Raw genomic sequence first — 66,785 nt, 5'->3', positions numbered from 1 at the left:
AACTTCTCATTTACGTGATTTTACAGCAAGATTAAAAGCATAAGACTGGAAGTTCCCATTAGTTCAATGATTTCCAATTAATTGCATTCTGGAGGAATATCAACAGTGCACCCCCTAAATATTAGTTGTTTCCACCACTTTCATGTCTTCCCCTTTAATAGTTTGTTACTGCAAGTGGCCTTTTTGCTTGTGATAAATGGTAAAACAAGGGCCAGAATCTTCTACCCCCACAGGAGGCAAGGAAGGAGGTGGGAGGGCCAGAAAATTTGATGGGTTTGCATTGGATCAATATCCACCACCTTCCTGCCTCCATTGGAACTACTGGACAAGAAAGTTTATGGTCACCTTCCTGCCCCACCTCCACTTGTGTCCCTTAAGTGGCCAATTAATAACAACTATGCAACTCTTCCTACCTCTGCTGCAATCTTCCCAGCTCCAGGTGAGCCTTAGACATGTGACCTGCATGACCAGTAAAACTATGTGAGCTGCATGTCACCTGGAGGGGGAGTTGGTGGGTTCCTTAATCTGCACTAATCTGTGCATGATTGATGGTATGGCTGCTGACAGCCACCCTGTACCATTACTGCCAGCTCCCATGGCCCCACTCTCCTCATGAACCCCACCCTGCGAGTCCTGGCCCCCCTGCCCCAACAGCATGTGTTTTTCCTGGATCAGTCCATATCCTGGGACTCCAAGGGGTGTTGATCCAGCAGCAGCGACGGCTTCCTCCATGGCACTACTGTGTGCAAGAGCTACTGGCCTCTGGTTAGCTGGCAACTCTTGGCAGGCGGGACATCATATCCTGAGGTCCTCAGTTGAGAGGAAGGCCCACTGCTGTCAACTTAACTGACTGATGGGCAAAGAATACAGGAAGTCTTCATCCTAAGAGTCAGCATGGGTGTTTCACCGCTTTTTCATGCAGCGTGCGAGATATCCACCGAAAACTGAAGATTCCAGCCAAGAATTGACACCGAGCAGTGGTGGGAGGTGGCTGTGAAAGGGATGCTTGGCTCTTTGCAGGGTTGTTTGTGTTAGAAGAAGGGATGGGATTTGTGAGGGCGGGAGTTGCTTCTACATTATCTTGTCAGATGGCTGGACTGTTGGTACTTACCCTCACTCTTGTGAAGTTCACATATCCCAGGTAGCAACATGCGCTGCCGTTGGTGCATTGACCACATCACGTTCCGCTACCATGTCCTCTTCAGAATCATCTGAAGATGCCCTGTGGTCTATGCCTCCTGCAGGTCCAAACTTTGCTGCTGCACAATGTTAAGCAGAGCGCAGCACACCTTGACAACCTGTAGAGCTCTCTCACATCTGTTCAGCCATCTGAAGTACAACTTTAGCAATGCCACATCTGGCTGTCATATGGCTTTCATTGTATCACCCCGGGTTGGGGTGGTCTTTGGTTGGATTGTTCACAGGTGTCATCAGCCATGTTTTAATTGGATATCCTTTGTCTCTGAGCAGCCAGCCAGTAAGTCTGCTTCGAGGTGCGAGGAAATTAAGGAGTGTGAACTGCCGCAGGATGAAAGCAGCATGACAGCTGCCTTGCATACATCTGCATGAAAAACTTCTTGTGTTTGCATTCCAGCTGTATTTTTATGGATTGGAAGCCCTGCAGTAGTCAAACACTCCTGGGTGAACTGGGTTAATTGCCAGTTACATGCACTTGATGATATTCTGCACCTTGGCAACACCAGCTAGGGACACAAACCTGAGCACCTGTTCACACTGAACAACATCATTGGTGGCAAAGATGGCATAATTGTTAGCCCTGGAAATAAGCCATCTGTCACCCTGTCTTATGGGGCAGGATTTTTGGGTCGTCAGGCAAGCACGGTGGGCAGGCCCAGGAGCAGCCAGCAAACGGGCTGCCACCCGCGATTGGCTCCCGACCACAGTTTCATGCTGGCTGGCCAATTAATGGCCAGTGAAATGCGCGCTGAATGATTCAGCTCTGCTGGAGTGGGGGTGGGAGGAGGGCAAGCACTAAAGTCTGTGTGGGTGCGAGGGAGCACGGAATGAAAGCTCCCTGAAGGCAGAGAGCTGCCCCAGGTAGCTGAAGAATTTTAAACCATGAAATAAAGATTTGGAAATGCAGGAAAAAATGTCCACACATCAGACTCCCTCACATGAACATATAGATTATACAAATTATGTCAAAACATTTTTAAAAAATTAACACCTGGAAACCTTATCCCGCCCGTGGACGAGGTTTCCTCAAAAATCCAAAGGCCACCTGGTCGATTCACCCACACACCAACTGTAACATTGGATGGGCAGCAAAAAAATCACAATACATTAATGGCCTTAATAGGCATCTCAATTGTTGTCAGTGACACTGCTAACTCTCGCACGCACCTGCCAATCGAAATATCGCGCGAGGGCGTGATGACGTCGGAAACATGACGTGGAATCAAGTATGACATCAAGGATCCCCAACCAAGGTTGCAGGTTGAAAATGTCTGACACCACGTCATGGAATAACCTGAGGCTCCTGGAACATTTGTGTTCTGACATAACAAGAAGGCCAATCCTCTGCCTGTACAGCCTGTGTTGCAGTATGCTTCCTATGAGCTGCACCTCCCAACTTATCCCCTATCTCCTATGAAGCTGCAAGTCTGTGAGGAGCATGCTGTTGCTGATCCTGGTGTTTATGCTGTTCCTGCTCCTGCTGATGCTACACTCCTGCTGGTGCTACTCTTGCTGCTTGAGCTCCTGCTGGTCCAACTCCTGCTTCTACTGGTGTTGCTCCTGCTGGTTCTTTTGCTGTTAATCTTAGTCTGAGGTTCAAAGTAAAACAGCAAAAGCAGCACCCATGCTGACTTGATAAATCAAAGCTCCAAAGTGGAGATCAGATGTACAAATCTCTAATTCTCTAAAAATTAACCTCTCAACGCAAATACTATAAACAAAACCTTTCACGTAAATAGGCAAGAAAGCAGCTGTTTGATGTCAATATCAGGGGCATATTTCTCTGTCATGTCTTTAGTCCCCTGTTTTGAAAGCCAGACTTACCTTCTCGTCCAAGTCCCAACAGATTTCAGAGCTTTTGCGCATGCACAGACTGAGAGCAGTCTGTCCATGTGCAAATCTGCATCTTTAAAGGTTTTAGACTGAGGACAGGCCCAGCGTGCTTGTACAGAGATGGAAAATGGTGCGAAAACACACGTCATGTGATTAGCAGCAGAGCGCTAAAGAAGTCAAGTCTCCCAGGCAAGGGACATGGAGGGGAGATAGGAAGAGGTCCCAAAAGAAGAGCTGCAGACAGGGCACAGGGTCAGCAAGAGGTCCCAATTAAGTTTAAAATGGGAAAAGGGCTGCAGTTAGCAGACATTAAGTGAAAGGAGCGCAGGGGAAGCCCTGCTAATTGAAGAGGGCTCAGGAGAAGCCCTGAAGATCCAAAAGGCAGCAGAAGGTTGGTGACTCCATGCTGTGGGCTGTTGGGGGAAAGGTACCCTTTTAGAGCAGTATTGCTCTGCTCAGTGAGGCCGAAGAGCTGAAGTTTTGCATGTGAATTGGTGCTTGGGTACACACACTGGAATCCAGGATAAAGGAATCTTGGGAGACGAGATTGAAAACCTGTGAGGTGGGCTGTTGTTGATGCTGTCTGAGTTGAAGTGACTATTGGAGAGAATTCCAAGGCAAGATCTTTGAAGGTGACGACTGAAATTCCTCACGAGAGACAAAGAGTTTCAGTGAGATTGATTGACTCACAGTATTTATTGACATCTGGGCGGGTTGTTGTGAAATCCATGGACACTGTCTTGGTCACACCTGCCATTTATTGTGTAGTGGGGTGTGATTGACCACAGTTTGCCTGTTAATTCACATGTACCTCATATTTACCCTGAATGTTAGAGTATAAGATAGATATTGTAAAGTGTTTTGTCTTTCTGACCTTGTGTAGTAAAGTTTATTTTTGTTTGTTCAAAAACCTGGGGGCTCTTGTGGCTTTATTCACTGAGCAGGTGTCTTGAATCTCAAATGTTGTCTACTTTAAACAAAACGTTATTGGTTCCTAACCGAATCTTAACAAAAACCTGGGGCTCCGGTCTAGGATCATAACATAAACTAGGGGCTCTTGCGGGTTTTCAAATCCACAGACAAATATGTGTGGTGCTATTTGCTGAGGTTAAGGTTGCTAAGACTTCCATAGTGAGTTTTACTGTACTGGTTGAAAAGGAGAATGGCTTTGTCAATTGCTATGGCTTTTCTGGTGAGGGAAGATTTATCCCAGAGTGACTTGAAATAATTAAGCACTCTAGGTTAATTGCTTTATCAGACGAGTTAGAGCTAGAGTTAAAAGCAGGGCCTAAGAAAACCAAAATGATTGAGATAATAGCACAGCAAGAAAAAGTTAATCCAGATAGCAATTCAGTGGAGTTAGTTAGAATTCAGTTGCAGATGAAGCAGTTTGAGATGGAAAAAGAAAAAGAAATGAAAAAGCTCGAACTTGAAGTTGGCAAAAGAGGAAAAAGAGAAAGAAAGCAAAAGAAATGGAAATGCTAAAACTTGAACTCCAGAGAGAGAAGGAAATTAAACAGTATAAACTGGCTAAAGAAAAGCTTAGGTTCATGGTTTAAGAGTCAATAAAGGTGATCGTGTAGAGAAGAAAAGTGTTTGGTATGTTTTCGCTGCTGTAAGATGGTACATGTCAAAGCAAGTTGTTGGAAGCTGAATGGTAAACCAGTGGCAGTAATAGGAATGCTTAAGAAGTCTTCAAAAAAGATGGTACCAGTAAAGGGAATGGATGTTAAAACAGTGGCAATGCTCCAAATGAAATATGTTCCTTCAGAACCTACTAGGCCCAGAATAGTTTTGGGAATCCTTCCTTGAATAATGTTAAAGCGAATCAGGTTAGTGGAGATTTTAGAGGTTTTGGCTTGAAAGGAGAACTGTACTCTTATTCCTCCAACAAAACAAGTAAACGAATTAATGGCCAGGATTTTACATTGGTTGGGCAGGCGCTAGTGCTACCTGTGTAGGCGGGGGGAGAAGGGAGAGCTGGACCTAGTGCACAGTGTGCACATGCGCATGGAGCTGCCTCAGGGGGATTGAAGCGCCTTATAAAAAATAAAGACATGAAAAATTTAATGATATATGTCCCCTCATGTGACTATGTTTTTATTTTGAAAATAACAGTTTTATTTAATTTCTAATAGCTTTAGGAAACCTCATCCCACTCATGGATGAGGTTTCCTAAAAAATGTAAAGGCCACTTGGCCTTTTCACCTGCCCACCAACCGTTGGCTTGGATGGACAGTGTAAATTTGAAGTTAATTAGTTCATTAATGGCCTTAATAGGCCTTTCAATTATCAGCAGGTGCGCAGCCAACTCCAGCGCGTGCCTGCCGAACAAAAAATCGCGAAACACCCAACGTCGTCACATGTCATATTACGTTCCGGTGTGTCAGGCACGTGCCCCCATGCCAAATGTAGAATTCTGCCCAATATTTTGAGAGAAACTGGGACAGATCTGTCATTGATGGTGGCTGATGATACAAGTTATATTCCAGATGGTTTGATGAAGAGAAGGGTATTATTAGGAGATATTCATGGGTCTTATAAATCTTTTCCCTTGTACAAAGTTAAATTACAAACTTAACGGGAACAAACCTGCTGCAATGTGAGCTTCACTGTAGAGAGGAGAATGCAAGCGAGCATCTTTGACATCCAGTTGCCTCATAATTATTAGGGTGTCCCTTTAGTTGGCCTCTTGTGCTGACATTGACCCAACCAAAAAGCCTCTCCTCCCACTTTAAGGATTTGTACGTACAGAGCAACTGTGTTGTCAAGAACAGCTTTGAGAAAATGGTGCACATAACTTTTCAAACAGAACCCGCCATCTTCTACCCTCCCCCTGTCACCCACCAACTTCCACCCATCACCATAGACCCAATGTCACCATTTCTCTTTCCTCTGTCACCCTTTAACCTTCCCCATTACCCTGGACTCCATCACGATCCATTTCCACATGCCTTTCGTCTGCTCAGAGCCAATACCCATTACCTTCCCCACGCCCACCATGACCCTGCTCCCTCCAGTTATCCAAGCCATCTTGTCCTCCACTCAATTAAAACCTTCACCTACCGGACTCTCACCTTGAACATGCCACCCTACCGCATCCCACTTCTGCCTTGGACTGTAGACTGTTCCCTCCTAACACCAGTACCATGAATTCTCCCCGCAGAGCCCCATTGTTGACACCACTGACCCTGCCCTCTAAGACACTTATCCCTCTTCCCTGCCCCACCCCTCCACCTTCCCCGGACACCCTCCTCATCCTTCCCTCATAAGCTTGCCTCTCCTGTCCAGCCTTGGTGCAGCTTATGATATAAGCACCTGAAATCTCGTAGTGACACTCTTAATGGTAGATGTTATTACCAATGTAGTTGATAAAATGGAGTTATTTAAAATTCCCAGAGGGAAACTTTAAACAACTGACATTACCTATAATTTTAAGTGTTATGTTTGAGATGCGACTCTAAATTCATGAATCAGGCCACCAGTTCTCAAAGCTTTACATTAAACTATGTTAATTTACACAGGTTAAAATATATACACATGGATACAAATTACCAGTATTATAACTTTTAACAAATTCCCAAACTAACCTCCATTAAGGCAACAACAACCCATAGACTTAACCAAACACCAGGCAAAGCATTTTCACCTTACAAATTCAAAATGAGGTCCTTTTCACTGTGGAGCCAGTTGGAGGCTTGCAGCTGCCTTTTGATCTCACATTACCTCTGCCTGCACACCTGAAAACTGCTGAAGTTATACTTACCACCACTGATTGAATTCAAATTCTCATTGTCTCACCAGCCTCTTTGAACTTCACCTGTTAACAATGAAACTCCTTTCATAGTATCAATTTTATTAGTAATATAAACATGTTTTTTGTTAGTTGCTGGAAAGGCAACAGTTTTCACCCCCTTCTTGAATGGTCTATTCAAAAAATGCAAATACACTCCACCTCTCTGTTTACATCTCAAACTAATACACATCAAAGCACCCAGACTAGCTGACTTTACTCTAATTAAGACACACCCGCAGATTAAACCTCTATTTCAAAAGAAAAATATTTTCCAAAATATTATATACATTAATAGCTTCGTGACAGTAGGCGAAAGCAACATCTACTAACCTCAGAACTATTGATAAACTGAAGCTTTCCAGGTGCACACCACTTATGTACAGTCGAGAAACAGACCATTCTAATAATCCGCTGGTGGGGCACTTAATTTGGAGTGGCATCATAATTCCGGTGAGTTGGATGAGCATCTGTGAGATGCAAGTGATTGCAAATGTGGTTCCCAACATAGATTAGTGGGAAACTCAAGCTGCCTTTAACCTGCCATCAAAGTTGGGAGAACAAAATTCCAAACCAATTTCCTGTTGGCGGAAAACTGATTTTTCCCATCATGCCAAATTTAGTGACCCCGCCTGGCATGATTCCCATGCTGGCGGGAGTGGAAAATCTGCCCCAAAACATCTGTCTTAGTTGCACCAGCCATTTATTGTGTAGTGTGGTGTGATCAATCACAGTTTGCCTGTTAATTCACAGGTACCTCATACCTGAATATTCAAGTATAAGGTAGATATTGTAAATTGTTTTATCTTTCTGACCTTGTATTGTAAAAGTTTTTTTGTTTGTTCAAAACCTGTGGAATCTTGTGGCTTTTTTCACTGGGCAGCTGTTTGGAAGCTCAAACTTTGTCTACTTTAAACCAAAACATTATTGGTCCCTAACCAAATCTTACCAAAACCTTAGGGGTCTGGTTTGGGATGATGAAACCCCTCAATTTCAATGGAGTTCTTTTCTTGCTTTCACTGGCAAGTTGCAAGAAGCCTGGGAAATCCATGGATCCACAGTTGAAAGGCAAAATCTATATTAATATTGTTATGAGTAGGTGATTAACATATTGAAATGGACAACCTGCCTCTTTTGAGGGAGTTGGTCACACGGATTTTAACATGCTGCAGCTAAATGTAGATATTGGGGGTTTAGAGCTGGCTTCCTGATGTGCTATCAACATGCTTTTAGCCCTGCAACCACACCCAAACCCATGTGCTCCTACAAGTTAAAATTCAGCCTGATTACTCGATATTCTTCTCAGAATGTTGCTGAATCAATGGGTGCTTAGACAAAGAAGGAGAGATTAGGAGTGCTGCCCTAAAACTCGTGCAAACAGATGAGTTTTAAAGATCTAGTCTTTAAGAAATTAGAGGAAGCTGGAGGGGTTTAGGAAGGTAATTTCATACAGAGGTATCTGGTTGACCGAAGACATGGCTGCCAATGATGAAGTGATGGGAGAGGGAGTTGGACAAGAGACTAGAGTCAATGGAACATAAAATAGAGGGGGTTGTACAGCTGGTGGATATTACAAATTAGTGAAGGATGAGATGATGGAGGGATTTCAACACAAGGACGATAATGCAGGTGAATGAAGCTGGGCGTGATGGGCAAGCATGGCTTGGTGTGGGATTAAAGATATGGGTCCTGCCCTTCTGGCTGATCTGAAGTTTATGCAGGGTGGGGAATGGTGTCTGATCAGGAGAACACTAGGGTGATAAAGTTGGTAGTCAAGTAGGGACCATAAATATAGCAAAGTCATTAATAAATTCAATAGGGAATTCAGCAGAAATTTCTTACTGAGAGAGTGATTAGAACATGTAACTCACTACCACAAGGAGTAGTTGAGGCAACTAGCATTTAAGGGAAAGGTAAGCAAACACATGATGGAGGAATAAATAGTAGGATAACTTGATGAAGTGAGTTGATGAAGAAGGGTGGTAGGAGGTAGGAGCATAAATACCAGCATGGACCTGATGGGCTGGATATCCTGTTTCAGTGCTGCAAGTATTTTGTAAAACTTTGAAAGTCTGAAAGTGATAAAGGCATAAATGAGGTTTTCAGAATTAGATGGGTTGAGGTAGGAACAGAGATCTTAAGGAGTTGCTAAGACTTTGTGAAGAAGAGGAAATGAGGTCAGTATAGTTCAGATCAAGGCTAAATCATTAAGTACAGCATATGACACAAGACAGGGAGGAGGAATGAGTCCATGGTGGAGGCTGAAGATGATTTAAATCTTTGCGAAGTTTGACTGGAGGAAATTGTGGCTTGTCTGTAACTGTAATAAATGTGGAACAGCAGCTCACTTAGCTCACTCTCCTGAGACCTGGGCTGAAGATCAAAGCAGCTTCTGCATCATTACAGTTTTCAAAGAATAGATTCAATAAAGATTAAATCTGCCGGATTGTGCAGTCTACCAAATTTACTGAAATGAACACTTGTGAAAACATAACTGCTTTAATTCTCATTAGTCTTCTTGTAACTTAGGCCCTACAATACACAGGTTAAAGAGCACAGAAGCAGAATCACTACTGCCATTTCCTCTACCCTGGAAGACCACTCCTGTTTACATGTAATTCCAGTCAATTTCTTACCATCGGTTTTCTACAAAGAGGAAATCTGCAGTTTACATTGTTAATAGGATGCTTAATTTATAACTGGACAGCTCGTGCAATGATAAAATATGCTGGACAGCAACGTTTAACTGTGTTTCAACTTTTACTGTCTGACTTCTCTCCCAAAGGCAGGTCTAACCCACAGCACCACAAGTAGGGCAAGGGCGCAGGTCCCAAATTAACCACAGCTGGAACAGGGAATCAAACCTTGTGTTGTTGGCACTAATCTGATTGAGTCAATCATAAGGAGTCCAAGTTGCTCCATCAACAGCACAGACTTTTCTGCATTCTTGCCTTCTTCAAAGAAACAACGATTCTTAAATTTATACAGTGATTTTTAAAAATCATTGGCGATATGGTCTGTGTGCAACCAATCCATTTAGCGATTTTATATAAATGAGCAATATGATCCTACAGGGCAATAGAAAAACACTTGGGGCAGAATCTTACGGTCTCCTGTAGGCGGGTTTTCAGGCAGGATGGCCCATAAAATCCCTGGTGCCTTTCTTGCCACTGACCTGACTGCGATTTAACAGGCAGAGGGCAAGACCTTGAATGGCCCATCGCCTTTGCACCAATTGAGGCCCTTAATTGGCCACTTAAGGCCTCTTCCTGCCCAACCACAATTTTTTGCAGATGGGAGAAGGTTGGCAACGAGCAGGAAGCCCGGCATGTAAGCCTATTGTGCCTTGGTGGGGGAAAGAGAGCAGGGTGCCTCCTTCATGGGCTCCCTTTTCTGATCGGAGTTCCCCCACCCCCTCAAGGTCTGACCCTCCTCCCCAGGTTTCTCCTCCTTCCCTGGCTCGTGCAACCCGATCCCCAATCTCACTTGCCCGACCACATCTGGGGCCTCCTATCCTGTTCCCACCAAGAACCCTTCAACTTACCTGTCATCTGGCTCTTGGCTCTCCTTCTTTGGGACTGGGTGCAGAGAAGATTCTTCCAAAGGTCTGCAGAAAGAAAACTAATTTAGGTTTGACATTAGCTTCTTTACTCCAAGACTATGTTTCCATACTGATTTTAATCATTGAACTAAAAGAAAAATAATGAAACAGTAAAAGAGTTCATCTCACAGCGATGAAAATGAAATTTTGCTCTCCCTATAAGGCAACAAACAGGGATAAACTGTATACATAGGCTTGTTTTACATTTGTAAAACGGATACAATGCAATCCGATTTCTAGATGAATGAGGTTTAAAACAACCTCATTACAGTCATAATCGTAGTCCAGGCTTAACCTAACACAATTGTTGCAAGAAATGAAAACAGAAAATGCTGGGAAAACTCAGCAGGTCTGGCAGCATCTGTGGAGAGAGAAACAGACTTAACGTTTCGAGTCCGTATGACTTCTTCTTTGAGCCATATGGACTTAAAATATTAACTCTGTTTCTCTCTGCACAGATGCTGCCAAACCTGCTGAGTTTTCCCGGCATTTTCTGTTTTTATTTCAGAATTCCAGCATCCACAGGATTTTGCTTTCATACAATCGTTGCAAGTGTTGTCCACTGCCTGCAAAGCTGGAATGAAGAGGCAATCAACTTTTAAACAACAACAACAACTTACATTTATATAGTACATTTAAAGTAATAAAACGCCCCAAGGCACTTTGCAGGAGCAATATAATATATATTATGAAGCAATATAAAACATAATATGCCACTGAGCCACATTAGGAGAAAATAGGTCAGATAACCAAAAGCTTAGCCAAAAAGGTACATTTCTATAAGTGCCTTAAAGGAAAAAAGCAAGATAAAGAGATGGAGAGGTATAGGGAAGGTATTCCAGAGCTTGGGTCTAGGCAACTGAAGGTACGACCACCAATGGTGGAGCGATTAAAGTTAGGGATGCGCATGAAGCCAGGATTAGAGGATCAGTGCAGATATTTCAAAGGGATGTGGGGTTGGAGGAAATTACAGAGATAGGAAGGGGCTTTGAAAACAAAGATGAGAATTTTAAAATCAAGATAATGTTTGACTAGAAGCCAGTGTAGGTCAACGAGCACAGGGGTTATAGGAGAACGAGACTTGGTGCAAGTTAAGACAAAGGCTGCAGACAAACAAAGACTGTCATTTACTCAGTTATGGCCAGGAGTTACTCAACCCAGAAAGTCTCTTTAACTGTTTTCAAAGTCCTCTTTAAAGAATTGCAGCCGTTTGGTTCTTTAGCCCCAGTTTTAACCTATATACTGCAGAAGAAGAGCTTTTAGTTTGTAATCTTATATTTTTTTCTTTTCAAGGAGCTAAGTAGAAGAATATATATATACATATTTATATATACACACACACACATATGTCTATATATATATATATACACATATATAATTTTTATGCTATTTATTCACTTGTTCATCTTTTATCAAAGAAATGTGCAAAATTCCAGTATTTCAAATAATTAGCATAACTGTTTGTTATGTTGGGGACATTACCAAACATTTACCTAGTTATGAATTAAGCTTTTCTCAAAGGCATAGGGAGACGAACTCACCTATAAGAATAGGCTAAAAGACAGAAGTCAAAAATCCTGAATAAAAAGTATAGAAAAGACTCCAAAAATGTAATATATTCCATTAATTGAATAGATCTCTGATACCAACAGTCAGACGTGAAGAATGACTGACAAATTTTCTGAAAAGACCATTGAATTTAACTAATAACTGAGCATTTTCTGTTTATTTTATATATGAGAATGATTTTTTGGGTAGTGTGTGAAAGGGTTGTTGATGCCAGTGTTGTCAGAATAGGGTGAGAGAAAGTTTTTAAAAAATTAAGATTTTCCATGAGGATTGGGTCGAATGGGCTTTGAACAGCTTGAGGTTTGTCTTTTGCTGTACAATGACTGACCTCTTGTGGCTACCAATTGTATGACAATTTTAACTGCAAATTGTTTCCAGTGATGTCTTCTTGACTGCCTATACGTAAAATACAATTAGATGATTTATTTAAAACAGGATTTAGATAATTAGCTGACATTTCAATGTATTTAGTTTTTAGTCTAATTAACTTAACATTTAAAAAATTTCTAAATTAATTTTGGTTAAAAACGGAAGTACTGTTCAAAGGTTTGTCAGATCAAAGTGCTCTTTGCTACAGATAATTTTTTAGTTCACCTGTTAGGGAGGTTTGCATTGTGGGCTTACAGCTATTGGTGAGCTTTTGGTGCTCAAATTTTTTTATAGATCATAATGAGCTAAAAAGAGGATTTTTAAGACTTAACCACATTACCTGCAATTTTCATCACCAAAAATATGAAGCAAGTAATTCCATAAAGTTATACAAAAGAGAGTAGGGCAGAATATTCCTTAATTAAATTAAATGAAGTTAATTATAATTTATTTTTTGTTTTGAATGGTAGCACTAAATACATTTATTTTTCTTCCTTTGGCTTTTACTATTGTTACATGCAAAATAAAGATATCTAAATATTATAATAAAGTACTTACTGTCTATATAATTTTACACTAATAAGCATTATTATACTTACCAGTGGCATGGCATACTCCCATTGATCTACAGAGTGATACTCTCTGTCACAAAAATGGGAAAAAGTGAAATAAAAAGTAAAATTTACAGGGCACATATTTTGTAAAAAAAGACAATTATTTCTATTATATATAATGTAAAATTCACAGTGCTTGCCAACTATCTTCATATTCTAACTTTGATTACAGGTATTATGCTGACTGCTGTGACATTGAGGAAGTGGTGGCATAGTGTTATTGTCGCTGGCCTAGTAATCCAGAAACCCAGGGTAATGCTCTAGGAATCAGGGTTCAAATTCCACCACAAGAGATGAATTGAATTCAATAAAAATCTGGAATTAAAAGTCTAATGATGACCATGAACCGATTGTTGTAAAAACTCATGTGGTTCACTAATGCCCTTTTGGGAAACAAAATCTGCTGTCCTTATCTGGTCTGACCTACATGTGACAGCAATGGTTGACTCTTAAATGCCCAATGATATGGCTGAGCAAGCCACTCAGTTATATCAAACCGCTAGAAAATCTCAAAGGAACGAAACCAGATGGACCAGCTGACATTGACCTACACACAGGAAATGACAATGGCAAGCTCAGCCCTGTCAACCCTATGCAGCCCTCCTTACTAACTTCTGGGGGCTTATACCAAAGATGGGAGAGCTGTCTCACAGACTAGTCAAGCAACAGCCTGACATAGTCACCCTCACGGAATCATACCTTACAGGCAATGTCCCAGACATCACCATCCCTGGATATGTTTTGTCCCACTGGCAGGACAGGTCCAGCAGAGGTGGCGGCACAGTGGTATACAATCAGAAGGCAGTTGCCCTAGGACTCCTCAACATTGACTCCGGCCCCCAAGATGTGTCATGGCATCAGGTCAAACATGGGCAAGGAAACTTATGCTGATTACCACGTACAGCCTTCCCTCAGCTGATGAATCAATGCCGCTCCATTTTGAAAAGCCATGAGGATGCTGAGGGTGCAGGATGTACTCTGGGTGGGGGACTTCAATGTCCATCACCAAGAGTGGCTCAGTAGCACCACCACAAGCCGAATCCTAAAGGACATAGCTGCTAGACTGGGTCTGCAGCAGGTGGTGAGGGAACCAACAAGAGGGAAACAAATACTTGACCTCATCCTCACCAGCCTGCCTGCCACAGATGCATCTGACCATTACAGCATTGGTAGGAGTGACCACCGCACAGTCGTTATGGAGATGAAGTCCCGTCTTCACATTGAGGGTATCCTTCATCGTTTTGTGTGGTACTACCACCGTGCTAAATGGGGTAGATTTTGAACAGATCTAGCAACTCAAGACTGGCCAGTCATGAGCAGCAGCAAAATTGTGTTCAACCACAATCTGTAACCTCATGGCCTGGCATATCCCCCATTCTACCATTACCGCCAAACCAGGGGATCAACGCTGGATCAATAAAGGGTGCAGGAGGGCATGCCAGGAGCAGCACCAGGCATACTTAAAAATGAGGTGTCAACCTGGTGAAGTTATAACACAGGACTACTTGTGTGCCAAACAGCATAAGCAGCAAATGATAGACCGAGCTAAGTGATTCAACAACCGACAGATCAGATCTAAGCTCTGCAGTCCTGACACATCCAGCCGTGAATGGTGGTGGTCAATTAAACAATTCACTGGAGGAGGAGGCTCCACAAATATCCCCATCCTCAATGAAACAGGAGCCCAGCACATCAGTGCAAAACATAAGGCTGAAGAACTTGTTATAATCGTCAGCCAGAAAAGCCAAGTTGATGATCCATCTAGGCCTCCTCCAGAGGTCCCCAGCATCACAGATGCCAGTCTTCAGCCAGTCTTCAACCAATTCACTACACGTGACTTCAAGAAATGGCTGAAGGCAATGGATACTGCAAAGGTATGGATCCTGACAATATTCCGGCAATAGAACTGAAGATTTGTGCTCCAGAACTAGCCTTGCCCCTAGCCAAGCTGTTCCAGTACAGCTACAACACTGGCATCTACTCAGCAATATGGAAAATTGCCCAGGTATGTCCTGTACACAAAAAGGAAAAATCCAACCTGGCCAATTACCATCAGTCTACTCTATATCATCAGTAAAGTGATGGAAGGGGTCATCAACAATGCCATCAAGTGGCACTTGCTTAGCAATAACCTGCTCACTAATGCTCAGTTTGGGTTCCGCCAGGGTCACTCAGCTCCTGACCTCATTACAGCCTTAGTTCAAACATGGACAAAAGAGCTGAACTCCAGAAGTGAGGTGAGAGTGACTGTCCTTGACATCAAGGCAGCATTTGACAGAGTATGGCATCAAGGAATCCGAGCAAAACTACAGTCAATGTGAATCAGGGGGAAAACTCTCTACTGGTTGGAGTCATACCTAGCACAAAGGAAGATGGTTGTGGTTGTTCGAGGTCAGTCATCTCAGCTCCAGGACATCACTGCAGGAGTTCCTCAAGGCAGTGTCCTCAGCACAACAATCTTCAGTTTCTTCATCAATGACCTTCCCTCCATCATGAGGTCAGAAGTGGGGGTGTTCGCTGATGATTGCACAGTGTTCAGTACCATTTGTGACTCCTCAGATACTGAAGTGGTCCATGTCCAAATGCAGCAATACCTGGACAATATCCAGGCTTGGGCTGACAAGTGGCAAGTAACATTCTCACCACACAAGTGCCAGGCAATGACCATCTCCAACAAGAGAGAATCCAACCATCGCCCCTTGATGTTCAATGACGTTACCATCATTGAATCCCCCACTATCAACATCCTGGGAGTTACCATTGACCAGAAACTGAACTGGACTAGCCACATAAATACTGTGACTACAAGAGCAGGTAAGAGGCTAGGAATCCTGCGACGTGTAATTCACCTTCTGACTCCCCAAAGCCTGTCCACAATCTCCAAAACACAAGTCGACAGTGTGATGGAATATTCTCCCCTTGCCTGGATGAGTGCAGCTCCAACAATGCTCAAGAAGCTTGCCACTGTCCAGGACAAAGCAACCCACTTGACAGGCACCACATCCACAAACATTCACTCCCGCCACCACCAACGCATGCTAGCAGCACTGTGTACCATGTATAAGCTGCACTGCAGAAACTCATTCAAGCTCCTCAGACAGCACCTTCCAAACCCTCATCCATTACCATCCAGAAGGTCAAGAGCAGCAGATACAGGGGAACACCACTTGGAAGTTCCCCTCTAAGCCACTCACCATCCTGACTTGGAAATATATCACCATTCCTTCACTGTCATTGGGTCATAATCCTGGAACTCCCTCCCAACAGCACTGTGGATGTACCTGCACTACATGGACTGCAGCTGTTCAAGAAGGCAACTCCCCATCACCTTCTCAAGGACAATTAGGGATGGGCAATAAATGCTGGCCTAGCCAACGAAGCAGACATCCCTTCAATAAATAAAAAAAACTGGCAAGGCTATTTGGAAAGTACTTGAGAAGTTGCCAGTTGGTGGCTCTCATTGCAACATTGAATGAGAGTGGCTTTGCATTCTAACAGCTGCAGAGTTCTTTGGCTGGAGGTGAAATAGGTTTTGATGTCTCCAAGTACTCAATAGAGCTGATTCTTCTCTGGCATGTACCTTAAGTATCCCAATATCCCAGGTACAATACAAATGATAAAGATCTCTTTTCCACTTGTCGTTTATATACACTTCCATTCATGGCTTTGATTGGAGGGCACTCAGTTACACCTCAAAAAATGTAAATACCGACAAAATCTTTTGTACAGTGAGGTCAAATGACATCCTATCTTCTGCTAATTGAAATGCTGGAAATTTGTAGCAGACCTGGCATCATCTGTGGAGAAAGAAGAAGAGTTAATGGGCTGGATTTTGTGGGGCTGTTAGGGGTCTCACCCAGAGGTTGGAGAACCATTGGGTAACCCTCGCCAGTTATTTGGGGAAGGCCAATGAATTAAGTGCCACTATTAGGCCTGCTCTGCAATTGAGGTCCCCGGCAGCAGGAGTTCTTCCCGCCAAAAGCTGCCAGCCAATCAGAGGCCAGCAGCTACTTGTCAGCACCAACAGGAGCGTTAGCTGCTGGTGCTACTGCACCTGCCATAGGCCCAATATCGCTTGGGACTCCAAGCTAAAGGTGTGAGGATAGGGTACATGGGGTGGGGTTGTGGGAGAGGGGGAACAGGGGAGTTGGAGGCAATGGCATAAGGTGGCTTTCAGTGGCACCCCCTTACCGATGCCAGTTTCCCTGATCAGGCACAAAGTCTGCTGAGTGGCCTTCTGAGGCACCGCTAAATTGTGGTGGCTCATTAATGAACCTAATTGATATCCTGCTGCTGGCAGCTGGAAATCCCGCGTCAGCTCCTTCTATCCTCCCACTCAATCAGGGGAGGTTCTCCCACTGTCAGGAGACTGACACGGGGCCTCTCTCATGATTAAGTAAGCCTAGCCATCATGGTTTCCACCACAACAGGTTGCATTAAACCTAGCCCAATGTCTCAGGTTAATGACCTTTCATCAGGAAAAAGTTAGAGATGTAACAGGTTTAAAGAAAATACTAAGGCAGGAAAGGGGAGGAGGGGACAAAAGAACAAAGGGGTGTGATTGAGTGGAAGACAGGAGAGATTAAATGACCATGGGGATGATGGTACAAGGCAAAAGGGGGTAATAATGCGTCAAGTAAAGAAACAAAAGATGTGGCTAAAGGAGATACAAATAGGAAAACAGAATCATTACTAACAGCAACATTCCAAAAGCTAAAACAAAAAAAACACAAAACAAACTGGGGCCAGTGTTTATAACCTGAGCTTGTTGAACTCAGGGTTGAGTCCAGAAAGCAGGAAGGTGCCTAATTGGAAGATGAGATGTTATTTCCAGAGCTTATGTTGAGTTTCACTGGAACAGTGTAGGAGATTAAGGACAGAGACGTCAGAGTGGGAGTGGAGAATTAAAATGACAGGTGACTGGAAGCTGAGGTCAAATGGGGGGCACAGTCTCAGGATCAGATATCAATCATTTAGGGCTGAGATGAGGAGAAATTCCTTCACTCAAGGGGTTGCGAACATTTGGAAATTTCTACCTCAGAGGGGTTGTGGACGCTTCACTGTTGAATATTGAAGTTTGGGATAGACAGACCTTTGGGCCAGAATTTTCCAGCCCCTCCTACTGGTTGGATCTTTCAGTTCTGTCAAAGTCAAAGGACATTTGAAGGGCTTGCCGCATCCGCCACGGTGGAACCCGCCACAGCAGGACCACCTTAGTCTCTCAGAGAATCAAGGGATATGGGGAGCAGGCGGGAAAATGAAGCTGAGGCAGAAGATCAGCCATGATAATATGGAATGATAGAGCAGGCTCGAAGGGCCATGTGATCTGCTCCTGCTCCTATTTTTTATGCTTGTTTATTCTTGCGAACTAAATGGAAATGACTGCAACGCAGCCACCCAATTTGCACCTAGACTCCCCAGTGTAGAGGGAACCACATTGTGAGCAGCAAATACAGCACAATAAACTAAAAGAAATACAAGTAAATCTGGAAGGAGTGTTTCAGGTTTTGGAAGGTTGAGAAGGTTGGAGTCAAAAGGACAGGAATTGCACCTCCTGCACTTGTGAAAAAAGGTGCCATAGGAGGGGAGGGGTTGATAGAGGAGTGAATCAAAGGTGACACAGAGGAATGGTCCCTTCAGGATGCTGAAAGGGGAGGGGAGGGGAAGATGTGTTTGGTGTGTTATGAGCAGGTGGAAAGGGGTGAGCTGGCTCCCCTCTATTCAGCTTCTTTGATCAGTCACAACAAAAGTTAATTTTTTTTCACCTTTGCCTTTTCCAAATCAGAATGTATTTAACTATTTAAGCAGTGAGCAACATGGAGCCAATCTAACAGGGTTTTCTTGAGTCAAAGAAAGAGAAAATTCATTACATAACCCCAAGGAAACACACACACACACACACACACGCAAAGATATCAGAGATAAGAGAAGTTAGAGTTCAAAAAAAAGTTAAAAGAATATATGGTTAAGTGTATTAAGTGATTTGAGAAAAAAACTTTTTCACACAACGAGTGGTTCGGGCCTGGAATGCACTGCCTGGAAGTGTGGTGGAAGCAGGTTCAATCGAGGCATTCAAGAGGGCATTAGATGATTATTTGAATAGAAACAAGGTGCAGGGATACGGGGAAAAGGCAGGGCGATGGCACAAGGTCATAATGCTCATCAGAGAGCCGGTGCAGACACGATGGGCTGAATGGCCTCCTTCTCTGTAGTTAAGATTCTGTGATTCTGTGACTGTCCTTGATTTGAATTGGCTGCATTCATGGATGCGGTCAGATGTAGAATATATTGCAGTTATTAAGAGATCTCAGTTCACTGGTAAACTTCCAGTAAAGTTGACTTCCAAACCTGAGAATACACTTGTTCCAAAAGAGAGGGAGAGAGACCAGCTTTCAGCCTGTTTCCTCTGCTTTCTCACAATCTCACTCTGCATTGGCTTTTTAAATTTTTTAAAAATTATTCATGATATGTGGACATTACATCCCTAATTGGCCTTGTTCTGAGGGCATTTAAGAATCAACCACGTTGCTGTGGGCTTGGAGGCACATGTAGGCCAGACCAGGTAAGGACAGCAGATTTCCTTCTCTAAAGTACATGAGTGAACCAGATAGGTTCTTACGACAATCGATAATGGCATCATGGTCATTTTATTGAATTCAAATTCTGCCATCTGCTATGGCAGGATTTGAACCCAGGTCCCTAGAACATTACACTGGGTCTCTGGATTACTCGTCCAGTGACAAAACCACTATGCTACCACCTCCAACTGGCCTGTTATACTTCACTCATTCAAGATCCAGCACTTTGCATTTTAATGGCCTGTAACTTCCATGCTCTCCAGCATTGGATTTGGGGGGTACCCCAAAGATGCACTGGGGAATCCCACTGGCAAGTTCCCAGGTAAGGGTTTGCACAGCAATTGCCCAGAAGTGTTAACTTCCTCTGGACAATTGTGCCGCGCTGGGAACCATTTGAAAATGCGATTTAAATCACAAACTTCAGATGGTTTTGCCAGGGTTATACCGATAGTTACCCAAAAAAGTTAGAAGAATTAAGACCATAAGACCATAGGACATAGGAGCAGAAGTAGGCCATCTGGCCCATCAAGTCTGCTCCGCCATTCAATGAAATCATGGCTGATCTGATAATCCTCAACTCCACTTCCTTGCCTTATCCGAATAACCCTTGACTCCCTTACTGATTAAAAATATGTCTATCTCAGCCTTGATTATACTTAACGGCCCAGCCTCTACCACCCTCTGCAGTAAAGAATTCCACAGATTGACTACCCTCTGAGAGAGGAAATTCCTCCTCATCTCTAGTTTAAATGGGTGTCCCCTTACCCTGACCTTATGCCCATCTAACTTCTGGGTAACTATTGTAAAGGCCCAGACTGACCCCATGGGACTCCCCTACACTCCCGACCTCCCCACCCCATGGGAGGCCCGCATACCGCACCCTCCACCCCCCCGGCCTCGAAACCCCACCCCGACTTCAGGCATCCCCGACCATGGAACCCCTCGACCCCCACCACCCCCAACCTTGGAACCCACACCCTAACTTCAGGCACCACCGAACACGGAACCTCCTGATACCCCCCCGCCCCCTGATCTCGGACCCCACTCCCCCAACCTTGGAACCCGCAACCTCAGATCCCCCCGTCCCCACCCCGACACCTTCTCCCGACCTCAGAACCCCCAACTGCCTCGACCTCAGAACCCCCAACTGCCCCGACCTCAGAACCCCCCGATCCCCTGTCGCTGACCTCGGTACCTCCCCCTCAACCTCCTAATCCCCAACCCACCCCTCCAACCTCAGAACCCGTGACCTCAGATCCCCCTGACCTCACAAATCTCCCGATCCCTCCGACCTCAGAACTCCCGACCTCAAAACCCCCACCACCTCGGAACCCCGTGACCGGCCCCACCCCCCCCGACCTTGGACCCACCCCCGGCCTCGAATCCCAACCCCCAACCTCGGACCCAACCACACACAACCACCACCCCCCCCCCAACCCTCAGAACCCTCAACTACGTCAGCCACCCCAGCCCCCACCAAATGTCCGAATACCCCACCCCCATGAATGTCCTGCTCGCTGCAACCCCCTCCTGATGTCCAACCCTGCTGCCCCCCACTCCAATGAATGTCCAGCCCGCTGCACCTCCACCAATGTCCGACACCTCTCACAGCCCCCCACGATGTCTAAACCCCCCCTCCCCATCCCCAGCAAACCTCTAAACACCCCCACCCCCCCAACTCCTTTTCACTTACATTAGGCACTTACCTTCTCCCTGGCCAGTCAATTTCAATGGGATCTTTAAACTGACCTGCTTTATGGCAGCTAGTGTCGTTAAAAAGGGGCACGTCATTCTTCAATTCAACGGTACTGGACGTCGATGCTGAGCTTCGGAGATAGCTGCGCTGCCTGATCTCGCCTGGCCTCAGTTGGAAGGTCGGGCAAGATAAGCACGGAAGGAATGTGGCGTGGATAAGTGGGCACGGAGTGGCAATCTGACGCTGATTGCCACTCTGAGGAAGTTACAGCCCAATGTCTCTTCCTTCACACTCCCCTGAGGGTGACTTGTTTGCTTTTCACCTTCACCTTGGAAGGTAGCCTTGCATTTTTAAGTAGTTTGTTCTGTCTCATTTCAAATTGCAAAATTTCCAGTCAGTTGAAAGTTGAAAAATCATATTTTCAAAAATATAGGGCCATAGTCTCATGACAGGTGATGGTATCATGCTGCAAGTGGCAGAAATGATGGCAGTAATATGTTGAAAGTGGAGGCTGGTGAAGTGAAAGGTGAGGTTGAGGGAACCCTGTTGTTCTGGGAAGGAGTGGAACAGGTGAGAACAGAAGTGTAGGAAATGGAACTCACAGGGTGGAGGGGAATCCTTGGTTATCAGAAGCAGTGGAAGAGAAGGTTCATCGTTAGAATGTGCAGAAATGGAAAAACTCAGAAAACAGAGTAGTGTCCCTACAGGAGGAGGACTGTGATGAGGTATATTCAAGGCTGGCGTGGGAGTCAATGGGCTTATAGTGGATAAAAGCAAAATACTGCGGATCCTGGAAATCTGAAACAAAAACAAAAATATCTGGAAAAATTCAGCAGGTCTGACAGCATCTGCGAAGAGGAACACAGTTAACGTTTCGAGTCCATATGACTCTTCATCAGAGCTAAGGAAATATAGAAATGAGGTGAAATATAAGCTGGTTGAGGGGGGTGGGACAGGTAGAGCTGGATAGAGGGCTTAAGCACTCCTTTCAGGTGAAGCAGCACTTCACTTGCGCTTCCCTCAATTTAGTCTACTGTATTCACTGCTCTCAATTGGTCTCCTCTACATAGGAGAGACCAAACGCAGACTGGGTGACCGCTTTGCGGAACACCTTCGGTCTGTCCACAAGCATGACCCAGACCTCCCTGTCGCTTGCCATTTCAACACACCACCCTGCTCTCATACCCACATGTCCGTCCTTGGCCTGCTGCAATGTTCCAGTGAAGCTCAACACAAACTGGAGGAACAGCACCTCATCTTCCGACTAGGCACTTTACAGCCTTCCGGACTTAACATCGCGTTCAACAACTTCAGATCATGAACTCTCTCCTCCATCCCCACTCCCTTTCCAATCCCCCTTTTTCCAATCATTTATCTCCAACTTTTAGTCGATTTTGATCCTTTCTCCCCACCCCACCCCCACTAGGGCTATCTGTCACTTGCTTGTCCTGCTTTCTACCCTTAATGTCACCATTAGTACATTCCTTAGCTAAAATCACCACCTTCAACACCCCTTTGTCCTTTTGTCTATGACATCTTTGGCAATCTTTTCTTTGCCTCCACCTATCACTGGCTCTTTATCCAGCTCTACCTGTCCCACCCCCCTCAACCAGCTTATATTTCACCTCATTTCTATATTTTCTTAGTTCTGATGAAGAGTCATATGGACTCGAAATGTTAACTGTATTCCTCTCCGCAGATGCTGTCGGGCCTGCTGAGTTTTTGTTTTTGTGCAGCTTATAGTGGATATTGGTCAAAATTATTTCTGATTTCCAGCAACCACAGTAGTTTGCCCTGGTTGTATCTGAGTCTACTTCTTCTGAGCAAGTACTTTTCAGAGTGAGATGCATTGATGGAGTACCAGAAGTGATACTAGGTGGCCCAGATAATAAGGCATCCTTCTGCTGTACCCGTAAAAACAGAAAGTAGAAGGAGGACATTATCAAAACAATTTTTTACATAATATCCATCCCCAAATAATTGGCATGATGTTCTGATTTATGGTGATTATTGAGCTTAGGTGAGTAACTAGCATGATGTGTAAAGCAAGGATAATTACTCTAAGCTGGATCTATGCCATCTGTTTCCCCATCACCTGCCTTCTCGTCTAGGTTCCAAGTGTTAATCTGCAGAACCAACACCTCAAATGGAGTTGTGTCTTTCATTCCAGTTGCCTTGTCCAGCTGTGAACAGTTGCATTCTGTTGTGTGTTACTTACTCCTTCAAAAGCAGAAGCAATACATTATGTGACAAAATGTGCATAGTGTCTGCCTCTCCTCACCAACCCCCCCATCCCCACTCCCCCCTCCCAACCACAAACCCTGCTGGTAGCAATCGTCAAGACAGACATGTATGGCATACAAGGCTGATGATGGAAGAAGTTATCAGTGCACTGACCTGGGAAGATGGACAAGGGAATTTGTGGAAAGGATGTAATAGTATGTCTTTGGTACCTATGAGTAGGTGGAGGGAACAGGAACAAATGCATAAATTGCAGCCAAGAGACTATGCTTGTAATGCTGGCTGCATTACATAAATAAGAATTGACTTTGGTTCCATCCACCTTGCCACTCCTGGTGAGGTTATTGAATCTTTTCTTGCACTTTAGCCACCTCCTCTGGACAATACTGCTGTTGACCACCTCCTGTCAAGCCCTTCCCTCCTCTGCTCCACTTTCTGCAACAAGACATTGTTGCTAGCGACAAATAAGGGGCCTTAATTCTTCCACTAGATTTTTCCGAATAAACAGGCAATTTCCAGCAAAATGAATGTGCACAGAATACAGACAGCTAAAAACATATTGGCCAGGATTTTCAGCTTGGCATGTGCTGACACGCATGAGCGTGAAATAGTGCGCAATGACCTCGGGCGAGCGTCCCGACATCATTGCGCACACACACGATACATTGGTCGGAGGGCACATGCGGGAGTCGGCAGCGCACCGCCTACTATTAAGAGGGCTGTTAAGCCCATTAATTAATTAATTAATCTGAATGTTTCCCTGCCCTTCAAACCTTGTAGTTAGAGGACAGGCGAGTAGGTCTTTGCATTTTTTGCGAAACCTCATCCATGGGCAGGATGAAGTTTCAAACAGTGATTGAAAAAATAATTTAACCTCATTTTTAACATGTCCCTGTTCACATGAGGGGACGTTTTCTTTATTTTTGAATTCCTTATTTTTAATGTTAAAAATCTTTAGCTTCCTGAGGCAGTCCTGTGCCTTCAGGGAGCTTTCACTGAGCGTACCTCTGTGCATGCACACACTACAGCGTTTGCGCTCCTCCCGCCCCCACCCCTGCAGTGCTGAGGTTATCAGTGCATGTTTCATGCTGGCTGGCCGTTAATTGGCCAAACAACATGAAATCGCGGGCGGCAGATCATTGCACAGCTGCTCCCGGGCCTGTCCACCACGTCCGCCCAACAAGGGGAAATCCTCCCCATTGAGCTTTAAATGCAGCCTGCCAAATGCAGTGCTCCCAAAGCCATAGTGCCTTTAAACAACTTCCTCGCCACAATAGGCTTGGGCCCAATCACAAGGCACACATCCACTCTACACAAGTCAATTGAGTCTGCTCAAATGCATTTCACAGAGGAGCAAGAGGAAACTTGGCACATACGTCTTCGGCAATACAGAAAGTGGTTTGCTCTGTGGTTTGGTTTTGGAATGTTCCAGGGAATGATCTGACCTGTACTAGATTCATTCTATCTGGCATTTGTTTTCCTTAAACAAGGCGGGCTCCAAGGATTCTTGGCATGTTGTTTTGAATGAAACCATCTCATCTTACAGCAACTATTCACTAATATCTCTCTTCATATCAGGCAATTAGATTTTGGAAACCATACAATGTCAAAAAACAAGACAAATAGTTCTGCTATTGGTCAGTGGAAGCGATCTGTGGCAAGATGCACAGACCATGAGTCCAGCTGCTAGCACTGACTGGAGCACAGAGAAACATGTTTCTGTATAACCCTATAAGGGCTAATGTTTTGCTGCTTATTGCAGCCAAGGAACAAATATCTCTGTGCAAAGCAAAAATGGGTGGGGTAGGGGGGGAACAGTAACTTGAATTTAGAAATTAAATGTAAGACCGGAATCCACTCACAGTGCCAATCCCAGATTAAAAGGATCTGAGCAGGCAGCAAGCACAAGATCAAAAGGTGAATAATAAAAACAGAAAATGTTGGAAAAACTCAGGTCTGACAGCATCTGTGGAGAGAGAAACAGAGTTAATGTTGAGTCTGTATGGGCTTAAAACATTAACACTGTTTTTCTCTCTCCACAGATGCTGTCAGACCTGTTGAGTTTTTCCAGCAAGTTCTGTTTTTATTTCAGATTCCCAGCATCCACAGTTTTTTGTTTTTATTTTAGACCAGAAGATGTGTTTTCCTCCCAGGTGCAGCACAGATGCTGAAGAACTTGTGGTTGCTGTTTTTGGCTTCATAGCTGATGGTCATTTCCTCTCAAAATGTCAGCAGCAATTGGCTATCCTCCCCTGCATTGTTCTGCAAACTGATTTACTATTAGTGAAATCATGAACTCACAACTTTAATTGCCATAAGTGAGCCTCTTGAATTCTGTCAGTGAGTTTGGTACATTGCAAACCAATACTAATGACTAAGGACATACCTGTAGCAGACAAATCCAAAGGGTCTCAATTTCCCTGGGGGTTCTCTTTCACCAGCTCAAGAGTAGTCATGCAAAACAACTGTCCACCCTAGCACTAAGACACAGGCTCAATTCCAAATTGCGGCGGAGTGGTTGGGGAAGTGGGGAGGGGAGTCAATTCCATGGTTGATGTGACCCAATGGCTTTTTCAAGAGTTCTTCACTAGCATCTGCTTAGATCTGCACTTGTGTGATGGAACAGCCACTTGTGGTTCTTGGAATCCTTCCAGGCTTAAAAAAATGGACATTTTGCATCAGCTTCAATTGCTAAAAGAACTATTTCACTGAGCGACAAATTACCTTTGTCTGGTAACAGTATAGGGCATTTGCTGAGGTACACAAGTGTCAGGTGTGGTGTTCAATGGTTTAATTGACCTCTGCTTGAATATGTTAGTCTGTGAATTATCATGTTCACTGTGCTCGATTGATTAAGTCTGGGATTGTCTCTGAGGACTAAAGTAAGTAGAAGCTTCCAGAAAGACCTGAGAAGCCTCAGCTGTGAACATGTGTGTAAAAATCCTGCGATTGCTGAGATATTTTAAAGCATTGTAAATGGCTGTGAATGTCCATTTTTAATTAGGTATTTGTTTGAGACTCAGGACTGTCTGAAGCTCAAAATGCCAAAGGTTACATGATTTATAGTGGCCATTTTAACAGTCTCTGTGTGTCCACTTTTTAAAAGTATTGACTGAAATTTCATAATGTACTGGGGAATGATATTATTATATACCCCTATTGCCTTTACGTGAAGGTATTATAAGATATTATCAGCCAACTAACTGAGTGAAGACTTGACGCTTGGTGAGAGGGGAGTTCTAAATGTTAATTTTGTTCTTAAAATCTAATCTAGTCTGTAATTAGCAATAACTGGAAAGTACTGTGTAAGTAGGCTAAATTCTTTCTTTCTTGCAGTTTAGACAGGGGAAACTCACTCTCAGCTATACGAGCTGAGTAGTTAATTAGCTAACTGGTTGAATCTGGTTCTGTATGGTTCAGTTTACCATAAATTCAGGGTTCTTTAGTGCAGTCTTGGCAAATGGAGTGTAGCCGACTAACTGATTGAAGACTTGGAGTTTGGTGAGAGGGGAGTTTGGGAAAGGAGGTATTAATTTCCTCTTTCTATCTTTCTCACTCCATAGAAATTAGTTCTTGCTCTACTACAGGGAAAGGAGCTGGCTGTTTGGTGAGTATCTGCTAAGTTGATAAGTTCTATTCTATTCCTAGGGTTTAAAATAGTACATAATTTGGTGGTAAAGTTAATCAAATATATAAGAAAGCAACATAAATAAGTGATTAATATCACACAGAATCACAGTGCAGAAGAGACCCTTCGGCCCATCGAGTCTGCACCGATATAATTAAGTAATTATTTAAAACACAGTAAGGATGCAGGACAGGTGATGTGTCAAGGCTGCAGCATGTGTGAGCTCCTGGATAACATTGTGATCCAGGGAAAACATGTCCGCAGTAAGTGTTTGTGGCTTGAGGAATTTCAACTCAGAGTCACTGAGCTGGAGGCTGAGCTGCAGACTCTCCGAGACTTCAGGGAGGGGTAAAGTTACCTGGATGTTTTATACCAGGAGGCAGTCACGTCACTTAGGATAGGGTCTTCTGATTTGATCAGTGGCCAGGGACAGGAGGCTGTGACTGTGAGTGAGGCAAATAAGGGCACCCAGAGTGTGAGTCTCTACAATTGTCCAACAGGTCTGAGGTTCTCTCAGCTTGTTTGGATGAGAGCAGGGGCTGCAGGGTGGATGAGCAATCTGACCATGGCACTGTGGTACAGGAAGCCATCTGAGTGGAGGGAGCAAAAAGCAATGTAGTGTAGTAGGGGACGGTATAGTAAGAGGGATTGACATTGTTCTCTGTAGCAAAGAGCGAGTGTCCAAATGGCTTTGTTGCCTGGATTTCTGGATTATTACCTGAGCCATGTGCAAATTGGCATGGGACAAAAAAGATTAGAGAAATGAATGCATGGCTCAAAGACTGGTGTGGGAGAAGTGGGCTCTGGCTCATGGGGAACTAGCACCATTAGTGGGGAAAGTGGGATCTGTGCTGGGGCTGATGTCCTTGTGAGCCGCCTAACTAGGGAAGTAGAGAGGGTTTTAAACTGAATAGTGGGGGCAAGGGATCAAATTTGGGAAGATGTGGTAAAATAAAGAGTACAGACAAGGCAAGAGAGATAGGTATTATTAGTGGGGAAATGATAAACAAACTGTGACAGGAAGGGACAGAGTACAAACCTAAGAGTAAATCAGCAGATCAGGATGGACAGTACAAAAATAATAAAAGGGCAAAACAAAAGGATCTATATCTAAATGCACGTAGCATTTGAAACAAAACAGATGAACTGATAGTGCAAATAGAAATAAATAAGTATGATTTGATAGCCATTACAGAGACATCGCTACAGGATGACATAGATTGGGACCTGCATATTGAAGGGTACATGACACTTAGGAAGGACAGGAAGTTAGGAAAAGATGGAGGGGTGGCTCTGTTAATTAATGATGGTATTAACACATTAGAGAGGGATGACCTAAGTTCAGGAAACCAGGATGTAGAAGCGGTTTGGGTTGAGATGAGGAATGATAAAGGCAAGAAGTCATTTGTGGGAGTGGTGTGAATGCCTCCTAATAGTAACTACACAGTAGGACAGAGTATGAAAGAAGAGGTAAAGATATAGCAATAACCATGAGGGATTTTAATCTACATATAGACTGGAAAAATCAGATGGGCAAAGGTATTGTAGATGAGTTCGTAGAATATTTTCAGGATAGTTTCTTAGAACAGCATATTCTGGAGCTAACCAGAGAGCAGGCTATACTCGACCTGGTATTGAGCAACAAGATAGGATTAACTGATAATCTCCTATTGAAGGCACTAGCAGCGATCACAATATGATTGAATTTTACATTCATTTTTGAGGGAGAAACGAGTACGTCCAAGACCAGTATTTAAACTCAAGAAAGAGCAAATATGAGGGCATGAAAGCAGAGCTAGCTAAAGTGAATTGGCAAATGAGGTTAAGGGATATGTCAATAAAAGTTCAGTGGCAGGCATTTAAAGAGATATTTCATGGTACACAGAATATATACATACCAATGAGAAAGTAAAATTCCAAGGGGAGGGCCCACCATCCCGCAGTTAACTAAAAAAGTTAAAGACAGTATCAAACTTAAAGAAAAAGCATATCATTACACAAAGAGGGTGACCGGTCAGAAGATTGAAAATAATATAAAGAACAGCAAAGAATGACAAAAAGATTAATAAGGGGGGAAAAATTAGAGCATTAGAGACAAAAAGATTAATAAGAAGGGAAAAATTAGAGTATGAGAGAAAGCTAGCTAGTAACATTAAGATGGATAGAACGAGTTTCTATAGATATTTAAATGAGAAAAGTTAACAAAGCGAGCGTTGGTTCTAGAGAGTGCGTCTGGGGAATTGATAATGGAAAGCAGGGAGATGGCAGATGATTAAACAGATTTTTTTTTTGGTCTTCACTATGGAGGACGCAGGTAAGATCCTAGAAATAGCTGTAAATCAGGAAATGGAAGGGAGGGGGAAACGTGGGAAAATTACAATCACCAGGGAATTGATATTGAGCAAATTGTTGAGGCTGAAAAAATCCCCAGGTCCAGATGGACTTCACCCTAAGGTCTTGAAGGAAGTGGCTAGTGAGTTAGCTTATGCACTGGTTTTAATTTTGCAAAATCCACTAGATTCAGGGAAGGTCTCATTGGATTGGAAAATAGGAAATGTAACTCCTTTATTCAAAAAGGGAGGGAAACAGAAAGCAGGAAACTTTAGGCCAGTTATCTTAACATATGTCATAAGGAAAATGTTAGAAGCTATTATTAAAGATGTTATTGCTGGGCACTTACAAAAATTCAAGGCATTCAGGCAGAGTCAACATGGTTTTGTAAAAGGGAAATGATGGACAGGATTTTTCAGTCGGCATGCGGGGCTGGGCCGATGGGTAAAATGATGCACGATGACGTCAGTTGTGCGTCCCAATGTCATCACGCTGTCTCACGATGTTTCATTCGGTGGGCGCGCGCTGGAGTCGGCTGCGTGCCTGCCGATATGTAAACAGTCTAGTAAGGCTATTAAGGATCTCATTAAGATTATTGTAAACGCTGTCTGTCCAACTTTAGGGTTGGCGGCAGGCGAAAAGGCCAAGCAACCTTCGCGTTTTTTAGGAAACGTCACCCACGAAATGGATGAGGGTTCCTAAAGCTTTTACTAAATAAATTTTTAAAATTTCATAAACATAAAAACATAGCTCCGTGCCTCAGGGAGATTGAATCGGTCTTTTGCATGCATGTGTGAGAGCGCTGACCCTGACTCTCCCTCTTTTTCCTGCCCGCACAGGCAGTGCTGAGCACTACTGCTCGTGCATTACGCTAGGCAGGCCTTAATTGGCCCATCCACGTAAAACGGCGGTGTGGACCCGATCACGGGCGAGCCCACCCACCAACTGAAAAATTCTGCCCCATGTTTAACCAATTTATTGGAGTTCTTTGAAGGAGTCACGTGAGTTGTCCATAAATAGGAACCGGTGGATGTACTATACTTAGATGTCCAGAAGACATTTGATAAAGTGCCACATCAAATGTTTTTGCAGAAGATAAAAAGTCATGGTGTAGGGGGTAACATATTGGCATGGAAAAAAGATTGGTTAGCCAACAGAAAGCAGAGAGTTGGCATAAATGAGTCTTTTTCTAGTTGGCAGGATGTGATGAGTGGTGTGCCACAGGGATCAGTGCTGGGGCCTCAACTTTTTACAATTTATATAAATGACTTGGATGAAGGGACCGACGGAATGGTGGCTAAATTTGCTGATGACACCAAGATAGGTAGGGAAGTAAATTGTGATGAGGATGTAAGGAGGCTACAAAGTGACATAAGCTGAATCGGGGCCTGCGCTCTACCGTGCATGCGCACAAAAGAGGCACCTCAGGGAGATCATTTGAAGGCTTGAAAACTGTAATAAAGGTTAAAAAAATTTTAAGGACATGTCCCCTCATGTGAAGCTGTCACATGAGCTGGGACATCTCCATTAATTTTTTGAAAAAATTTTATTTAATTAATGAACCCTTCATGAAACCTCATCTCACCTGTGGATGAGGTTTCATGAAAAATGCGAAGGCCGCCTGGGCTCTTCGCCTGCCCGCCAACCTTAAGGTTGGATGGGCAGCATTCTTAAAAGCTTTAATTACTTTGTTAATGGCTTTAATAGGTCTTTGACAGTTCGCCGGGTGAGCCGCTAACGTGGCTGCTCGCCCACCGAACTGACAATCTAAATGATGTGAGGTGACGTCGGGACGCCTGCCTGATGTCATCGCGCGTCATTTTACGCGTCAGTGAGCAGGCCCCCCCCCCCCACCCGCCAACGGAAAAATTCTTCCCAGAGTTAACGTTTCGAGTCCATATGACTCTTCTTCAGAGCTAAAGAGAAGTGAAAATGTGATTAAATTTATACTGTTTAAGGGGGGTGGAGCAGGTGAAGCTGGAGAGAAGACCAGTGATGGTAGAGGCAAAGGAGAGATAGCTAGAGATGTTGTGGACAAAAGAACAAAGGGGTAATAATGATAGTGGTACTGGCTAAAGGAGGTGCTGATGGTTGCATTAAGGTTAGAAAGCAGGATGTGATAATAGCAAGACAAGGGTAAGAACTCTGGGAAGAACATAAACAAGTGACAGATGGCCCTTGTGGGGGTGGGGTGGGGGGAGGGGATGGTGGTGGGAAAAAGGATTGAAAATAGGATAAAAGGTGGGGATAAAACAATGAATAAAAATGAAAATAAATAAAAATAAAAAATAAAAATAAAAAAATTAAAATGAATATTGAAAAATGGGGATAAAAAAGGGCGTGAGGATGGAGGAGAGAGTTCATGGTCTGAAGTTGTTGAACTCAGTATTCAGTCCAGAAGGCTGTAAAGTGCCTAGTCAGAAGATGAGGTGCTGTTCTTCCAGTTTGCGTTGTGTTTCACTGGAACATTGCAGCAGGCCAAGGACAGACATGTGGCTGTGAGAGCAGGGTGGGGTGTTGAAATGGCAAGTGAGAGGAAAATCTAGGTCATGCTTGCAGGACAGATCAAAGGTGTTCTGCAAAGCAGTCACCTAGTCTGCGTTTGGTCTCTCAATGTAGAGGAGACTGCGTTGGGAGCAGCAAATGCAGTAGACCAAATTGAAGGAAGCACAAGTGAAGCGCTGCTTCACCTGAAAGGAGTGTTTCAGCCCTTGGATGGTGAGGAGGGAGGAGGTAAAGGGGCAGGTGTTTCACCTTCTGTGATTGCATGGTAAGGTGCCATGGAGGGGGATGAGGTGTTGGGGGTGAAGGAGGAGTGGACCAGGGTGTCCTGGAGGGAACTGTCCCTATGGAATGCTGACAGTGGGGTGAGAGGAAGATGTGTTTGGTGGTGGTATATTGTGGGAGTTGATGGAAATGGCAGACAAAAGTCCTTTGAATGCAGAGGCTGGTGGGGTGGAAAGTGAGGACAAGGGGGACCCTATCATGGTTCTGGGAGGAAGAGGAAGGTGTGAGCATAGAGGCGTGGGAGATGGGTTGGGCACGGTTGAGGGCCCTGTCAACCACAGTGGGTGGTAAACCTCAGTGAAGGAGGATATGTCAGAAGCGTCGTTTTGGAAAGTGGCATCATCAGAACAGATACGAGGGAGGCGAAGGAGCTGAGAGAGTGGGATGGAGCCCTTAGGAAGCAGGGTGTGAGGAGCTGTAGTCGAGGTAGTCATGGAAGCCAGTGGGCTTGAAGTGAATATTAGTGGACAGTCAACCACCAGAAATTGAGACAGAAAGGTCAAGGAATGGAGTGTCTGCAGGGCTATACTTCTCTAAGAACATTACCACCTCCTCAACTTGGACCTGCAGTAGCACAGCAGGCCAAGCACTGCCAGAGGCCATCAAAAGGTCATTGTAGCCCTTGATGTATAAACCAGCAGATCTGTCATGGCTGGAATGGCAACACTGTCAACATGTTTTGATTTGCTGTGCATCATTGTATCCAGAAGGTCACTGAGGCCCTATATGCAAAGAACGGGGCTGCTGGTGGGCTTCATTGCAGAGAGAAGCAGGAGGAGTGGTCATGCAGCTTTGTCAAGGAAGCAAGCTTCCCAATGGTGCAGGAAGCCATCGACCACACGTTCATGGCTCAGCTGTTACACATTTCAATGGTGAGATGTTACTGCAACCATCCCTGAATTTGCAACTAGTGTGCGACCACACTCGGATCATCACGTTGGTGAATGCCCACTAACACAGCAGCAGTCATGCTGCTTTCATCCTGAACCAGTTTCCCAATTCTGCCATCTTCAAGCCACCATATTGTTGCTCGGTGACAAGGGCTACCATCTCAATATGGTGGCAGTAGTCTGGGCTGGCTGGTTAACAGGCAGCAGTACGAGAACTGATCGAGCAGCAGTGGTGCTGTTATCCTGAGAGAAGTCAGAAGGTTTAGGCACTTCCAAGTCACTGATGCTTCCCTGGGGCAGCACCTCCACAATCCTAGTAATCTGCTGGAGCACAGATTACTGAACGGCTGTGAGAGCCTACCCTTTGAACATTGGTATCTGCAGCCACGAGAGCAGCAGTCTGAGCCTAAGTGGCACCAAGCTGGTTTTGCATGGCAACAGGGAAAGATCTGATGAGCTCAGACTGACCTTCAATGCAGCACTCAAATGTTAGGTGGAAGATTTCAATCAGAAGAAAGTCATGTATTTTTAATATCTTAATCAGGAGAAAGAAGGTGTCACTTTGACTCTGGTTACTTATCCCAGGCAGATCATTTGTGATCTAGTATGCACAAGGTCATTTCAAAGGCAGTATTCAATACTTCCTATCTTTGATTGAAAAGCAAGAAATAGCCCAGAGAAGCATTTGAGTAAACACCAACAATATAACAGGAACATCTATCTATTTTTCTTACAGAAATAGGGAGAAAATCATAATGTGTTAAAGAGTTGGAAATAGAAAAAATTGAATAAAGTACATGAGAACTATATATATAAAAGACAAAGAGAAAAGGAAGCCAAACAGAAAGACAGAGAGAAACAGAAATACTCAGGTTAAGGAACAACCAGAGAGATGCAGCTTTAAAGAATCTTTCTATACTTATTCTTGTTTTGTTTTTTGTACATCTACATTGAGAATTCCCAATGTCAGGAGACATGCAGCCCCATGGAGGGCCTGGAGGGCTGGTGCAAGGTCTTGGGATTTAATTGTGTTCTTCTCCTGGGTTAGAGCATGCTCTTGATGTAGTCAGAGCCTGGGAACAAGGTTGTTTATTTGCATGCCATCTTCTCACTTAATATAAGTGAAACATGATTATCAGTCAATGTAATAAAGCCTGTCTTATGAAAACCACTTGTGCATGAATGGTAAGCAGAGTGACTGTGGCCAGACTAATAACCTGCCTTGTGACAGTAATCACAAATGAGGTGTGGCCGAGGTCTGGAACAAACTGCTCAGAGACTTTTTCACTTCTTTTATGTGTTATAGCATCTCCAACTTACACTCCAACTCCGTGACTCTCAGCTGGAGAGTTTTGAGACCGTGACATCTGCTGCAGATGTGTTCTCTCAAAACAATCTCACTGTGCATAAACTTCCGGATACTGCAGTCCACAAAAATCAGGACAAATCCAACCCAACTAATTACCACCCCATCAATCTACTCTCAATCATCAGCAAACTGATGGAAGGTGTCATCGACAATGCTATCAAATGGCACTTACTCAGCAATAATCTGCTCAGTGAAGCTCAGTTGCAGGGCTGCTCATTTCATAACCTCATTTCAGCCTTGGTCCAAACATGGACAAAAAAGCTGAATTCAAGAGGTGAGGTGAGAGTGACTGCCCTTGACATCAAAGCAGTGTATGTGTAGCTCCAAGAAGTCCTGGCAAAATTGCTGTTAATGGGAATCAGGGGAAAACTGTCCTCTGGTTGCTGTCATACCTAGCACAAAGGAAGATGGTTGTGGTTGTTGGAGATCAGTCATCTCAGATCCAGGACATCATTGCAGGAGTTCCTCAGGGTAGTGTTCTCCGCCCAACCATTTTCAGTGGTTTCACCAATGGCCTTCCTTCCATCATAAGGTCAGAAGTGGGGATGTTCGCTGATGATTGCACAATGTTCTGCACCGTTCGCGACTCCTCAGATACTGAAACATCCATGTCCAAATGTAGCAAGACCTGGACAATATCCAGGCTTGGGCTGACAACGGGCAAGTAACATTCATGCCTCAAATGCCAAGCAATCACCATCTCCAACAAGAGAGAATCTAACCATCGCCCCTTGACTTTCAATGGCATTACCATCACTGAATCCCCCGCTATCAACATCCTGGGGGTTACCATTGACCAGAATCTGAACTGGACTAGCCATATAAATTTTGTGGCTACAAGAGCAGGTCAGAGGCTAGGAATCCTGTGATGAGTAACTCACCTCCTGACTCCCCAAAATTTATCCACAATCTAAAAGGACAGGTCAGGAGTGTGATGGAATACTCCCCACTTGCCAGGATGAGTGAAGCTCCCATAAGACTGAAGAAGCTTAACACCATCCAGGACAAAGCAGCTCACTTGATTGGCACCACATCCACAAAAATTCACTCCCTCCACCACCAATGCACAGTAGCAGCAGTGTGTACCATCTACAAGATGCACTGCAGGAATTCACCAAGGCTCCCTAGACAGCACCTTCGATACCCACAACCACTACCATCTATAAGTACAAGAGCAACAGATAGATGGGAACACCACCACCTGGAAGTTCCCCACCAAGTTGCTCACCAACCTGACTTGGAAATATATCGCAGTTCCTTCACTGTGGCTGGATCAAAATGCTGGAACTCCCTTCCTAACATCACTGTGTGTGTACCTACACCACATGGACTGCAGTGGTTCAAGAAAGCAGCTCACAATTGCCTTCTCAAGGGCAACTAGGGTGGTGGGCAATAAATGCTGGCCCAGTGAAGCCCACATCCCGTGAATGAATAAAAAATAAATCACCCTTTCATTTCATCCTGGGCAGTTGCTGCATGCCAATTGCTGTGGTGGCAGTCATTTCCTTTTGCACAATTCATTCAGTTTTTCTCTCTCTGGCATTAATTTGGGTTTATTTTTCTCAATTTAATTCAGCATTTATTTTGTTTACAATGTTTGGGTTTTACTCATAAACATCTGCTGTCAAGAGAAGTTCATAATGATCACACCTTTAGATACAAACACTGGAGCTTTCATCAAGTGTATTTTTCAGATCTCACCATGTGCTGTGGAACAATGCATTGTTGCTTCTGTGCACAGACTGTAGTGCAGAAGTGAGTGGGTATACATGTATACATTTGCATGACAATATAGTTCCTAAATCATGTTGGAATAATATGATACAACAGAACTGAAGGAAAATTTTTGAACTGATTAGGAAACTGGAAGGAGACAGAGACTAGTGAAAATGCGCAGGTACTCTCATTGGCAAGGTGTGATTTGTGGTTTCCTGTGGGAGTTTCAACTAATCATCATATTTACTAACAATTTGGGTGATGGGATAGAAAGCCACATATTCAAATTTGCTGATGACATGAAGATAGGGAACGTTGTAAGCAGGGTAGATTGATGTGTAAAATTACAAAGTGACATTGCAAGATTAAGGAATGAGCAGAACTATGGCAAATAGATTTCAATTAGGCAAATGTGAGGTCATCCACTTTGGGCTCAAGGAGGATAGAACAGACTAGTTTCTGAATGGTGACAAACTATAAACAGTGGAGGTTCAACGAGACTGGGGCCAGAATATTGTTCCCTTTGTCTCTGTTAGAATGGTGGGACCATTTTCAAGTTGGGAACTCAAATTCCTACAGGGGAAGGCTTTGCCAAGACTCTTTCCCAAAGTGACATCATTCCATCATGCCTCAGAACTCTCCACTAATGAAAGGGGAGGGTGGGGTGTGGGTGGGATAAGGCATCCATTCTGTCAAAAGAAGGATTTTGAATTAAAGGACAGTCTGCTCCCCAGGTATCTCATTCTTAACTGGAGGTCCTGCTGCAAGATCTGAGGGGCTGAAGTGAGGTAAGCTCTCCGAAGGACAGGAGGGAGAAAATAACCTCTACAACAAAGCAGGTCTGGATGGAAGTGGCAGAGAAAATTAGCAGCAGGCGTGTGCTCCCTGCAACCTGGAGATGCAGGATCTCAGGAGAGCATGGAATGCTGTAACACCATCAAGTCCCAAGCCACACACTCTGACTTGACCAGCATTCTCCTGCATAGCAATCCACACATCAACACATTTTACAGCTCCACTCATTTCTCTCCCTGAAGCTACCCTGCCGAACAGCCACTCTCTGCCTATTGCCATCTCAAGCCTGTGCATCACAGTGGCCGTCTACAAATGACATCCGTCCCTCCTCTCCACAAAAGCCATAATGAATACCCACCTTGCAGAAGACAGCGTAGAATTTTATCAAAGGCAGAAACTTGGAGGCAGGCGGGGCGAGTGCAGTTGACCCTGCATTCCCCGCTAGTTGGCCAATGGCAATGTGTTCCCTCCTGCTCCCCTGGGAAGGATTATTTTAGCTTCAGTATTAATGCAGTCATACATGTATTTTACTATCTGAACATTTAAGTTCTAAATGAAAGTTATTAATGCTTTTGACTTCCATGATTTGCTGTCTGTGTGAATACTTCAATGTGACTGATTGTCTTCTTCCTGACAATACTGCTGCTGCACATCTGGAGATCCCCATGAATTAGCAGCAAATTTAAACTGTTCTGCGAAAAGGGAAAAACCGCATCACAGAATTACTGGATCTTTGTGGGCAGGTTTCTCCGAAATCAGTAGTGCACATCCTTGCTTCACCGCTGATGGCTTAATTCACGCCTATGTTTTTAAAACAACTTTATGGTGGGTGTCAGCCTTTGTTACGATAAAATTTGGGCCTTCCCTCTGTGTTCCAGAAACTGTCGCCGCGTTGGAGAACTCGCGCATGCGCGGCACGGTGCGCTTTGGCTGCGGCCAGCCAGCAACGCGGAGGGAGAGGGTCAATTACGTCATAGTGCGTCGGCTGCACAATCGGAGCGGGCTTCCGAGGCTCGTGCTGCTGGGCGGCGCTATAACAGTTTGGGAACGTGGGTGAAGGCGACGGATTGGGAGGTCGGAGGGTGAGACTGGGACTATAAACCGGCTTCAGAGGTCTGGACCTCCACAATATAGCAGCAGGTGGGCATTACCGCGGGCTGGGGCCGCTCACCATCGGCACCGAGACACCGAGGAATTGCTCGGGAACCGAAGTTTGGTCCAGTTTCCCACAACCCGACCCCCGCCCTCCATCTCGACCGCTGGCAGGTTTTTGGCCGTGTTCGGAGACGGTGCGGTTTTGTTTTTCTCAGTATGTTTGTAAAATTTTTTTCTATAGCAGCATCTTATTTATTCAGGTTCGTTTTAGATTTGAGCCATGGGTCCTCAGACCTGTCAGCCCATCTGACTTGCAGATCAGTTATAGGTTTGCAATGGGTTTCAATCTCACCGATCTTAATTCTCGCATGTCTCCGATAAATGACAGCACTGCAGGGTCAAATGCGGAATAACATTTATTATTTTGCCACCTGGGCTGGAGGGCCGGCCTTATTCCAGAGTCCCCACGTATCGTTCTAATGCCAGGAATAATTTGAGACGACTTAGCTTTAACATGTATGGATTTAAATATAAAATGATCCAAACAAGATCATACATAGATTGATACAGTAAAGAAGGAGGTGGTAGCAGCTTTTTAAATAACTGCAATTATTGCCACTCCCCTGCTGGTCCCACATCGTCCAGCAAATCTTTCCTTTTCAAGTATTCATCAAATTCCCTTTTGAAAGTTATTATTGAATCTACTTCCACCCACTTTTCAGGCAGTGCATTCCAGATCACAACTTCCTGTGTAATTATTTAGATTTTCCTGATGTCAGGTCTGGTTCTTTTGCTAATTACCTTAAATCTGTGTCTGTTAGTTACTGACTGTCTGCTGCTGAAAATAGTTTTGCATTATATACTCTATCAAAACTGTTTATGATTTTGAGCACCTCACAGAATTGTTATAGCACAGAAGGAGGCCATTCAGCCCATCATGTCTACACCAGCTGTCCAAATGAGCAATTTGCCTAGTGCCATTCCCTGCCTTCTCCCTGTAACCATGTACATTCTTCCTTTTCAGATAACAGCCTAATGCCCTTTTGAATGCTTTGATTGAACCTCCTTCCTTCACACTCTAAGGTGGTGCATTCTGGACCTTAACAACTTGCTTTGTGAAGTTTTTGCCCAGTTGTCATTTTTGCTTCTTTTGCCAGTTACATTATACCTTCTCGTTTTTGATTCTTTCAAGAGTGGGAACAGTTTCTCCCTATCTACTGTGTCCAGACCCCTCATGGTTTTGAATACCTCTCAGATTTCCTCTCAGCCGGAAGGAAAACAGTCCCAACTTCTCCAATCAATCTTCTTAACTGAAGTTATGAATCTTTTTTGCATACTCTCCAATGTCTTCACATTTTTCCTAAAGTGCAGTGCCCAGAACTGGATGCAATACTCCAGCTGAGGCCGAACTAGTGCCTTATAAAAGTTCAACTTAACCTCCTGTGCCCCCATCAATAAAGTCTAGGATGGAACTTTCTGGTCCTCCCAGTAGTGGGTTTTGTGGTGGGCGGGTGTGGAAAGGTTAGAAAGAGGCCAAAAATCTGAATCCAGCCGGCAGGAAATCAGTTCAGAATTTTCCCCTCAACACTTTTGGGGCTGGTGATGGGTCTGGTTTCCTGCTGATCCAGGTCAGGAACGCCAATTACATGCATTACCATGTGATGAATGCTCATTAAAAATGCTACTTGCTGGAATCATGTTCCCCCTCCCAATTACGTGCCATGCCAGTGGGAAATTAGACTGGTCTAAATCAGGATCAGATATAATTAGCGTGCGGCTGTCGGCCTTCACTTCGCTCGTGACTTCATGACAACTGTGCTGCTCCTGTTTCTCACCAATACCAGTGAGATGCCACACTGGTGGGGCTGTAGGGTTAGTCTACTCACTGAGTTCCTTTGTACTCCAGGCGGGCATATATTCACTGCTGCTACTGTGCTTCAGTGGTGGAGGGAGTGAATATTTGTGGATGGGGTGCCGATCAAGCAGGCTGTTTTGGCCTGAATAATGTCAAACTTTGAGTGCTTTTGGAACTGTACTCATTCAGGCTATAGGGGAGTATTCCATCACTCCCTCACTTGTACCTTGTAGATGGTGGACAGGCTTTGGGGAATCAGGAGGTGAGTTAACTGCGGCAGGATTCCTAGTTCCTGACCTGCACAGTATTTATATGACTAGTCCAGTTAAGTTTCTGATCAATGGTAACCTCCCAGGATGTTGATGATGCTAATGCCATTGAATGTAAAGGGACGATGGTTAGATTCACTCTTGTTGGAGATGGTCATTCCCTGGCACTTAGGTGGCATGAATGTCACTTGTCAGCCCAAGCTTGAACGTTGTCCAGATCTTACTGCATTTGGACGTGGACTGCTTCCAGGGATCCACAGGGATGTATGCGGCATCTCCCAGTCCTCAGCATATAAATGGATCATGGAGGTGATGGATACCTTCTACAGTAAGGCTCATCATTATGTGAAGTTCACACTCGATGAAGCGAGCCAGGCTGCTAGATTTCTGGGGTTTGCAGCTATCTCAGGCATCCCTAGATTACAGGGTGCATTTGATTGCACACAATGGGCTTTGACAGCTCCATGGCAGCAGCCCCTGATGTTCATTAACAGGAAAGGGTTCCACTCCTTGAACGTTAAACTGGTGTGTGATCATCAGAAGCACATCATGCATGTTTGTGCCAGGTACCCTGGGAATTCCAATGACTCACACATCCTGAGTCACTCACTGGTGCCTCATTTATTCGAATGGGCTCAGTGGTTACAGGGCTGGCTGCTTGGAGATAAGGGGTACCCCGCTCAAACCAAGGGTTGTGACACTCATGCGTCATCCTCAGAGTGCCTCGGAGGAGAGATATAATGCAATGCATAGGTCGACATGATCCATCATCGAGCAGACCTTTGGCATCCTGAAGATGTGCTTCCAATGTTTGGACCACTCAGGTGGGGCTCTGCAGTACTTTACACATAGGGTGTCCCACATAATTGTGGTCTGTTGCGCCTTTCGCAACCTGGTGCTTCAAAGGGGATCCCGTGCCAGAGGAAGACATGGAGAAGTCTGAGAGCTCCTTGGATGATAAAGAGCAGGGAGGCTAGGAATTTGAAGAGGGAGATGATGGCTAGCTTCCACGGCAAGATGCCATTGAAGAAGCACGATGTGGAAGATGTGCCCTTGCCACACTGATAACCACAAGATTCCAGGAAGAGTAAGATGCAAGTAACAGAACACAGCCACATTGTTTCTGTCCCTTAGTGCCATATCAGTGCGCTGAAAAGCCTTTACAACCAGTAACAGCGAGAGCAAGTTCAGCATTCAGACTTGCATCTTCAACCCTCATAATTTACCTAATCTTCGGAAAGATCAATGCTGAACCCTGTATCCGTGCTCTCTGCAGATTGAAAGTCAGCACAGCAGCGCAAATGCTGCGTCAAAGGACCTGATGCAGTTGTTGCCACCTTAATGAGAAACCTTTCGTGGATACTGAGGTGCATGCATGGTTGGAGAGACCATCATGGCAATAGGTCTTGTGCTTTGGCACTACCAATGAAGATGGCCATCTTATTTTGCGAAACATATACAGCTAACCCTCCAAGGCAATTGAGCACATCTAACTACATGTTGTAAGTACAGGTTACTAACGCATTTTGCAGACACTTCCAGTAAAGAGTTTGACACATCTCCCTGATATTACATAAGGGTCAGGTAACTATTATGACTCAGCCACACATCACATAAATGTGAGGCTCACAAAGGAACCCTGATTGAGAGCATAGCTCATCCTCGCAATAAGAGGGCACATAGATGCACATGCGTGACGCGTTCAGATGACAAGACCATTCTCATGAGCAGCAAATGTTTTTGCAAAGCTGCATGATATATACAGTGATTGAATACCCATGACCCAGAAGTGTTGTCAAAGTTTCTTCATTTTTCTAAACCTACCGCTATATCAAGGTGCATCCCTAACATGCGCAGCAGAGCTTGCTGACTACTGTGCCCTGTTGTCTTTGATGACTTTGGCGAGCATCCTCTAGAAGGCCAAAACCTGGAGGGTCCCAGTCTACTTTGGGTGTCCTGCTGTGGGGCAGATACACCGTCCTCTGCCTGCACAGCTGGAGGTGATGGGGTCACAGGCAGAGGGAATTGGAAAGAGCTGTTTGCTCTTAGAGTCACCTGGGTGGATGGCCCCGGGGTCTCCAGCTGCTGGTCCTCCTCCCTGTGTGTGCCCGAGGGGCCCCTGCCTGACTCCATGAGGAGAAGGCGTTTTGGAGGGAGGTCACGGTGCCCCCCATCCCAATCCTGTCACCTAGCCACTGCTGGATGCCACCAATGCGATGGAGTGCAGGCCCGAGCTCAAATCCAGTAGGAATCTGCTGGGCCAAGATCACCAAGGTGGCCACCGTCCTTCCAATGAAGACCTCGAAGTGCTGGCATGTTGGAGCCACGACATCAGACTGAACACAAATGGACTCCTCCACCCTTTGCTCTAGCCTCTTGCAGCTGTACCTGATTTTCCTCCAACTGTCATTGCATCTCCACCATGTTAGAGACGGTCGCTCGCAGAAGCTCATCACCTGACTCAGACTCAGTGGATGCCTGATTATCTGAGTGCCAGAGACCTGGGCTGTCACTGCCTCTGCCTGCTGCGGAGACCTGTCAGAATGTGACCCTGAGCCTAATCTAGATTCATGACCCAAGGGGGTGAATGTCTGTGCTGGTGGAGTGTGCAGGTGAATGCAGTGACAGCTCTTCCTCTGATGCACCCTCAGCATCCTCCCCTGAGGCGGGCTGGGGCTTATGGTAACTCTGGTGGTCAGTCTGGACCTGCTGGTGACTAAGAGAGAGAAGATGGATATCATTCATAAGCAGGCGGAATACAACATTGCATGTCACTCAATGTGATCATCAGGATGTGATCAACTCATGGAGGGCTCATCTGTGCTGGCTTGCCGGGAGAGGCCGATCTTGCCTTCCCCACAGGAGCAATCTTTGTCCTTGCCTGCCTATTTGGCGGCACCCTCCTTAAAATGGGTGAAGCCCTGGACGTCTGTCGTCCCTCCTCCCCTGGGATATGACCCTGCGGTTGTCGGCGAGCTTGGTCTGCATGAAGATAAATGAAATGGAATGTGATGAAATGAGATGGGGGAGAGGTTGGGAAGCATGCATGCCTGTTGTGTGTGCTGAGCCCTCCCCAGTAAGGGCTGATGATGGAGTTTGTGCAGCATGATAGATGAGATGCTGGTGTTATTAAAGTGTCTGTGAGACAATCAGTGCTGATGTCTCCCCTGCAAATAATTGTGTGAGATCTCTGAGCAGTGTAACCCTTTGAGTGCATGATGCCATTAAGAGAGTGTGAGATTGGAGTGAGTTGAAGGTTGATTTACCCTGGCAGAGTGAATGAGATCATTCTTCCTGCACAGGATGGCATTTCTCGGGTGGGTGTCCGACAAGCTGACATCCCTTGCAACCACCTCCCAGACTTGCAGGGTGAGGCTTGTGGGCCTCTTAGAGCCATTCCTCGGATAGAGGACACCCTGGTGCTGGCGGACTCCAAGGATGAGCGCTTCAAGGGAGTCATGGCTGAATCTCAGTGCAGCTTTCTTCCTCGGTGGAGACATTCCTATATGTTTCCTGACAACCAGCTTACCTGCTGAGAGTAATGTATGTGTTCTGGTGGTGTTTCAATATGGTGCCCGGATCTTCGACCCCGTTAGGTAACGGTGAGGCGGATGAATCAGTGCCCGCTCCGCCACATGATTCAGAGAGCTACTCGCTGATGCATAATTAATAAACTCAGCTGCGGGTTCCTGCCCTGCTGCAAGTGAGAAATGCACTGTGAAACATGCCCGCCACTGCACTTAGTCTCCAGAAGGTACAACTCCGCCCTAGGATACTATATGCCTTATTAACCGCTCTCAACCAGTCCTTCCACATTCAATGACTTATGCACATATACACCCAGATCCCTCTGTTCCTGCAGTCACTTTGGAGTTGTACACTTTATTTTATATTGCCCCTCCATGTTCTTCACATCACATTTCTCTGCATTGAACTTCATCTGTCACTTCTGCCCTCGTTCTGCCAACTTGTCTATGTCCTTTTGAAGTTCTACACTATCTTCACAGGTCACGATGCCTCCAAGTTTCGAATCATCCACAAATTTTGAAATTGTGCACTGCACCAACGATTTTTTTTATTCGTTCATGGGATATGGGTGTCGCTGGCTAGACCAGCATTTATTGCCCATCCCTAATTGCCCTTGTTCAGAGGGCATTTAAGAGTCAACCACATATATATCGGGAAGAGCAAGGGCATGAGACGCTTGAGTTCCCTGGGGAGCTCCACTACAAACCTTCTTCCAGCCCGAAGAACATCCTTTAACTACCGCTCTTTGTTTCCTGTCACTCAGCCAATTTCATTTCCATGTTGCTACTGTCCCTTTTATTCCATGAGCTATAACTTTGTTCACAAGTCTATTGCATGGCAATATATCAGATGCCTTTTGGAAGTACATGTACACCACATCAACAGCATTACCCTCATCAACCCTCTCTCTTACCTCTTCAGAAGCTCCAGCAAGTTAGTTAAACATGACTTTCCTTAACAAATCTGTGTTGACTTTACTGAATTAAATCTCCCTATAACTTTGTCTGCTTTAAGGAGAACAGCCCCAGCTTCTATCTCTCCACATAACTGACATTTCGTATCCTGGGTACCATAGTAAATCTCTGCTACCTCTCCAAGATCTTGACATTCTTGTTAAAGCGTGGTGCCCAAGATTGACCACAGCATTCCAGGTGAGGCCTAATTTTATGAAGATTTAGCATTACTTCCTTTATTTTGTATCCCCCTCCTCTATTTATAAAGCCAAGGTTCCCTTATGCCTTTTTAACAGTCTTCTCAGCTTATCCTGCCATCTTCAAAGGGTGTCCAGGTCTTTCCATTCTCACACCCCCTTTATAATTGTACTATTTATTTATTTTGCCTCTCCTCATTCTTCCTACTAAAATGAATCATTTCACACCTCTTAAATTTCATCTGCCGTGTATTTGCTCATTTCACCGCTCTGTATGTCCTCCTGAAATCTGTTTCTATCTGTCTCATTGTTTAATGCATTTGCGTTTTGTTTCATATAACTGTTGCAAACGTTGAAATTATGCCGTTGTACACAAGATCAGGATATTCATATATTTAGAAAAAAAAGAGCAGTGGTGTCAATACTGACCCCTGTGGGACACCATTGTTTACTTCCCTGCAGTCAAAAAAACAACTATCCAGCACTACCCTCTGCTTTATGCCCCCATTAGCTAATTTTGTATCCATGCAGCCATTGCCCCTTTAATCTCATGGGCTTCAATTTTGCTAACAAGTTTATTTTGTGGTACTTTGATTTAAGGTGAGGATTACCTTAATCCCAGCATGGGATGGTCAAGTCACTTGAATGATGGAAAGGAAATTGAGGATGAAATTTGTAAACAAATTAGGTTCATACTAACGATAATTTAATAATTATGGGAGATTTTAATTATCCCAAAATAGACTGAGATAGGGAAAAGAAATTAAGAAAGATGAATGTTTTTTTAAACATTGTATTCAGAATTGTTTTCATTGTCAGAATGTTACCACCAATGAAGCAAAACTTGTGGAGATGGTGGAGTTGTGGTAATGTCACTGGGCTAGTAATCCAGTAGTTTAGGCAAATGCTTCTGGGTACATGGGTACAAATCCTACCCTACAGCTGGTGGAATTTAAATTAAGTTGGTAAATCTGGAATTGAAAGCTAGGCTGGATTTTTCCAGTCCTGCCCATGGGAATCATCGGGGACAGAAAACTTGACGGACCAGCCAAAGGTCCATTGACTTCGGGTGGGAACCGGAAAATCCTGGCCCTCGTCTCAGTAATGGTGACCATGACAGCTGTCATTGATTGTTACAAAAAAATTCTGGTTCACTAATGTCCTTTTCGGGACGGAAATCTGCCATCCTTACCTGGTCTGGCCTACATGTGACTGCCCTTTAATCTTAACTACCCTCTGAAATGATTTAGCAAGCCACTCAGTTCAAGGGCAGTTAGGGATGGGAAACAAATGCTGGCCTTGCTAGCAATGTGCACATTTTAAAAAAAAAACACTTAGTTCTGGATAATGAGGCATAGCAAGCAGTTGACCTAATAGGACATAATTATACTGTCATCACTGTCTCTTAAGTTAAGTTCAATGTAAGAATAGAAAAGGAAAAGGAGCATTTAAAAACAAATTATAATGAGATAAAAAGAAACTTGCAAATGGAGGAGAAATTTCAGAACAATAATGGGAAATATTTAAATTGGAGATGAATAGGTTACGAATTAAGTATATTTCAATAAGGAAAAGGCAATGTATGAGACACTTGGGTTCCTTGGATAAATGCAGAGACCAGAACCAGCTTGAAGCTAAAAAGAAAAACATTTAGGGATGACATGGCAGATAAAACAAAAGCCAGGGCAAATGCAGACAACAAAAAATATCTACAGAAAGGGTGATTGGGAAAGCTATAAGTCAGCATTAAAAATATAAATAACAGAAATAAAAGTCTTCTATGAAGGCATTAGTAGTAATAGGTCAATGTAGGCCACTAAGAAATGAAGGAGACGAGTTTGTAATGGAAGGTAAGGGAATGGCAGTGCTCCTAAATAATGGGTGGGATTTTATGGCTTCGCCAGCTGCTGCTATCACCCAGTCCTGCCGAAAGCCAGTGGACTGGGGCTGGAAAATCCCAGCCAATGTCTCATTTTTCACAGAACATGGCTGATCTCATTTCGGCCTCAACTCCAATTTCCTGACCTCTCCCCTTAACCTTTCAACCTGCTACTAATTAAAAACCTGTCTGTCTCCTCCTTAAATTTATTCCGCATCCCGGCATCCACTGCACTCTGAGGTAGTGAATTTCACAGATTCACGACCCTTTGAGAAAAGTAATTCCTTCTCATCTCTGATTTAAATCTACCACCCCTTAGCCAAAAACTATGGCCTCTTGTTCTAGAATGCCCCACAAGGGGAAACATTCACTCCACGTCTATTTTGTCTATTCCCTTTAGCATCTTATATACCTCAACTAGATCTCTTCTCATCCTTCTAAACTCTAGCGAGTATAGGCCTAAACTGCTCAATCTCTCCTCATAAGACAAGCACCGCATCTCTGGAATCAACCTAGTGAACCTTCTCTGAACCGCCTCCAGTGCAACTACATCCTTCCTCAAGTAAGAGGATCAAAACTATGCACAGTACTCCAGATGTGGTCTCACCAATGCCTTGTACAGTTGCAACAACACTTCCCTATTTTTATACTCTATTCCTTTAGCAATAAATGCCAAAATTTCCTTTGCCTTCCTTATTATCTGCTGTATCTGCACACTAGCTTTCAGCGATTTATGCACGAGGACACCCAGTTCCCTCTGCACTGAGGCATTCTGAAGTTTCTCTCCATTTAAATAATAATTCACCTTTTTATTCCTCCAACCAAAATGGATAACCTCAAACTTATCCCTCCAGTTAAACTCCATCTGCCAAATTTTGGCTCATTCACGTAACCTGTCCATGTCCATTTGTAAATTTTTAATTTCTTCATTACAACTTACTTTCCCACCTGCAACTTTAGCTATAGTACCTTCTACCCCTGAATCCAAGTCATTAATATAGATTGTAAATAGTTGGGGCCCAAGGACCGAACCCTGTGGCACCCCACTAGTTACAGCTTGCCATCTAGAAAAAGACCCATTTATCCCGACTCTCTGCTTTCTGTAGGTTAGCCAATCCTCTATCCAAGCTAATATATTACCCCTAACTCTTATATGATCTTATCTTGTGTATTAACCTTTTGTGCGGCACCTTATCGAAGGCCTTCTGGGAGTCCAGATGTACTACATCTACAGGATCCCCATTATCCACTTTGCTTGTCACATCTTCAAAGAACTCTAGCAAATTAGTCAAACGCGATTTACTCTTCATAAAACCATGCTGACTCTGATGGATTGCATTTTGACTTTTCAAATGCCCCATTACCACTCCCTCAATAATGGATTCCAACAATTTCCCAACGACAGACTTTAAACTAACTGGTCTTTAGTTTCCTACTTTCTGCCACCAATTCTACCAGTATTAGGTGGAATTTAATGCCCTCCCATGTGAAGAGTTTGGTGGCAGGGGTGGGGCATTTAATTGTGTGGGAGGCTGCTAGGTGAGGATCCCACTACCTTCTTGCCACTGTCCCGATTAAGTCAGTGACAGGAAAGGTGCAATTAATGCTCAGTTAAGGGCCTCACCCTGCTGACTGCTGGAATTCACCCAGTGGTGGACTGGGGACTCGTCATGCGGGAAGCTCAGAAATAAACCCTGCTGGGGTTGCTTGTGGTCCCCTGGGGAGGTGGGGGAAGGGAGTGGTCCCTTGTTCAAAGACACTCCATGCCTGATTGAGGACCCCCATATGGGTGATGAGGGGGAATCCACTGAGATCCACCTTCACCACCCCCACCCTGCAACCCTCCCCACCATCACTCACCTATGCCTGGGTTTCCGAGCGATCCTAGGGCTCACGTGGGTGTACTGGCAACAGCCACCGTCTTTCTGGTGGGGCTATTGAGCAAGCATAGCTGCTGGCCACTGAGAGCTGCAGGCCAATCGGAGTGCGGGACTTCTGTACCTAGAGCCCTTGCTTCCTTCCTAGATTAGCAATTGATTCGGCGGGCCTTCCAGAAAAGAGATGACACGGTGCTCTTGCGAGGTCTCTAGCAGTGGGCAAAACCCCTGTAGTCTCCATTAAGTACTGCCCAGGGACCAGAGGACTGGATATTGGTGCATTTACTTCATACCTTCAAGAAGGGAAGAGAGAGTGTGGTGTAAAAAGTAATTGCTGTGCATAAGAGACATGGCAATGATGATTTTAGAGGAATGAGCATAGAGATTATTACAGAGAAGGAAAACTAAGAGTAAAAGGAAGTTTCACAGAGTAGCAAAGTGTTTTGAGTGGTGTTCCATAGAGGAGCATGAGACCACTGGTATTTGCTGCATATATAAATGACATGGGAATTGAGTCAAAAATAGATATTTGCTGATGATGCCAGATTGAGGAGAGTGCCAAATTTGAAGGTAGCAATGACTGTAGGAGGATATCAATAGGATGGGCAGATTTGGTAGTAGATTGTAGAAAAATATGCAGTAATACCTTTTTAAATTGAGTAAAGAAATCCACCTTAAATGGTAAGCTTTTTAATGCAGTAGAAGAAAACAAGGATTTTACTGTATAGCTACAGAAGTCATCAACAGTGGCAGTGTGGGTATATGTTAACAGAACTGAGAGGATGCAATGGTCAGCAAAGATTGAACAGGCTTGTGATCTTTTCTCTGCATAAGAAGGGACGTGATGGAGGTCGTTAAAATTGTGAAGGTGTTTGGTGGAGGAAATGTGACAAAACAGCTCTGGCTTGCATGTGAGTTCATAAAAAGAGGCATAAATATAACATAACCCCTAACCAATCAAATAAAGGATTTTGTAGGATTCTTTTTAGATACAGAGTGGCTAGAATAAGTGATTAAAGCACAAAGTATTCATGCATTTAAAGTAAGGTTTGATATTTACATGAGGGAGTAGGGAATAGATGGGAAGTGTGGGAATAACTAAAAGGAACATGAGGAGGCTTGTGGATAAACACCAGTAGAGATCAGTTGGGCTAAATGACCTATATCTTTGCTGTAGACCCTTTTTAATTCACATACGTAAGGTCAATTAAAACAGCCTTTGGTTTTGCATCTAGTGGTAAAGAGTATAAAAGCAAGGAAGTAATGTTGAACTTGTACAGGACTTGGTTATGTCATAGTGAGATTATTGTGTACACATTTGGATATCCCATTAGAGGAAAGATTTAAAACAATGGGAAAGGTGCAGTGAAGATTCCTTAGGGTATTTCCATGAATAAATATTTATGGTTATACAAAGAATTTGAGAATTTATGGCTCCTTTCAGTAGAAGTGAAATAGTTAAGGGTGACCTGATAGAAATTTAATAGTGATTTAAAGGATTATGATAACATATAGCATTTCGCAACCACGTTAAACCATTGAGTGGGAAAAAATTTAAGGTGATTACAAAAAGAATGATAGAAAATGTGTCTTTACACAGAGACACGATAGAATGTGGAATTCTCTGCCACAAACCATAATTGAAGCAGAGTCAATACATTGTTTTAAAGTGTTATGACTGATGCAGTTGGTACAGCTGAGTTAGTTTAAAATCCCAGAGGGAAACTTAAACCATTGTCATAACCTATAATTTTAAGTGTCATGTTTGAGATGTGACCCTAAATTCAGGAATCGGATGATGAGTTCACGAGATTTTGCATTAAACTAAATGAAACATTTTATTAATTTACACAGATTAAAACATATATATACATGGCTACAAATTACTAATATCATAACTTTTAACAAAGTCCCAAACTAATCTCCATTAAGGCAACAGCAACCCATAGATTTAACCAGACACCAGGCAATGCATTTTCACCTTACAAATTCAAAATTAGATTCTTTTCACTTTGATTCCTGTGGAGAGAGTTGGAGGTTTACAGCTGCCTTTTGATCTCACATTGCCTCTGCCCTGCACACCTAAAAACTGCTGAAGTTATACCTACCAGTCCCGTTGAATTTTAACTCTCATTGTATCAAAAACCTCTGAACTAAACCTCTCTAACAATAAAATCCCTTTCATAGTACCAACTTTATTAGTAATATAAACATATTGCTTGGTAGCTGGTGGATAGGTGTCCGTTTTCACCCTACTTCTTGAATGTTCTATTAAAAAAAAATGCAAATGCATGCTATCTCTCTTACATATCAAAACTAGTACACATCAAAGCACCCAGGCCAACTGGCTTTAATCCAATTAAGACACACCCACAGACTAAACCTTTGTTTTAAAAGGAAAATATTTCCAAAATAATATATACATTAATAGCTTCACGACATAAAGGTAAATTAATCATTGTTTTTAAGTTTGCAGACTCAGTGGGCCAAATTGCCAGTTTCTGTAACATTTTTTTGAGATCTGAAAACTTTTAATTGTTGTGGAATAACAGGTCTAATCCAGATCAGCTAATCAATTATAAATTTGTATGGAGAACCACTGGAAGCATACAATGGTTTTCTGATATGTGCAACTGCTAGTTGGTGAAGCATCACATACTTTGAAAATTGGCTGATTTTCTTTGAGATAACTGGAAACAATTCTGAATATCAGAAGCTGAGATATTGTACAATTTTGTTCTCCTAAACTCTGGCTCTATCAGGGCACAACTTTGCCTGAATGAGTATGTGAGAAATGTTGACCCCCCGTTTCCTGTGTATTTTGATAGGGTCTCACATGGCAAGCTGGTCATGAAAGTAAAAGCCCATGGGATCCTAGGTAAAGTAGCAAGTCAGATCCAAAATTGGCTTAGGCAGGAAGCAAATGTTAATGGTCGATGGGTGCATTTGTGACTAGAAGGCTGTTTCTAGTGGTGTTCGGCAAGGGTCAGTATTAGGTCCGTTGCTTTTTGCGGTTATAGGTCAATGATTTGGACCTAAATGTAGGGTGTATGATTAAGAAGTGTGCAGATGAGAGAAAAGCTGGCCATGGTTGGTAATGAAGAAGTAGGTTGTAGACTGTAGGAAGATGTCAATTGCCTAGTCAGGGGGAGCGGAACAGTGGCAAATTGAGTTTAATCTGGAAAAGTGTGAGGCAATGCATTTGAGGTAGGCTATCAAGACATGGGAATACAGTAAATAGTAGGATACTGAGAAGTGTAGAGGAACAGAGGGACCTTGAAGAGCCCGTCCATAGATCCCTGAAGGTATTGGGGCAGGTAGATAAGGTGGTCAAGAAAACAGATGGGATAATTGCCTTTATTAACCGAGGTATATAATAAAAGAGCTGGGAGGTTATGCTCCTAGCATAAAAAGGGCACAGCTGGAGTACTGTGTGCAGTTCTGGTCAGCACAATATATGGGATAGATGTGATTGCATTAGCGAGGTTACAGAGGAGCTTTACGAGAACGTTGTCTGATCTGGAGAATTTTAATTATGAGGAAAGATTGGAAAGGCTGGGTTGTTTTCTTTGGAACAGAGGAGGCTGAGTGAAGACCTAACTAAGGTGTATAAAATTATGAGGGGTCTAGGTAGACCGGATATTAATATCCTCTTCCCCTTGTTTGAGAGGTCCATAACAAAGGAGCATAGATTTAGGGTAAGAGTAGGTTTAGAGAGTATTCAAGGGGAATATTTTTCTCCTGGAAGGTGGTAGGAATCCGGATTTCACTGCCTGAAAAGGTGGTTGAGGCAGAAACCCTCATAATCTTTTAAAAACTACTTGGGTATGCAAGTGACCAAGTGCCATGACTAAGAGCTGGAAAGTGGGATTAGGCTGGATGGCTACTTGTTGGTTGGCATAGATGCAATGGACCAAATGGCCTCCTTCCATTCTTCAGATTTCTCTGAAAAGAACCAGCTTAACTCTTTCGAGTACAAGCACGTTTCCATCTGTTCCTATTCAGATGAAGTTACATTGTTTCATAGTTTGCCATTGTGAGATTTGAACTCTTGATAATCTTTTAAAGCACGTTTCCATCTGTTTCAGATGAAGTTACATTGTTTCATAGTTTGCCATTGTGAGATTTGAACTCTTGACCTTGGGGTTACAAGCCCAGTACCATAACCACTTGGCTATTCAGGCCAAGCCCAAGAACCAGCTTAATTTTTAGTGTCCTTGAAGGCTTGCTAATGAGCACAATTAGCGAGAACTAGCTGTGGTGATTAATTTAATCCGAGACCACTAGTTTTGTGGGTGGAGCTGGCTTCTAGTGTGATGTTTTTTAAACCAATGCAAAAGATCAAATAGTACTTATGACCTTATTGCACAGCACCTCCTTTAACTTACCATGAATAGTGATGCTGGAGTTTCCTAGTATTTCAAATATATACACTCAGAAACAAAGTGGATCTGATTTTACTCCCCTTCACTTGAGTGCAAATTGTACTAGCACTGTCTGAGTGGGTGGCTGAGCCTGTTGAGTTTCAAGGCTTAGTGAACTGACATGCCCTGGATGTGATCTGCGCATTCAGATCCTTCCTACACGCCAGGAGTCTCACCCCCTCTGCACGTTGCCCTCGAGGTGGCTGTGGTGGGGACGAGACCGTTGTTCACCTCCTTGTGGATTGTGCCTTTGCAAAGAAGGTCTGGAGAGAGGTGCAGTGGTTTCTGTTGAGGTTCATCCCGAGCAGTTCTGTGACACAGGACTCTGTGCTCTATGGGCTGCTCCCAGGGACACACACCGAGACGAACATCAGCTGCAGCTGGAGGATCATCAACTCGGTGAAAAGACACTCTTTGGTCTGCCCGAAACTTGTTGGTCTTCCAGCGCAAAGAGTTGTCCCCTACCGAGTGTTGCAGACTGGCACATTCCAAGGTCCAGGACTATGTGCTGAGGGACGCACTAAAGCTTGGGGCAGCCGCCGCAAAGGCGCAATGGGGAAAGGTTGCTATCTAAGACCTTTCTGCCACATTGCACCGAGAGGCTGGGAACTGTTGAGAACCCCTCAGGCTGTACAGCTCAAAATGAATGTCCGCATTGAATACAAATTGTATTATAATTATATTGAAGCACCTCAGAGTGCAACCTGATGTATGTTGATAACTCCAATACCATTGTCTGACTGTCTGCATTGACCATATTGAAATGATTGTAATATTCATTGATTGAATTAATGCACCTTGTGATCCATGTGTAAAAGTTGAATCTAATTGTACTTTTGTGATGGTGATTTTGAAATGGTTTGGAATGTTCTTACAGATATTTTATGAATAAAGTATATTTTTCAAAAAAAAAATCAGAATGAACCCAGGATTGAGCAGATGCATCGGGAGTGGTGAGGAAATTTAGTTGCAGCTGCATGCCTGAGAGACATATAAGATTGCACAACCCTGCCAACTTTGGTATCTTCTGGCTGCTGTGACATACATTGCTCTGGATTTTGCCATAGAAATAAAATGCTAACCGTGCTCACTATTTGATGTAAAGGGTTGCTGTAAGGCCACAAAATTTAATTGCTGTTAAATGCCAAGGCCCAGAGTTTGCACTTGGTTGCACTGTCAGTGGAACTTGCCTGAAATCAGTGAAACTGGTGTAAAAGATTGCAGAATTTTAAGCAGAAATTAAATTCAGTGCAGCTTAAGTTTCTGTGATCTTTTGCACTGGTTAAAAACAATCACATTCGAAGCAAGCTTCACCCACAAAACTAGTGGTCTGAGATTGAATTAAAGTGTAAATTGGATAACAACTTCCAGCAACTGAGCAAGAGTTAAATATGGAAATCAGGAAATTGTGGACCTGGTTTCCCTGCTCTTCCAAAAGCTGCACGATACCAGAAGCTGTATTATGCGAGTATCTCACTGAGAAATCCTATATTGAAACACATGTTGCATGAATTTGCTATATTTATGTGATGTATGCCCATGAACCTTTCCAGACAAGGTTTGCGCTTGTCCTTTCTACTGTTAGTGATTTTTTAATAGTGTGCTCGGTCTTAATTAGCGCCAAACATCCTCTCTGCATTGAAATTAACTTTTATAAGTTTTGAGTCACATTTCTTGGATCTTAAACGTTTTAACGAATTTTTAAGAAATGTTCTTTGAGTCTTTTATCTTTTATTCTTAACTCTGTCTTTCTTTCCCTCTCTTCATTTCTGTACATAGAATAGTTGATTCAATGCCAAACTAACTTAGACTTCCTGGTTCAGACTCTGCACTGCTCATTAAAGATTCTTCCGTCTGATTTGACTAATGAGATACCTAGTTGCTTGCTCTGTTCACAGAGGTTCCAAGTCTACTGCAGAGGGTGTTGAGCTGAAATGGCTTTCTAATCACAGCAAGTTCCAGTGGAAAGTCACAGACAACCTTGGGGTAAGTGTAAGTGCAATGAACCACTGCCACTAACTACAAAATCTAGCCCATAAGATCCTTCACTTTTAAGGAACTGTGAAGGGCACCACTACCTAAGATCTTTTTTTCAATGGGCGTTCCAGGTTTCTGGACCCCTGCCAGTTGGAAACCCAGGAAAAGCAGGTAGGAAATGGTAAAACCAAGTGCCAGTTTGGCTAAGTAGTTTGTACCCTTGCCTCTGAGTCAGTAGGTTTGTGAGTTCAAACCCCTCTGCAGGACTTGCATCACATAATGTAGGATGAAACTGCAGTGCAGTACTAAGGGTGTGTAGTATCATGAGAGGTGCCACCTTTCAGATGAGATGCTAAGCTGTGTTGCCACACCTTACCTCTCAAGCAACACCACTAAAACTGATTCAATGATCATCTGTCAAATTGCTGTATATAAGAGCCTTGCCATATTTGAATTAGCATGTATATTGATTTGCCATTAACAATAGTATCCATATTTCATATGAATAATTAGTTAGTTATGAAGTATTTTAGGGCACCCTGAGGCTGTGAAAGACGTTATGAAAATGTAAGCTATTTTCTTTGTAATTTTTGTCTCATTTCTGTCACATTTGAATGCTTCTGCATTTTCCAGGCAGAGGCCTTGCCAAGTTGCCTTTAAAATAGGCACAAATGAAATCCTAGTCACATTGATGAGCAGTTTTAATCTTTTCTGTTGTAACCATGTTGAGAATAATAGTAAACTATGGGCAAAATCTACTGAGACTCCAAATGCTGGGCAGGGAAGGGTCTTGCAAGCAGCAGATGGCTTATTGGAAAATTATATGTGAAATAATCCTTGGAAAATCTTGAGAAATGCACTGGCAATTTTTTTGCCTGCTGTGTACAGAGCCTCACTGGTGATGAAGGGTCTCAGAAAATTTCACCCATGTATTTACACCTATATATTGTCTGTGACCACTTTGTTTAGAAATATTTCTTGGGTACTTACTACTTCTGACTATTTACTTATCTGAACTAAGTTAGTTTATATCAATAAGGACATGATAATTGATCTGTGTGCTAGGGCAACCAGAGAGATCAATGTGCTTCTAGAACTGAATCCTAACACAAGCAAGTGCTTTCAAGATTGGGTGGGAAACATTTTGGTCAAAGGAAGTTTTTAATATGCTGATCTCCAGTGTTGAGATGTAAGCAATTTTGGTTAAAATTCATTGATGCTATTTCTGTATTACAGCTGGTGCCAAAATATCTGACAGGAAATAACTGCCAACCATGGCACCTTACATCTGGCAGGTGTGCCTTTGGAAGGTTGTAATTACCTTCACTCTCACTGAAGCTGTATCCCTCCTGCTAGACCAACCAAAGGTGCTGCTGGTATCTTTTGATGGATTTCGTTGGGATTACATCCATAGAATTCCTACACCACACTTCAAATATGTCATGGAAAATGGTATTCATGTAAATAAGGTTACAAATATTTTCATCACAAAAACCTATCCAAACCACTATACCCTTGTTACTGGGTTATATGCAGAGAACCATGGGATTGTAGCCAATAAAATGTATGATCAGGGCTTAAATAAAACCTTCTCTCTGGATGGAATGGATATATTTGATCCAGTCTGGTGGGATGAGGCCTACCCACTTTGGGTTACAAACCAGATTCAAGGCCATAGGACTGGAGCTGTAATGTGGCCTGGTACTGATGTTCAAATACATGGTATGTACCCAACTCACTACGTGATCTATAATATCTCTGTTCCTTTTGAGGATCGAGTGGCTCAATTGATGGAGTGGTTCAGAGGGAAAGAACCTGTTAATTTTGGCCTGTTGTACTGGGAAGAACCTGATCGTTCAGGCCATGAGTTAGGGCCTGAAAACCTGCTCATGGAAAAAGTAATTGCTGATATTGATCTAAAGCTTGGTTACCTTGTTGAACAACTTCAGAAAGCAGGACTGTGGGACACAATAAACTTAATAGTCACAAGTGACCATGGAATGGCTCAGTGTTCTATGGACAGGATCATTGAATTGGATCTATACGTTAATCGTGAGCTGTACACATGGATTGACTTCACGCCAGTCTCTGCTATTTTACCAAAGAAAGGTAAGATAAAGATATTTTTGATAAACTTTAGACTTAGTATTCTTGGAATAGAAGTGTGAGATCATCTACTTTGGACCTGACAAAGGCAAATTAGAATATTTTCTTAAATAAAAACAGAAAATGCTGGAAAAACTCAGAAGGCCTGACAGCACCTGTGGAGAGAGAAACAGAGTTAACTGTGTTACAGTAGTGGCCATTGCATCTCAGGCAAGATTTTGGCCTTGGAAGGTCCACAGATTCACCGGAATGTTGGAGCTTAAAAATAACTTGTATTTCTTTGAGTTTTTTGATATTTTTGTTAGTTTGGGGTATTGAGGAATATCAAACAAATGCAGGTTAATGGAGTTGAGGGTAAAAATTTTCTGTGACCTGATTGAATGGCAGGACAGGTTTGATGGGCTCATCGATCTACTGCTGCTGGTGCAGACACGATGGGCCAAATGACTTCCTGTGCCTCAGATTCTGTGATTCTGTTAATGTGTACCTTTTTAGAATACTACAAAACCTAATTTTTAAAAAGATTTTTAGACTTCACTGTAAACATTTGTTTCTTTGGGAGAGTTGGAGGGAAGGAAGTGGGAACAGAAGGCAAGAGGGACTTTTCTTGAGCTTTCTCTGTGTATAAGCTGGTTTGTGGACGACATGCTCATCAGATTTTTAAAATTTTCTCTGGAAAATGTGTGCCTCCATATAGCAGAACAGCTAAGCTTTGGATCTGGGAGTATAGGGAATCAAAGGTACGGTGCCAATCTTTGGTAATTTGATGTCCCAATCCTTAATATAACTTGTATTAAGGACATGGTTGTGTACACATTGCACTAACACACAGTTTTCCATCCTTATTGTAATTTTGGGCGAGGAGAAAAGCCCTTTATGATTGCACTACTTCTGAACATGCCTGTGACATGCTGTCGTATTGAAAATTATAAGCAGTCTATTTCTTTCAAAGTTTCTTTACATGTTGTGATGAACAATGATACCTACCTCCCCTCTCTGTAGCATCTCTTGAGTCTTCCACTGACTCCTTGCTGCCAGACTGCTTGTCTAACATCCAGCCTAGATTGAGTCTCACTTTCGTCCAGGTAAAATTGAGAAGATTGAAGACATCATCTTTGGTCTCTGTTACAGATTGCTTCTGTGTTTCTCATTTCAGTGCCCCTTCTCAGCCTCTTTCTCAAATTTGAATCAGACTGCTTGCACCATCGGCATCCTATTCAGCGCCGAACATAGTTTCTCTTTTCGTGCTGTCTCCATCATGAAGACACCTACCTCCCCTTCAGTAGCATTGCTAAACTCCATTTTAGCCAACTTACCACTGAAAACCTCAGACATACCTTTGTCATCTTGAGACGCTACAGTATCTATTCTTGCTGGTCCCTCATTCTCCATAAACTTGGTCAGGTCCAAAACCCTTAGTGACCTACATTAGTTTCTTATATCTGAACACCTTTAACATTAAATTTTTGTCCTTCTCTTTATATTTCTCCATATCCTTGCCTCTCCATGTCCCTAACATCCTCTAGCCCTACAAACCCTGCTCTTACCTAAACTCTAGTTTCATCTGGAAGTTTCTCTCCAAACCACATACCATCCTAACTTGGAAGTATATCGCCGTTCCTTCACTGTCACTGGGTCAAAATCCTGTAACTTTCTCCCTAACAGCACTGTGGGTGTTCTTACACCATGTGAACTGCAGCAGTTCAAGAAGGCAGCTCACCACCACCTTCTCAAGGGCAATTACGGATGGGCAATAACTGCTGACCTAGCCAGCGACGCCCACATCCCGCAAATTGATGAAACAATCTGATCCTAGCCTCTTGTTCACCTCTCCTTGCTCCACCATTAGCAATGTGGATACAAGCAGTTAGGCTCCATTTTCCTGATTTCCAATCTTAAATCTTTCTGTACTACACCTAATGCTCATTTTAAGGTTCTCCTTAAAATCCATCTCTTTGGAAAAGCTGTTGATCATCCCTCCTAATCTCACCTCCTTTGACTCAGTGTTTTTTCAGCACCCAGTAAAGATCCTTTAAATGTTATTTTACGTGAAATGTGCTATATAAATGCAAGCGGTTGATGCACTGGTTGAACAAAATTCCAATGATTCTTAACGTCGGTTAGACCTTTCTATGTACGTGATCTGAGACTTGAATTTTGAGGATGGACTGTAAGTGATGCTTAAGACTCACATCCATTGAACTTGGTTATCTAAAACATGAAATGGTTTGTGCCTTGCACGCTGTCCATTGTAATGAAGGAAGGTCACAGTCGTTTAGTTAATGTACGTTGATCAAATCAGCCAACTACCAGTTTTATTACAAGATTCTAAGATTTTTGCCAGCATTTTGGGAATGCATTGCGCAATTCTGTTTAAAGTTTAAGCCCATTACTTAGAAATGTATAAAACAAATGGGGCTTTCACTACATAGGGATTATTGAATTTTTACGCATGTTCTAGCAGTAAAAGGCAAGGATATGGAGAAATATAAAGAGAAGGACAAAAATTTAATGTTAAAGGTGTTCAGATATCAAGTAAGATTCTTTCCATTTTATCCTTGAAGACTAATTCAGTGACCTTGTTTGTAAGGAAGTCTGAAATTTGGAAGGAAGTCTGCTCGAAGATGTTACCTGGAAAGTAGTTGTGAGAAGATGCTCATTTATCCATGACTTAGTGCTTAGCATAATTGGTTTGCAAAGAGACAAACAATGCTGCTGAAAGTGTGTACCTTCAAATACCTACCATTTAATAAAATAATGGTGTCTGACCACACTGTTTTCAGGACAGTGACAGTACACTCACATTTTATGGTGTTATGCTACCCACTATTCCACTTGTGAAGAGATCGTCATATCTGCTATTTGATTTGTAATAAGACTTGCCAGTTATCATAACCAACTAGTGACCATTATCCTTGGGGGACATAAGTGGATTCACTTTGGGCTGGGCCCAAGGTGGCAAGTCTGGTGATAGAAAATTGTATTAGAACCATTGCAGTTGGTTGGGTAATCTGATACCCAAACCAGTTAGTTCTGAAATACTTCAGAGAACTGATATATGACCAACCAACCTTAAGGTCTTCAGAGACTTGGAGGGTAGACCACTGGAGACTGAGATTCTTCCTATTCAAAATCGTGTGACTGCTCTAGAGTTTTGTTGTATGTAGCACAACCCCAATGCCTCCCCACCCCAAATCAGGCAAATAGATTTCCCTGTGGTTTTGCTTGGTGACTTAGTGATGAGTTTTTTTTGTGTGTCAGAAACCTCATTGACCAGAGAAGTATTAATTATGGATGCTCTGGGCACAGGTGTTTCAATTTAGTTTCCAGATATCTTTCAACATGAATTTTCAACGAATTCTGCACAAGCTGCTGATGTGACCACTGTTCTTGTTTCGTTGCAGGCAAATACGATGAAGTATATAATGCTTTGGTGAATGCTCATCCCAATATGACAGTATACAAGAAGGAGGATATTCCAGATCGTTTTCACTACAAACACAATGAGCGAGTTCAACCAATAATAGCCGTGGCAGATGAAGGCTGGACAATCAATCAAAATAAAACAACTGGAAAATTTACTTGTATGTATTTTTCTTCTAATAATATTGGTAACGCTAATTCTTTTAAAGGTAGTGTGAGGATAATTTTCAGACATTTTATTGGGTAAGGTAGTGGCAAAAAAAGAAGACAATCTCATCTGCTGTGTCTAAGTATATGCTTTTTCACCATCAAAATGCATATTATCTGTTTTTAGTTAGCTTCTTCAGAGTACTTTGAGAAAAGATTACATAATTTTGTGACAAAGGGGGTCTTTAAAACTGCAAGGATAAAAGAGAAATACATATTGGAGCATGCACAGATTAACTTGTATATGTAAAAACTTTGAGTGTTCCATTTTTCTAACACAGGCCTGGATTTTCATCCTTGATGTGGATATGGGGAGTCAAGAAAATTCCCAGCTTGGCCCATCCGCCTTGCGAGAAAGTGCCCGCAAAGGCGGGAATTTAATTGCTGGTGGGCAGGTGCAGGCTGGAGTCAGGCCAGCTGACCTGGGAAGAAGTGCGGAGGCAGCCACAGGGACTGCTGGGTTTCGAGGGCGATTAGAGTTCAAGACTCCTTTGAAGGGATATGAACCACGACTCTTTAAAAACCTGGCACAACACCATGAAAATTGTGGAGGAGAAAGATGCGTATCATGGAGCCAGTCAGATTAGGAGTTCTGGATGTGGCTTTTGACGGGTGAAAATCCAGGCCACAATTTTTATTTCCCTTTAAGCATCTTACTATTTTATTTGATTCCCTTGGAATTATTTTATAATCCCAGTGCCATTAAGGTTCGTAAGTATTTTCAGTGAAGCTTTATATCCTGTAACAAGAGGTATTTTTTGATCTACCAAATGGAATTATGGAATCGATCATAAGTGTTAACTTTTGACCCAGTTAAGCTGGATCATACTTGACAAAAATTATAAACAGTTGTTTTTGATTGCTCAACTAAACCCTAGCCCAAAACTGAGTGTCATTAAGGGTTAGCTTGGCTCATTTGGTGGCATTCAGACCTCTGAGTCGGAAGGTCATGGGCTCAAGATTCACTACCAAGGCCTAAACACATAATCTAGGCTGGCACTTCAATGTATGAAAGAGGGACTGCTACTTTGCCATATTGCAGGTCAGATGTCTGCCTATTTATATGCATGGAAAATAACCCATGGCACTGGATTTTGGTAAAAGTTGCTTCCTCAGCAAACACTATCAAATGTAGTTTAACTGGCCATTCATTCATTTGCTGTTTGAGACCTTTGTAGTGCCAAATGTACTTCCACATTTGTCTACATATCAATATGGATTGCACTTGAAAAGCTAGTGTCAGTAAAAGTGATTGTTGTAAAACTTAATTGGTTCGATAACGTCCTTTTTACAGATTGAAACCTACCATTCAGTCTAGCTTATGGCTAGATCTAGCTTTGGTCTCACACCAAAGGGATTGAATCCTAACTTCCCTCTGAAGTAACCTAGCAAGCTACTCAGCTGTATCAAACCACAATAGGGCAACTAGAAGTGGACACCAAATGCTGGTAATGTCAGTGGTATCTACATCCCAAGATTGAATAAAATAAAAGTTCTTTCTTGCATACATAATGTTCAGGCACACAAATATGCCTCTGTGAAAAATGGTAGACATTGCAGTTAACTCCAAGGTTAGCTAAATAAGTGATATTGAGCACAATCACTTTAATTTCACAGTCTAATAGAAAACTGAGTACTGTGTATTCCCATGTTAGATTTAAAGAATAATAATAAAGATAGCAATAATAATCAATAGAATGAAAGAAATTAAGCTTGAAAGTGTTAACAAATGATCTTGGAATACAAAAAGATCTCCTGAAACCAAAAATCTTCTGTAAGGATGAATTTTTAAAAAATTGAGTTAATTGTAAAAGTTATTCCAAATGTGTATTGAATTTTTAAAAACTGTTTATCATGTATAAGAAGTGATATTGTTTCTACCAAAATCTTTCAGAAACTGTTCCTAGGAGTTTATAAGGCCCTAAGATGTAGGAGCAGAAATAGGCCATTTAGCCTATCAAGTCTCCTCTGCCCTTCAATGAGATCATGGCTGATCTGATAATCCTCAACTCCACTTTCTTGCCTTTTCCCCATAATTCTTGATTCCCTTCCTGACTAAAAATCTGGCTAACTCAGCCTTGAATATATTTAACGACCCAGCCTTTACAGCCCTCTGCAGTAAAGAATTCTATAGATTCTATAGATTTTACCCTCTGAAAGAAGAAATTCCTCCTCATCTCTGTTTTAAGTGGGTGACCCCTTATACTGAGATTGTGCCCTGTTGTCCTAGACTCTCCCACAAGGGGAAGCAACCTCTCAGCATTTACCCTGTCAAGCCCCCTAAGAATCTTGTATGTTTCAATAAGGCTGCCTTTCGTTCTTCTAAACTTCAATGAGTACAGGCCCAACCTACTCAACGTCTCCTCATAAAAAAGTTGGTCCATACTCGAGATCAACTTAGTGAACCTTCTCTGGACAGCCTCCGATGCCAATATATCTTAGATAAGGGGACCAAAACTGTTCACAGTATTCTAGGTGTGGTCTAACTAGTGCCTTGTATAGTTTTAGCAAGACTTTCCTATTTTTACACTCCATTCCCTTAGAAATAATGGCCAACATTCCATTTGCCTTCCTTGTTACCTGCTGAACTTGTATGGTAGCTTTTTGGGATTCATGCACAAAGATCCCCAAATGCCTCTGTGCTGCAGCTTTCTGCAGTCTTTCTCCATTTAAATAATATTCAGCTCCTCTATTCTTCCTGCCAAAGTGCATAACCTCACATTTGTCCACATTATATTCCCTCTGCCAAGATTTTGCCTTCTCACTTAACTGTCTGTATCCCTCTGTAGACTCTTTGTGTCATTCTCACCACTTGCTTCCCACCTATTTTTGTGTCGTCCACAAACTTGGCGACGGTACATTCACTTTTTAAAAATTCTTTCATGGGATGTGGCAAGGCCAGCATTTGTTGCCCATCCCTAATTGCCCTTGAACTGACCTTGCTAGGTCATTTCAGAAGGCAGTTAAGAGTCAACCACATTGCTATGTGGCTGGAATCACATGTAGGCCAGACCAGGTAAGGATGGCAGATTTCCTTCCCTAAAGGACATTAGTGAACCAGATGGGATATTGCAACAATCAAAGATATTTTCATGGCCACCATCACTCAGACTATCTTTTTACATTCCAGATTGATTAACTGAATTCAAATTCCACTAGCTGTCATGGTGGTATTTGAACCCGTGTCCTCAGACCAATAGTCTGGGTCTCTGGATTACAGGTCCAGTGACAGTACCACTACATCACCATCTCCCCTGACTTGGATGACTTCGCTCATCCAAGTCATTAATATATATTATAAACAATTGTGGCCCCAGCACTGATTCCTGTGGCACTCCACTAGTTACAGGTTGCCATCCTGAAAAATGCCCCACTTATCCAACCCTCTGTCTTCTATTAGCTAGCCAATCCTCTATCCCTGCAACATTCTACCCCCAACACCATGGGCTCTTATTAAATAGCCTTATGTGCAGTACCTTTTCGGACATCTTTTGGAAATCCGAATCTATTACATCTGTTGGTTCCCCCATATCTATCCTGCGTGTTACCTCCTCAAAGAATTCTAATAAATTTGTTAGGCATCATTTCCATTTCATGAAGCCATGCTGACTCTGCTTGATTATATTATGTATTTCTAAATGCTCTGCTCTTACATCCTTTATAATAGACTCTAACATTTTCCCAATGACAGATGTTAAGCTAACTGCCCTATAGTTACCTGTTTTTTGTCTCCCTCCCTTTTTGAATAAGGGTGTTACATTGGCAGTTTTCTAATCCTCTGGGACTTTTCCAGAATCTAAGGATTCTTGGAAGATTACTACCAGTGCATCCACTATCTCTGCAGCTACATCATTTTAATATCCTAGGATGCAACCTTTCAGGTCCAGGGGACTTATTGGTCTTTAGCCTCATTAGTTTCCCTAGTACTTTTTCTCTAATGATAGTTATTGTATTTATTTCCTCCCCCATTTTTGCCCCTTGATTATTTAGTATTTTTGAATGCTATTAATGTCTCCTACTGTGAAGACTGATGCAAAGTATTGATTCAACTCCTCTGCCATTTCTTGCAATGAAGTGCTCATGTGAAATTGTGATTATTTGCCGCTGAGCTTCTCTTTTCTTTCCTAGTGGGTAATCATGGATATGATAACGCTATAAAAACCATGCAACCAATATTCATCGCCCATGGTCCTGCTTTCAAGAAGAATTTCACCGAAGAAAACATAGCCATTGTTGACCTCTATCCACTACTTTGCCACCTTTTGGGAATTGACCCAATGCCTAATAATGGTACCTTAAAAAACGTACAGGAATTATTAGTTGCTGCTAAAGTGATCACAACTGAAAGCTCACCTGCGGAGATTGTGTCCCAGGATGAAATAAACACCCAGAGTTCATATGCATGGCTAGGTATTCTCCTTGGAAGTGTACTGGTTGTTGGATTTCTTCTAGCATTTGTACAGAGGGTGACAAAAAGCCAGATGTCTGGATTGAATTTTCACCGTGGAGAGATGGCTCAACCCCTGCTGTCAAGTTAAATTTGTATTTATTGAACTGTTCTCTGATGTGGAACTTTATGCTTCAATATGTCATCTGTTAGTTGTCCTTTATCATCTCAAAATGGTAATAACTAGCTGAGGGACTGCAGTTATACTAAATGTGAATTCAGGGTTGTTGTTTTGCAGATCTTTGAAAATTTGTTGTCTGTCAGTTTGTCCAGTAGCTGCAGTAGATCAAGTCTACTAACAGATAAAATAAGTATTGCCGGTGGAGGGATTCCATTTAGTGATAACTACAGTATTAGTGTCAGAAGACTTTGATCAGGAATATTTCGAGAAATATTTATTCAAATGATTTTACATGATGCTATTACAATTATAAACACCACATAAAACTCATCCTAGCAACTGGTAGGACTCACAAGCTAAAACATCATGGGCAGAATTTTGCAGTCTCCCGCCAACGGTCTTGCAGGCCAGGGTGGGTGGCATAAAATTTCCCAGCTGGCTTTCCCACCCACCCAGACCTGTCTGCAATTTTATGGGGTGGGGGTGGCGGGCAGACAGGCCTATGTTAGCTGGAGTGGGGGCATTGGTCAGCAGGCGATCCTGCTCGGGCGTGAAGGGGGGCACCATACATCAAGAGTCCCCCTTCCAGATTGAGCACATACCACCCCACTCCCCACCCCCTCACACCCTCCCAAAGGATGTTCTCTTTCCCACCCGGCCTCTTCATTAAGATTCCCCGTAGGCCTAACCCACTCTCCCCGCAACAGTGAAGGAATGGTAATATTGTTCCTAGTCAGCATGGTATATGGCTTGGAAAGGAACTTGCATCTGCATCTCTTGTCCTTTTAGATAGTAGAGGTCATGAGTTTGGCCATTATTAACCTCTGTCCACTACTTTGCCACTTTTTGGGAATTGACCTAATGCCTAATAATGGTGAGAACACCCCCCTCCCCCACCATCCCCCTCGCACTTTACTGGTCCTGGATTCCGCTGCTCAGAATCTGGAGACTGTTTGTAGTCACAGTCCTGGCCACTGCTGGCGCTGCTGGGACTCGATTAGCTAGCAGCTCTCTGAGGTGGGACCTTTGCCCGTGTGAAGGGCAGAAGTGCTGCCTCCAGTCAGTTAACACATCTCGGAGTGTTAGATGGCTGCTGGGCTGATTGATTGGTGGGTGTGCATTCCCGCCAAATCTTCAGGTGGCAGGGTGGAAAACCTAGCCATCCGAAGAAGCTTGTCCTATATCTTAGCCAGATGTGTTTATATTAGTAGATCGTGAAAAGTGGCTAATTGCAAGATCTTTCCTGTTCCAAGCTAAATAGACTTACTGGATAAGATACCCAAACATTGATTTTATTGTAACAGCATTTCTTTGAAGTACTATAGCCGAGCAGGGCAAGGAATAGGGAAGAAAAGGAAGGAAATGTTGAACCTCAGTGAAGATGTGATATTTTCATGATTAACCTTGTAAATGTGGTGGG

At 43.3% G+C, this 66,785-nt stretch overlaps 1 protein-coding gene across 2 annotated transcripts; it reads left to right on the top strand.

Moving 5' to 3' along the window:
• The first annotated feature begins 38,078 nt into the window (after positions 1-38,078).
• On the top strand, positions 38,079-65,992 carry enpp5 (ectonucleotide pyrophosphatase/phosphodiesterase 5). Of its 2 annotated transcripts, none has more exons than XM_041188338.1 (5): positions 38,079-38,147; positions 54,983-55,070; positions 56,298-57,170; positions 60,572-60,751; positions 64,926-65,992. In XM_041188338.1, the coding sequence occupies exons 3-5, from the start codon at positions 56,336-56,338 to the stop codon at positions 65,333-65,335; spliced, it is 1,425 nt and encodes a 474-aa protein (XP_041044272.1). In that variant the 5' UTR covers positions 38,079-38,147; positions 54,983-55,070; positions 56,298-56,335; the 3' UTR covers positions 65,336-65,992. The 2 variants fall into 2 exon arrangements, with proteins under 2 accessions (XP_041044272.1, XP_041044274.1); XM_041188340.1 differs by lacking the exon at positions 38,079-38,147 and adding an exon at positions 44,848-44,905.
• The last annotated feature ends 793 nt before the right edge of the window (positions 65,993-66,785 follow it).

The sequence above is a fragment of the Carcharodon carcharias genome, chromosome 5, assembly GCF_017639515.1.
Source record: "Carcharodon carcharias isolate sCarCar2 chromosome 5, sCarCar2.pri, whole genome shotgun sequence".
In the NCBI taxonomy this organism is placed as follows: Eukaryota; Metazoa; Chordata; class Chondrichthyes; order Lamniformes; family Lamnidae; genus Carcharodon; species Carcharodon carcharias.
This window is presented reverse-complemented; position numbering and strand designations above follow the sequence as displayed.

Excerpts from the sequence above, each read along its gene's own strand:
- enpp5 (XM_041188338.1), top strand. The coding sequence starts at position 56,336 with ATGGCACCTTACATCTGGCAGGTGTGCCTTTGGAAGGTTGTAATTACC. Across the intron at positions 57,171-60,571 it reads TGCTATTTTACCAAAGAAAG|GCAAATACGATGAAGTATAT; the intron begins GTAAGATAAAGA and ends GTTTCGTTGCAG. Across the intron at positions 60,752-64,925 it reads AACAACTGGAAAATTTACTT|TGGGTAATCATGGATATGAT; the intron begins GTATGTATTTTT and ends TTTCTTTCCTAG.